A 72,089-nucleotide genomic window follows, 5' to 3' on the forward strand; every position below is an offset into this window, starting at 1 on the left:
AGTTGCAGGGGCCCTTGGTTAAGAAGGCTTTTAGTTAGAGTTTAACCGAACAAAATCAAGTGCAGGAAGGGCTTAACTGCATAAATTAGATATTGGAGATGCACCAATGAACAAAATCAGATTTGAAAAGGTCTGATTGACAAAATAAATAAACACTGAGGTCGCGTGTGAGCGTGTCCTCCACTGCTCCCTCCCTATGGCCGCCGCCGCTCGCCGCCTACTGCGTCCGGTCTCCTCCGCCTCCGTATCCAGCACCAGCCGGCTCCTCTCCTCCACCTCTTCCCCACCTCCCCACCGCAGCCCCAACACTAACTCACTCGTCGCCTTCAATTGGTCCGACGCCGACGACGCCGACAACTCCTCCGCACCTCCACCCCCGTCCACGGCAAAGAACCCCGAGCTGCCTCCCCCCTACGACCCCTTTAGCAAGAAGCCCGCCTTAGCCGAGCCATCCGACCCCACCAACCTACAGGAGATCTTCCACCGGATGCGCACCGAGGGCCTCACCGACTACGCCATCAAGATGTTCGACGGATTGTCCAAGGACGGGCTCACCCACGAGGCGCTCGCGCTCTTCGCCATCATCAAGGACAAGGGTGCCATGCCCGACATCGTCGCCCACACCGCCGTCCTCGAGGCCTACGTCAACGCCGGCCCGGCCCACTGGCGCGACGCCGTGCGCACCTACGACCGCATGCTCGCGTCCGGTGTCACCCCCAATGCTTACACGCTGGCTGTGCTGGTCAGGGGGCTCAGTGCCAGCGACCGGTGCGCGGAGGCTGGCAAGTACCTGGTGGAGATGCTCGATCGCAGGATGCGGCCGAATGTGGCGACATACCTGGCCGCGTTCGAGGCGTACGTGAGGGCGGAGAAGGTGGAGGAGGGGAAGGCGCTGCTGGAGACGATGAAGGGAAAGGGGTTCGCGCCGGACGAGGAGGCGGTGCGCGGCGGCACAGTGAAGCGCGGGCATGTGTTCAGGGGCGTCATGAACTTGCTCTTTGGCAAGTGATGGTGGTACGCGTAGCCTCTTGATGTAGCAGGAAATGGTGAGTCAACTCGAATTATTAGTTTTTGAGTCTTCAAGACTCGAAATGAAAGTATGTACTATATGATGAAAAAGGGTTGATGCTGTTTGATGTCACCTTGCAAGTTTTAGTTTTATTTATGTTTTAATTTTGGATAGCAAAGTATTGCAATTTAGTGAGTTCCGGAACTGATTTCAATGAATTTTCAGAATGTTTCAAAATGGGTATTAAGTTTTATAGAATGGAAGTTGTGCACTATTACTTCTTTTATGATGGACTAGCATTTGTTTGCTAGGGACTTCACAGAATTAGGCAATGGAGAGAGATGGAAATATTAATCCTGCTGCCTTATCCTCTGGATTTCTTTTCTAAATCAGTAGGCAATGGAATATAATGGGTGGATTAACGAAATGATAAAACAAATAAACATTTTACAGCAACAATATCTTGTGGAAGTTACATGGTTTTTTAATCAGTAATATCTGACGTAGGCATGTATCTATTGTGTTCTGATACCTTTCTTTTCTTCCTTATAGCTTATTGTTGTATGGAGACATGTTCTTAACAAATAAGTATTTGGTGTTTCCATTGTCTTACCACTCAATCAAATCTTTTCCAGATAAGCTGTCTGCGTTTTGGTGGCATATCTATCTTCTCCTTTCGCTCAGTCACTGGCTTTGTTCAGTACTGGAGGGTGAATGTGAACCTTGTCGTCTTAATAATATAGGCAACAAGATTTGAATTGCACAGTTGATCAAAACATATAATACTGTATCTTATTACGGTTGTACCATATGGTTCTCGTTGTTGAGATCAATGTATAGCAGCATTGCTAATAGTTTCAAAATCATCACTCAACAAAGATAATCATATAACCAAAACAAAACTTAGCCCACATTCGTCATCCAAGAAAAAAAAGCCCTTTTTGCAGTTTATGTGGTCATTTGTGTAAGTACTAATTGCAACTAATGTTTGATGCTTCACTATTTAAGATTAATATATAAAACTTCTTAAGTCATCCTCTCACTGAACACCGCATGTTCTTGTTTGGTAACAATGAAAATATTTATCTTTTCCTATGCTTTAAGACCCTAAAAATGCATGCCAGCAAGGCAATATTCAGAAATTGAAAATTTTGATGTAAGTGCAGACTTGAGTGCAAACCTTGAGAATGAAGCACTTCAGGACCGAGATTTGCGGGTGCAAATCTGTGGTTTTCAGAGGGTGGTAGGAGTTGCTGTTGCGTTGTTAAGCTCCTGCAGTCAACATTTTGTGGAGCCAGGAGGAACAAGGGTAGCATGAGAAACATCGGTCAGGATTGCATCTTATGGGCTACTTTTATTGGGTTCCTTGAGTTGGTCGACTGAAACAGATCGAATGCGGTCAACGCTTAAAGTGTTCACCACCTAGAAACCTGTTGCGGGTGTGTGTGGGTGGGAGGGGGGGGGGTATGACTATACTATTTTATACTTCATTGTTTTCCTATTATATTTACTGAAGAATTCTTGGAACCTGTGGGGTCAGGTCACTTGTTTGGTCACATCCCTATCTTTGTTCTTATTATGTTAAGGGAACTTTATGAGTTCCTTCGTATCTGTAGGCATTATTGCTGTTCTTGGAATCCTGAAAATAACAAATCAGATAAAATTGCCAAAATTAACATAATAAAAGAATATTTTGGCGTTTGTGGTTTAAAAAATTCAGTTGGTTAATTGTTTTGGTATGTTGGGAACAAGATTTTGGCCTGGTGAAAGGCTGTCTGACTTTGAAGTCCCCTCCCGACCCACCTGAGTTTGAGTCCGAGCACCCACCTTTAGAAAGGGAGAGCTCTTGGCCATTTTCGAAAAACAAAATTTCATGTTCTGTATATAATGCACTTTTTGATGAAAAGTGAAATAGCTGAAAACTAAATCAGATATACAAATATAAGTTTGTGACTCTCTGTAGCTGTGTTTAGCATATTGCTATAGCTAAAGACAAAGAAAAATAAAGACAATAGGACAGGTAGCTTCATTAGTTAGTTATCAGGTGCAGTTCAAATTGACAATGGCTCGGTTGAGTGAAAAACAGTCATTGCTTAGTGCATAATGTTTTTTGTAGGTCAAGGTCGATGGTAGCAGGGTGCCACGATGAATTACCTAATCAAGTATTTCAAATGAAAAATATTTGGTTTCGTATGATTTACTAACGGCACTTCATTGTAGTAATACCAGTTAAGCTTTTTTAAGGCATGAAACAAAACAAAACTTTTAGTCAAAATGAATTTAAGTTCAGTTAATACATTTACTTGCTGATAGTACATTAGTGTCGTTTCCATGTTCAACACCATCATCTTAGGTGAAAACCAAAAATACGGAACTAGAAAACTTAAATTATACTGAATGCATGCACTTCCACGACAGATCAACTCCCTATGAAAAGGCTTTTTGCTGTTACTATGTTAAAAAATATTTAGACGGTGCATGTCCTGGGCTGTCTTTACACAGTAAATCCATACATTTTAGCAAATGAAGGTGAAAAAGTTGAATTTGTTTTTTCATAGGCAACTCCAATACAATCTGTTTCACTTAATCAAGAAAGTTGAATGAAATGCATAAATACTGAAATATAGATTTCTTTTGTTATAAACATAAGGTGCATAATGGCGTAATTTCAATTTATTCAGTGCATTCATTTTGTATGACAACATTGCTCTGAGTTGTCCTTTCAGTAACAGGGTTTCTTCTTTTTCTTGATGAGAAATTTAGGATCCAACAACCAACATACTAGCTCACAAACTAAACCTTTTTTCTCTAGCCAGGTAACATGGACCCTACTGGACTTCAAAAACATCAGAGATTGTTTAATAGGTTTTAAGGCTTTTATAATTATACTTTCTTAGGTCCCATTTTTTTCCTCGTCAGTCGAGCATGCATGGATTACTATGATCTCTTTGGCCCATTTCTTTTTGAAATAAAGTCAGCATTTTCTGCATATGCATCTGAAACGCTTTGTGCTGAATTATTATTCAAGCACTTTGAGGACAATGTGTATAATGTTTGCGGATGGAAGGAAATATTCAAATATGGCAGTTGATAACAACAGGAGTGTCGTCTTAAGGTTGATTGCACCAAGCAATCTCTACTACGGACTGCGAACTCATTGGTCTATCCTCGAAATCCTGCAACAGTTCGTTACTGTCATGATATATGCTGATTGTATGTTCTTTTCGCTTGAAGACATGCTGAAAAGGTCAGAAAGACACATACACCAGGTGGTCCACATGACGATTTGCTAGCCGGGTTATGTGACTCGTATAGCATATAGGCTCAGGGTCAAGTGCTCATCAGACATAGGAATGCAAAGAGCCTGGATGAAACTTACGAACATAAAGGTTCTCATCCAAGGTGAGAACTTTGTGCCTTGCCATCTGCTTGAAACGCGTTATCTGTCATGGCATTACTGAAACATCAAAGAATTGCCAACGATAGCACGTGGATCTTGATCATGCGCTTTGTCAAATAATCAAATGCCAGTTATGACACTGTGCATGTACCTAATGATGGATACTTGTGTTCATAAACATCGGAAGCTTCATGGCAAAGGTTGCACTTTTCTATCTCCTGGATCTTGATTGCAATAAAGAGATGCTACTGATTCTTACGTCTGGAATCAACCCAATAATCTGAGTAAGATACGTTTGTGCCGGAAGCTGCAAATATTAGGGTCATTGAGAATTTAAAATAGCAAATCCCAAACTTGCCTAGAAGTTGTAACCAACAGTTTACCAAGAGGGGAAGAAAGCTCATTGTTGAGCTGCGGGTTGAGGGCGCAGATCGACTGTTACGAGTTTACGACTTGGGTGTTCCCCAGTTACCAATTCACCTGACTCTGTTAGTCTGTTTACGCTTCCCTACTCCCTTGTAGCACGAACCTTTTTCATTTTCCCACAAGTTCTCGGCAGTGCAAGGAGTACCGCATCCATGGACGACGCCACAAAGAGCCAACCGTTGTTTTTTTTTTCTTTTTCTTGTTGAGGAAGAAGGTAAGGACTCTAGTCTCCACCTTATCAAATCACATCGAAGAAAACAGATTTTAAACTAAAAGAATAAAGTACACCTTCAAAGGACCAGAAAGCAGAAATCACGACGCTGGCCCCACGTACTATTGTCTCTGTGACAGCCCACGAGCGGCCCACACGAACGCATGTGATGGTCCATGACAGCTCAAATCGTGTGTAATTTTTTCTCAAAAGTTTTGAGCTAAAACTTTTTTTCAAAAGTTTTGAGCTAAACTTTTGAAAAAAAAAGTTTTTTCCTCAAAAGTTTTGACAGAATTTTTTTTTACAAAAGTTTCTGAAAATGGAAAGTCATGGAGGAATTTTTCCAAAAAAGAGAAAGAAGAGGCCTGGTCAGAAAGGTGCACGAGCAGTCAACTCACGCGCACGCGAATTAGCCAAGCCCACTAGAAAGCAGAAAAGAAAGAGAACAAGAAACAGATAGAGGAAGAAGAAACTCCTAAATTAGAGTAGAGCACAACATGAGTTGCTTTAGGATCAGGAATAGACTCCTTGTCAGTGGCATCAGAAACTCTGAAGCCAACCCTCTATCTGTTCGGGTCGCTTCTGAGGGGCGGCTCAAGCGGCTCCCCAACCCTAGCGCCACCACCGCTCTCCCACCACTCCCCCTGCCTCGCCGTTGCCTGAGCATGCCGCCGGAAGCCAGCGCGGCTACAAGGACGACAACGATGGGCCTATCTCCCCTCCGTGGCGTCTCCCTCCCACCCGAGGGGCCCCTTGCCACTAGATCTGTGGGGCGGTGGCCAATGTTCTTGGTGGTGGCAACTGTCACATCTCAAATCCGTAATCACATAATTAAGTGTAACCATGTGTTATTAGTGTCATGATTAATTTCGGAGCAATTTATTTAGGCACACTAGATCATTTCGTTTTGAGTCAATCGGATGAGAGAAGGAAATTCAGGAGAGAAAGGAATAGAATTCGCAGCTAAAATGGATTGTTCTCTAATACGTGGGCCCCACCAGGTAGACCAATCACCCCATCTCTCAAGGGGCAGCAGCCCACCTGCTCTTTCTCTCTCCCTCAGCTCACTCTCTCCCTCACCCATCCTCCAACCAGCCAAGGAGCAAAAGCTCCCCCTCTCTCAAGTTCCCTCTCTTCTCCCTTGAATCCGCACTTTAGAAGTCGAATCGAGGTACGTATGTGGTACTCACACGATTACCCTGTTCATGAGCTCATAAGCTTCCCATCCATCCAATTCATTTTTGGTTTCCCAGAAGATTCGAACCGATTTTGACTCATTTTGGTGTTCTTGGTTGAAGAACAAGGAACACTAGTGTTCTTCCTCTTCCCGAGCATTTCCTCCATCTCCCGATAGTCACCTCCACAAGCACCGTTGGTAAGTCCCTTAGGCTTCCCCTAGCATGAATACATGATTTGGTTGGTCGATTTCGAGTTGGAGCGGAGTTCTTGAGTTCTTAAGCTTTAGAGCTAAAACGAGGATTTAGGTGAGATTTGAGTTAGGAACCGTGTTGTTAGGTTGGTGAGTGAGTTCTAGACTCTATGAACTATCTCAAACATGTTCCCTTTTTTGGTTTGGAGAGGCTCACAAATCTAATTGGCCGATATTTCCCCTTTGAAGCAGCCTCTCTGGACAACCCGGATATTCCGAATTGACCCGGATAATATGGGTAAACCTGGAGAAACCCCTTGAATTGTCTTTAGAAATTGTTAGGGTTTAGGGTACAATTTAAGTCTAGAACTGATGAGCCCATGGCTCTTTCAGATACGATTAATACTATTAGTATTTATCAAATTATACAAGATCTAATTACAAGAGCACGTGTGTGATAATTAAACCACCAGGTGAACTCGTTCCTTGCTGTTCATCCTTCCTTGGATGGATTACTACTAAATTCTTGTGAAGTTTTATTACTTAGGAATGTGGGAGAAGCACCACAACCTTACCTGAACGTCACCTTTCAAAGGCCAAGTCTACTCGAACTTGAGGCTAAGCTCTAGTCGTGGTCGAAGTCGTGGTCGTGGTCGTAGTCGAGTCTCAGAATAACACGTCAGTAAAACGAGTATAACTCTCTCATACGAAGTCTGTTTTAGGCGATGATGGACATTCTAGGAAGCTTATGACAATCCCTTTCCAATAGATCTATTCTCGACCAAATATCCCTTTCCAATAGATCTATTCTCGACCAAATATTCCTTATAGTTTTGCTAGAGTCAAAGAAATAAAGTGTTACGTCATCATTTTGGACCCTGTTGGGTCTTGCATTCGTGTCGTAGTCAGAGTCTAAATTGTGCACGCCTCTTTCCATGGCTGCACAACCCTAAGTCGACCTCCTCACATCCCCCTATATATACACAGTAGCCGTCATAGTTTAGGCTTGAGTTTTACTTAGATTATTCTATTTCATACAGTTTTGCCACTTGTTCGGTTTGTTGAACCACAACTCGAGCACTTCATTAGTAATCAGCAATATTCAGATTGTATTTACCTATTCTTGTCTGTGTTCTTGATTCGCTTATAGGAAAAACCTTCTTAGCAAGGTCAACCGTGTCTTGGCATGGTTGATAACCACAGAGTAGTGGTGTAGTGGTTGCGAGAGTTCTCAATCTGTCTTGATCAGAGCCTTTGGATCATCAATATCGAAACTCAACTAATCGACTTACATATTACCTTCAGAATATCGGGCATATGCACATTAAGTGGTATCAGAGCCTCGGTTGCCCGTTAGGTAATCTCAATTATCCCTTTTGTTTCATCGAGTTCTATTACCTAGAGTCTAGAAAATTGTCCCACAAAAAAAGAAGAGGATTCAGATCTTAGTTTTCCGTTGTCCAAACTACTTTGCACCCTTCTTAATTTTGTTTTTCGTTTTCACGTTGTTGAGTTTGAATCCATCGTCGGTGTCTTTATTGCTGGTCGAGTCATCGTGTTCTAGTTTCTAGCATCGAGTCTTTGCTAATTTAGTCGTCGAGTTACTCGGCTTGCCCTAGTCTGCTATAGCTGAGTTTGTGTCCCTGCTCGGGGTCCCGACCAGTTACTCCAACCACTCACTCGGGGTCCCGACCATTCACTCCAACCACCCACTCGGGGTCCTGATCAGTCACTTCGATCACCCACTTGGGGTCCCGACCAGTCACTCCGATCACCCACTAGGGGTCCCAACCAGTCACTCTAACCACCCACTTGGGGTCTCGACCAGTCACTCCGACCACCCACTTAGGGCCGACCAGGTACTTCGACCACTCACTCGGGTCCGACCACCTATTCGCCGCAATCACCTAGTCGGATTCGTCCACCTTCTCGGATCCGACCACCTAGTCGGAGTCACCCACCTTCTCGGATCCGACCACCATAGCCGAAACAGAGGTAGCCAAAGTTCAGAGATAGAGTATCTTTTTATTACCTTTATACCCCTGCTCTCTAAAAAAACGTTTCTGACCCACATACCTTACTGGTCTTAGAAAAGGCAGTAGAAGAGTTTTGAGTTTGTGTCACATTCGCAAAAAAAAAGTAATGAAAGCAAGAAGCAAAGAGTGCTAAAAAAGAAGAAGCAAAGAGTGCAAAAAAAAAAGAGCGAGAATTAAAAAGAAAAAAAATTAGGTTTGCATTGCGTATTTTGTTCCATTGTGCATGTTTCTGTTATAGTTTTTGGCTTGCTTGAGCTAAATCTAGGAACGTGTTCAGACCAGCAACTGTGATGAGTGCTATAGACTTTTATTCAGCTTTGCTAATCTGATTTCAATTATTGTTATTCCTTGCTACTAAATATTGCTTGTCCAAGCTACACCTTCTCTCGATCAGAACAGTTTCTCCCATTGCAACTACCTCACATGCACCTGATAAGGTATCACGAACTAGCCACCTTATCGCATGCAACTACCTCACTTTTCACCTGCCATGGTTAGTAGATGACGGTCGAACGGAAGTTTAATGCTCATTTGGTTCCTGAAGTGCATAGCGTTAGGCAAACCACTAGTGAATTTAAAGATTTTGTAATCATCTGGTGGAATAGAGTTTGCATCAATGGGTCAGTGCCTACTACATGGAATACTTCAAAGGTTGCTATGCGTAACAAATTTGTTCCACCCTCTTTTAAACGTGATTTGCGTAAGAAATTACAGCGCTTAAACTAAGATGATAGATCCATAGAAAAATATTATCAGGAGCTACAAATTAGTATGTTCCGTTGTGATATTATTGAGGATGAAGAGGCTGCAATGACATGCTTTTATGGAGGGCTAAGGCGTGAAATTCAGGACATAGTTGATTACAATATGATAGTGTTCCTAAATTATTCCAACTTGCGTGTTTGATAGAAAAAGAATTGCAAGGACAACAATAGAGGCCAAGGAGCAATTTTGGAAGGACGACTACTTCAAAATCAACACCAGGATAAGTCAAAATAGCCCCACATTCATCTACATGGTCTGCTACCCCCTTCTCGAGTAGGGCGCGTTTAGCAGTACCTTCAACACCGTCACACACTCCCGATGTAAGTAAATCCGTAATTGTGCAGGGTTCAGCCAAGAGCTCTTCTTCGGTTGCTTCTACAGGCTGATCGACCGGGATTGTATGCCACTGATGCAAGGAAATGGACCATGTCATGAAGGATTGTCCAAGTCAGCGAGCATACATTGTAACAAACGACGATGTATATGTAAGTGCTAGTGATGTTGACGATGTATATGTTCTTGCAGCTAACCATGCAAGTGACGAGGATGGATGTGAGACGGATATCGAACATGAGGAAGTGTTCGATGCCACTACCACGGAGGATTATCGGTCCCTCATTGTGTAGCGAGTGTTAAGCACTCAAATGGAGCAAGCGGAACAACTAAAATGCCATAATTTGTTTTAGATGTTCCTTATAGTCAAGAATTATCATGTTCGAGTAATTACTGATGGAGGAAGCTACAACAACTTGATAAGTTCATATATGATCAAGAAGCTTACCTTGCCGACAACAAACCATCCTCACCCTTATTATATTCAATGGTTCAATAACAATGGTAAGGTGAAGTTAATGGAAATAGCTAGGGTGTCTTTTTCTATTGGTTCATACCATGATTGTACTAATTTCGATGTAGTTCCCATGCAAACATGCTTTCTTTTGCTAGGATGACCATGAGAGTTCCATATTGATGCAACACATTATGGTAGAAGTAATAAGTACACTCTTATGCATAAAGGAAAGAAAATAGCTTATCTACCTTTAACCCATGTTGAAATAGTGAAATATGAACAATAGATAGCTGAAAATTAGAGATAAGAGTTTGAGAATAAATCTAAAAATCAGCAAGTAGCCGAAAATTTTTTTTCACCCAAGAAGGAGAAAGCAACAACAACTTCTAAGTCCGATAGAATTAAATTGAAAGAGTGTGTTATGCTTACCACTAAATCTGACTTTGCTGAAATTTGCGATAATGAGCTACCATACTATGCTTTGATATGCAAAGAGGCCTTAGTTTTAGTCAAGAATATATCTAGCTCTTTGCCTCCTACTGTTGTTAATCTTTTGCAGGAGTATGTGGATGTATTTCCAGCTGAGGTACCCCCATGATTACCACCTATTCGAGGGATTGAGCATCAAATTGATTTGATTCCGGGAGCAACTTTGCTAAACTGTGCTACATATAGGACCAACCTGGAAGAGACTAAGAAAATTTAATGACAAGTCCAAGATATATTGGATCGCGGGTATGTACGAGAAAGCCTTAGTCTTTGTGCTATTCCTATTCTTTTGGTTTCTAAGAAAGACGGTAGTTGGTGTATGTGTGTTGATTATAGAGCCATAAATAATATTACTATACGATATCGTCACCCTATCCCTAGGTTAGATGATATGCTTGATGAGTTGAGTGGTCCTATAATTTTCACTAAAATTGACTTACGAAGTGGATACCACCAAATTAGGATGAAACTTGGAGATGAATGGAAAACCGCTTTTAAAACTAAGTTTGGCTTTTATGAGTGGTTAGTAATGCCTTTTAGGTTAACTAATGCATATAGTACTTTTATGTGATTGATGAACGAAGTTTTACGTGTTTTTATTGAAAGATTTGTGGTGATATATTTTGATGATATTTTGATTTACAGCAAGACATAAGGACAATACTTTGATCATTTACGTGTTGTTTTTAATGTTTTGAGAGATGCATGTTTGTTCGGTAACCTCAAAAGGTGCACATTTTGCACGGATCAAGTCTCTTTTTTTGGCTATGTTGTTACTCCATAGGAAATAGAGGTGGATGAAGCAAAAATCGAAGCCATAAAGAGCTATCCAACTTTTGAGAGTATTACACAAGTGAGAAGTTTTTATTGTCTTGCGGGTTTCTATCGACGATTTGTGTGAGATTTTAGCACAATTGCTTCTCCATTGAATAAGTTGGCAAAGAAAGAAATAGTTTTCAAATGAGAACCTGCACAAGAACAAGCATTCAAGTTATTAAAAGAGAAGCTCATACACGTTCCATTACTCCAACTCCCTAATTTTGGTAAGACCTTTGAACTAGGATACGATGCTAGTGAAATTGAAATTGAAGGTGTGCAAATTCAAAAAAGTAAACATGCTGCTTATTTCAACAAAAAATTAAACGAACTAAATCTAAATTATTCTACCTATGATAAAATATTCTTTTTCCTATCATGTAAAACTTATCTGCTTTCCAAAGCTCAAAAGCCCACGGAAAGCCATATAATTTTTTTTAAGGAGGTCCTGGCCATACAAGTTGGCAGTTGTTTGACAAACTGGACTAATTAACTGGATTCAGTTGGCGGCTTCGAAACATTGCCGTCGGCACCAGAAATCATGCGTCAATTCACAGCGCATTGTAGCGCGGTCTTATGGTCGGTTTGTTTAGATTTTAGTTTTTGTTTTTTTAAAATCTGTTTTTCAATTTAGCTGTTAGATTTTATAATAATTTTATAATTTTTCAGCACATCAGTTACAAGAAAGATACTCTCAGCTAGTTTCTCAGTTTTTAATTTATTCTCTCAAAAATACACCACTTTTCAACCATTCTATTTATTTAGACTTGTAACTTTTAATATCAAAATAAATAAAAGCCACAATGTCAAACAAACAGACCCTCGATTCAACTGCTGACCATCCTCGCAACAACGTCCACTAGAAAACAGGTTCCAGTACGGAATCGATGTAATCCATGTAAAATGTATGGCCGTATCCATCCTTGGTGTAATACCCTAAGTTTTAGGGAAAAATAAAAAATTAGACAATATACACGATCGTATTAGTTAAAATAGATAATATATTATCGTATTTACAATTTTAGCATCCTTATTCGGTATCTTATTTATGGAGAACTGACTTTCGGTACACCGTACGTATAAAAAAATACGGGCCTGGCCATATTCGATACGCGAGGTGCCGAATATGGCACTGTAGCCCATATTCAGCACCTCATGTGCTATCAGTGTTTTCGGTGCGTTGCGTTGCCTGCAACCAACTACAAAATGAAGAGTGAGGAGGCAATGAGCAACAAAGGCGAGCAACGGAGCGTGAGGTGAGGAGCAGCAGCGCAGCGCGAGACGAGGAGGAGTAGTAGCGCAACGCAAGATGGGGAGTAGCATCGCAAGGAGATGAGGAGCAGCAACGCGAGGAGAGGAGGAGCAATGGCTCAAGGAGAGGAGGAGTAGCAGTGCAAGATCAATTATAGTAAGTACTTAGATTATGTAGGTAATTAGTATTTAGATTAGTAATAGTAATTAAAGTAAGTATATTATTTGATCCGTTCAATTACATTTGATAAATTATATCAAGTTAATAAATTAGAGTATATAGATTATGTATGTAATTAATACTTACATTAGTAATAATAATTAGAGTAAGTAGATTGTTTAATCCGTTCAGTTATATTAAGTTGATAAATTATAGTATTTAGATTATTTGAATGGTTTGATTATCTGAATTTTATTGACTTAGTTTAATGAGTGTAATTAGATTATTTTCTTATTATAATTGTATGCATGTCATTAACCATTATAATTAGAGTATTTACGTTATTTAATCAGAATTATTAGAGTTACATAATTAATAAGAGTAATTAGTTTAACAGAACTGATTTGATTAATTAGCTTAATCACTTATGTTAGTATATTTATTATTTATCGAGGGGTGTAATTAGTTGTGTATTGTACATACATCTAAGTAGTTATTTTTATTAAATGTATGTTTGTTTAGTAGATACACCATGACTATCCATATTTATTATGGAGAACATCCTGCTGTTTTGCATGGGAGGCTCATATCAATTCAGAACTGACAACACATAGAATATACGGTTGAGATACCTATTGACCTAGATGGCCTGAAATCATATGTTATGAGTCTTTTACGTATGAATCAAGAGTCCTATAATGTTGTTCTAGAGGGTGTGTGGCCATAGCTTGTTCCAAATAGCTTGGTCATTGTCCATATATTGTTCAAGATGAGAAAGAACAATGCATGGGCTTTGTACTCACACAAAGCACTAGAGGAGAACTTTGAAATGAGGGTGTACGTAAACATAGTGTCACGACTAGTGTAATGTGACGCAATGACTAGTGTGGAAGGTTCAGGCCAGCATGTGATGCATGAAGAGAAGGGGAGCATGTCAGGGAGGGCAGTTCCAGTACAGAGGGAGCTGGAGTGGACCCTTCTGAGGTAGATGTAGGATGCATGGATGATGAAGCCGGTGGTAGCGGGGATGAAGAAGCTGCTGACAACGATGACCCGATGCCATTGATCCTGTACTTTCGTGGTGCTAGGCTGCTGGATTGTGCCACCGTTGAGTATAACACCCTATCCAATTGGGGATACCAGAATAGCGACATCAATGTCGGACAACAGTTTTGTAACAGGTAGTAGGTCATCCACTTTCTTAGCAAGTATGCTGTAATCACAAGAAGGGACCATAAGTGTGACCGGTCTAACCCTACAAAGTATGAGATCAGGTGTATCAAGCACCTGAATTGTCCTTACTTCGTACGAGCTTATAAGCCAAAATATGAGAACTATTTTGTGCTTAGTAGGCACCCCACATACATGTAGCAAAGAGGCTATTAGGAATGTGAGCCACGCCGTTGATGCGAGGTTCATAGCCTAACTCCTCATCACCCTTGTTGGCACAAACATATGTTTGTCACCAAAATCTATTATGGAGGGGGTGCAGATTAAGATGGGTATATTGATCAATTACCACACCACGTGGTGAGCAAAGTAGAAGGCATTAAAGATGCTGTTTGGAAACTTCTAAGAGTCTTATAACTATGCTCTAAGGTTACTGTAGAAGATTGCAATGACAAATCTAGAGACTCAGTGGGCCATGGCAGATGAGCCAGTCAAGTTGGAGGATGGGTCATACAACACCACTGACCGATACCTCATTAGGTTTTTCTGGTCCTTTGGACAGTGCATCGAAGCTTTCAGACATTTCAAACCGGTTGTATGCGTGGATGCCATATTTTTTAGTGGCAAGTACTATGGTAACCTTATGACAGCGATGGCGGTGGATGCAAACAATCAGATCATTTCTCTCGCGTTTGCAATAGTTGAGAGTGAGAACAATGATAGCTGGTTGTGATTTGTCACCTTGGTGAGGACACGTGTCATGGCCAATAGAGAACGAGTTTGTATTATCTCAAACCGCAACAAGGGCCATCTGCATGCATTGGACGTGCTGCATGACAGCACAAACTACTCCATTGCATGGCCTGATGTGGAGAGAAGGTGGTGCATACGACACTTGGGCGTGAACTTATACACGAGGTACCACAACAAGGCTCTCTAATGCTCTCTTCAACGTCACTCCCGAGCCCCTTCTACCAGGATCTACGACCTGGCAACCAATGAATTCGAGGTCATGTGCCATCGCGGGTATGCTTCAGGGTATAGCATGGGGGACACCGTGCAATAATCTAAAATAATGTCAAATTAGGCCTCATGACGTGAAGTGCACATGCAATAAGTCAAAACTGCACCATATCCTATGCTCCCATGTCTTCACTACTTGCAGGACATGGGTGGTAAACGATAGTTTGGACCCCACGATTTGCGTCCCCGGATGGTCCTCCTGTGCTTCATGTTCTGCCATCATCTTATGAGTGGTCTCATTTAACTCTACAATCTAAAAACTTTTTATAATATAGCATACCATGGATGGAGCGAGGACCAACGCAAATATTGGTACCTCAGTACCTGTGTTGGAAAACAAGTCAGATACCATACTTTGCGATGCCATTGTAGAGGAGAGAGAGAAGATGACGACGATGATGAGAGAGAGAGGAGGAGGAGGATGGATTTTTTTGAGAGAGAAAATAAGAAAATGTGTTTTCCTGATCGAGATATTTAGTCTAGATTTGTCACTGACTATTTAGAACTATAGTATTTTGAATTTTGAGAGTCATACAACACATCATTGAATTTTAATAGTAATAGAACGTAGCTCGGCGGCAAACGTGGAGTAAGCAAGCATAAACTTCCATTAATTCGCTCCGAGTCGAGTACCAAAAGCGGCCTACTGGCCTAGCTCATGCGATGCGATGCTTCCCTTGTATTGTATTAGAGTTGTTGCAATTCAGTTTGTTTTATGAAGTTGCTCGTAGACATGGTTTGTATTCTAAATTGTTATTCACCTATTAGTTGTACTACCTATTTTGTAATATATCATAATGGTACTAGCATCACATGCATGTTCATATAATATACTGTATGGTATTGGTATCGTTGTTATTCATATAATAGCTGATGCGCGTTTGTCTGATCTTCCGAAGGTAATATGATAACTTGATTGGTGGAGTTTCAACGCTGATGATCCAAAGGCTCCGACCAGAATAGATCAAGAACCCTCGCAAGCACTACACCACTACTTCGTGGTTATCAACCATGCCAAGACGCGGTTGACCTTGCCAAGAAGGTTTTCTTGCAAGCGAATCGAGAACACAAGCAAGAACAGGTAGATGCAATCTGCTAATTACCAATAAAGTACTCGAGTTGGGGTTCAACAAACCGATAAACAACAAAACTGTCTAAAACAGAATAATCTAAGTTAAACCCAATCCTAAACTATGATGGCTACTAGGGCAAGGCCATTGAGCAGTCGAAGAAGAAAAGTCAAAGGAACAAAAAGAGTGGGATCGAGCGATAGCTGCTTTAGATGCACCTGTTTCTCAGCGAGATCTTTAGATCAGAGGCAACCCTTCTCCACCGCATTGGTCCACCTGCACCGCACATAGTCTGCTGCTGGGTTGGGCTCGATGCCTTCCAGGCAGCTAGGCAGCCGAAAGAGGGCTCATCAGAAGCCAGAGCCACAAGAGGAGGAGGAGCAGCAGTAGCAGCAGTCATAGTAGCCTCTAGCACAGGTAGAGATTCGCTTGCTCGACTTGACATCGTACAAGTCACCAAGGATTAAGAAACTGATGTTTGTGCCTATCGGAGAGTTGTTTACCCCGTAGAGAGATGAGGTGGTAATCCTAGGTTCTTGACTATACTGTAGGAGAGCTTCCTTGAGTCCTATCTGAGGAGGAAGGTCAGCTTGAGTGAGCACAAGACACTCAACTGGCATTACATGCAGTTAGCGTCAGGGGGAGTGGACATGAGGTAGCACTTTGATGCCTTCCCAAGTTTTTCAGCTCTGCTCATGGACGTGAATAGATATGTTGAGAAGTGAGCCAGAGTATTCTATGCTATATCTTGGATTGCACCAGAGAGGAACTTCATTCACATTATGTTCCAGGGCAAGCAGATTAGACTTTACAGGAACAACATGCTTGAGGCTTCAGGGGTTCAGGCGAGAGCTCGGTACTTGCATGAGATAGTTCATCTGAATGCCAACCCCATCACCGTCCTCTGGTTGGAGGTGTCTTCCCTACTGATTACGAGATCAGGCCGCTGTTCAGATAGCCCTTCGCTCCAGGTTCGTCGAGACTTCCTGATAAGCTTACACCTAAGACAAAGACCATTCATATGGCGATGAGATGTAGCCTGATGACGAGGATTGGATATACAAAGGCTATCACTAGTATAGAGAGGTGGCTGATTCTTTCTATCCTCACTCACCAACAGTTTGATATAGTGGACTTTATCTTGTGTGAGATAGAGGATGTCATAGCAGATGGGATGACCTTGGCCAGACAGTAGCCTTATGCGCACTTGATCTCATATATGCTAGCTCACTCGATCAGGTTTCCTAAGTTTCTTCAGACCTACAAGCAATCTTCGAGTTACTTCAAATAGTATTCACCTACTGCACCTTTTGGCAGATGCTGAGATCAGCATGCCATGTTTCATGCTTAGGAGTAGATTCCAATTTCTGAGGGAGAGAGAGAGAGAGAGAGAGAGAGAGAGAGAGAGAGAGAGAGAGAGAGCAATTGAGGATCAGGCCTTAGCAGAGGCTGAGGCTGAGCTCCCTCACACGATGTTTGATAGTGATAGCGATTTGAACTCGGATGATATTGAGTACTTCCCTCCGGTCGCTAGGTCACACGATGCCGAGGCAGGAAGGTCTTCTCAGGTAGTTCCTCAAACTTCAGCTCCACACTCTTCATCACCTAAGACGGCACCTCCTGTAGGTCCTGGTGCACCACCTTCAAAGTTTACTGTCATATTTTAGCAAATGCAGCAGGAGCAGCTAGTGCTTATGCAGTCACTCCAATAGCAGCAGTACTAGGCCATGTTCGTAGCACTTCAGTCTGACATAGAGAACAACGATAGGATGTTCACCTTTATCTTAGGTTGTTTGGGCTCTTTGTTTAGGCTTCAGGTCTTTAGCTTCCTGTTGCACCTCGAGCACTTGATCCAGTCCTGAGTCCTCTCTCATGCAGTGTCAGCGGTTTCTTGGGTACTCTAGTGTCAGGCTTCCCGCTTTCACCACTCTTCTCCACTGGAGTCTTCTCTTAGCCTGTCAGGACTTGTAAAAGGCTGATGTTTACTCTGTTGATGACACCTTTGACTACGGGACCTCTCAGCTTTAAGGACTCTCCACAGTCGACCGTTCCTATTCAGCAGCCTTCAGTCAAGCCTCCTCCAGTTGTGTAGTCAACATTTGATGATCTAGATGCCACACTTTAGGAGTTGGCTGCCCAGGATCATGGTTCTGCTAGTTCTGACCCCCGTCCAAACGCAGTTTCATCAGAGGTTCCTGCTCCATCCATTTCTGTCGAGCCTTCAACAGGATCTCTCTCACCTGTCATCGATGCCGCTGCCAGATCGCTTCTTCTGAATCTGACTTAGACTCCGATTCAGGGTCTCAGTTCATGGTGCATCCTTCTTTGGCAGCGTCAGCTCCCTCATCTCCTCCTACCCCGGATGTTTAGATGTGTTCTCTTTTTGGTGCTTATATGCCAAAAGGAGAGAGAGTCTAGTGTTAGGAGGAGTTAGGAGAGAGAGAGAGTTAGCTTGAGTGTTTAGAGAGTTTTTTTAGTTTCAGAGGGAGCTTAGGAGCTTGTGTAGTTAGGTTCAGCTTATTGGATCTTCATAGATTTTGATGTAATGACAGGTTATTTAGCTCCCTTTATTGATGTGTTTCACTTGTCATCACATTGTGTTTCCTTTTGTGCTCAGTTTAATTCTAATTCAAATAGCATGAAATGTTGTTCTAGTTCTAGGCTTTCTCTTGCTTAATTGTCATAATTGTCTAGTATGATAGGGTGTATTTCAATTCATATATTTTTCTTCTCAATTGTGTTGTCATCAATCTACGAAAATGGGGAGATAGTAGCATCTGAGACCCTAGGTAAATGGTAAGTGTTTCGGTTATTATTGACTACTGTATCATTGTGATTAACAAGTGTGTTTTGAAGGTATAAAACTTTTTGTTCACAATGAAGATTTGGTATTCTTTGTCCCTAAGTTGATTCTATGAACGATCAACGGATATGAGCATCAAGATTAAGGATCTTCTAGTTCTAAGTGTCACAAGGAGATGAAGGACACTTAGAGTAGTATAGGTCCCTTTTTAAAGAGATGAATGACACTTAGAGTAGCATAGGTTTCTTTTCTTAGTCTTTTGACCGTACTATAAAGATGAGCTAAGAGTAGTAGCTTGACCTCGTTGAGTCTAGATTTGGTCGGATGCACACTTATTGAATTCTAGCATTAGGTAGCTCACATAAGCCCATGGATGAGATGATGAGAATTTAGAACTTGAGAATGGTTGAATTGGACGAGTTCAGAAGAAAATGCATATACTGGATAGTTAGGTGATCAGGTGGTTATACACACCAGATAATTTTTGGTTATGTGTAGAGAGATGAAGACTTCACCCAGATGGTCCAGTGTTGAACCAATGTGCACACCGGAGTGTTTTACAGGAGAAGTGCAAATTCTTTAGGAGGATGTAAAGACGTCCAAATGGGCCGTGCCTACTGGGTCGGCCCGAGGCACGGCACTGTAGGCACGGCCCAGGCACGGCACGGCCTGATCACCGACGGGACGGGCCGGCACAGGCACGGCCCAGCCCAAGTCGGCACGGCCCGGCACGATCCGGCCCGGCACGCAAATGCCAGGTTATTTTCTATTTTTTATATATATTTTTAATTTTGTAGCTATTTTTATCTATTTTTATATTTTTATTTATATTTTTATCTATTTTCTATATATTTTTTATATATATTTTCATTTTCTATATATTTTTTTATCTATTTCGGCCCGTCGGGCCGATCGGGCCGTCGGGCCAAAATCGTGCCCGGGCCGGCCCGGCACGGCACGGTCACCGACGGGCCGTGCCGTGGGCCTAGGGGGAGGCACGCGAGCCGACACGGCACGGCCCGCTACAGTAGATGGGCCATTCGGGCCGGGTTTTTAGCCGGGCCGACCCGAATGGCCCATTTGGCCATGTTTAGGAGGATGGAATTGAATACACCGGATGGTCCGGTGTTCACTAGTATGAAGCACCGGAGTATTTTCCAGGATATTTGTTTTCAACTTAGTGAAGTTGTTACTCACCGGATGGTCGAATGTGTGTGGACAGAGAAGCGTCAGAGCATTTCTCAGTAGTAATGGCTAATGACAGTTGGCAGTGCACGGGCTTTGAAAAATGTACACACCGGATGGTCCAGTGTGTGTGTGTGTGAGAAGGTGTACACCGTATCATCTCGTGTTCACAAGAAACGTGGGTGGTTAGACAATGGCTAGATTTGGACATCTAGCCTATAAATACCCACTCACTTGGTGCCACTTCTAGCTTTTGCGAACCCAGAGGATCCTATACACTGTGTGTGTCATAAAGAAGCAAGAGTGTACTAGAGTAATTTGCAAAGTTCTTAATTGAAGATTAAGAACATCATTAGTGCATAGAGAGTAGCAAGTTTACATCTAGCCGTAGTCTAAGCTTAATCTTGGTCAAGTGAAGCTATTGGTTTGTTACTCTTGGTGGTTGGCAACACCTAGTCAGCCTTTAGTGATTAGAGGTGTCTTAGTGAGCTCTTGGAGTTTTTGTGGGAACCCCAAGAAGAGCGATGTACTTAGTTTAATGCCCACTAATCCGAAAATAGAGATTAGCAATCATGAGGGAGCACTTGAGTCGTGGTGGCTCAAGGGAGAGCAATATCCTTTGTGGATACTCCAATGAGGACTAGGGGGAGTGCCAACTCCTCGATACCTCGAAAAACAATCGGTGCCTTCTTGTCCATCTCTTTTCTTTCCCACATTTACTTTGAGTATTTACTTTCTTGCATGCTTTCAAATTCCGCATTTACTTTGTGTTTTAGCTTGCTTGATTACTTGCTTTATCATGTAGTTGTATTTCTTTCCATCTAGTCTAAGGTTGTTAATTGTTATAGAATTCGATAGAAGTAGTTTTTAATTAGAGTCCAATTCACCCTTCCTCTTGAGCTATTCGATCCTTTCATGCTCCTTTAATTCCTTATTCCTCTCAGTCCTGAGAAGGCAGCTATATTATGTTCATTGTGAGCACCAATCTCTCTCCCTCTCTAGCTCTGTTTTATGTGTCGAAATAGTAAACACCATATATATGTCAAAATGAACTCCGTCTGTATTGCCACATTTTCCCAATTCATAGGCAATTTTGCTTTATATTTTTTTAATTGAATAAATCGAGATTGAGTTGTTGCATATATTTGTTCTGTGCATATGATTTGTGTTTTTGATAATCAGATTTAGTCTGTGCATCTGATTTGTGTTTGTGATCATCGCCATAGTGAGGTCTCTCTTTTGCACCGGTGGCTGTGTATTCGTACTCTGTGAGATTATTGTAATATTCACTGTTGTGAGATGATGAGAATGAAGGTGGCTCCGGCTCAATGCATGGAGCCAGCTTGTTTTCAGTAGATTTTTCTTTTTTTTATTTTCTGAAAAGTGGCAACTCTATCGTCTCATGACAAAAAACCGGTACTGTGAGTATCAATGTCAGTTCTTTGTTATATCAGTGCCGGTTTATAACAAAGAAGTACTGATATTGATACTTAGACTATCAGTACCGGTTTATAAACTGGTACTAAAATTCACGGACTATCAGTATCGAGTAATTAATGCCGATTTTGAGCCGACATTGATGATTATGTGTATAGTAGGTGATCTTTGGAGCCCGGCGCTGGCGCTCCTGCAGACGTGTTCTCCGGATTTGTTGCTAGCTTTGAAAGTGAGCTACACAGATGCATGCACTGCCGTGCATGCCACTGTTCAGGTGTCGCACACATATAGTCTAACAGAAACGTCAAATAATTAAAAAGCTAACCGTGTGGGTTCATGAACTGAAGGGGAAAGGAAAGGAAGGAAGGCTCGCATTGTAATCACGCACCAGAGCTGGAGGAGGTTGGCTATTTGTACACGGGTTACCCAGATCATCGATACGGTGATGAGGCCAGTGCGACCGAGATTTATCACAGGAACCTCGGATCAACAGTGGTCGCGCACTGCAAAGCAGGAGGAGGCTGACTTGTGTGAAGGGTACGACGATGAGTACGTACTAGGCACGATCTCAAGCTCAGCAAGAAGGCTGACGAGGACTACTACATGGTCGGACGGTATGATGACGAGGCGGACACCTTCGTGCTAGTCTTTCATGAATTGGCACCGGATCAACCACGGGCACCTGTTCGGGTCTAGTCGTTCTTCGACGCGTGCAAAAATCGAAAGGTGGTGTTGGTATGGGTCGATAAGACAGACGACCAGTCCGACGACGTTGCCAAGGGTTACGTTGCTCCGGCATTCAGGTCATAACAGGCAACCAACGAGGTGATGATAGATAATATCCTCAATCACGCAACGCTGGTTTGGATCAAGATGTAAATTAATGGTGGCTCGACACATCGTTCAACAGCTGCCCCGGGGTAAGTATGTGCTCAAGCTCGCGAGAAGGCCAACTACATGATGGGCGGTACGATGATGAGGTGGGCACCTTCATGCTGGCAGAGGAATAGCGCGGAAATGACATTCAGAATTGGCGTGTCAGATCGACTACGGGCACCTGTTCGTGTCCAAGACGTTCTTCGACGCGTGCAAAATGTCAGCAGGTGTTGTGGGTGTGTGTGGACGCGAGACAGACAGCAAGTTCGACAATGTTGCCAAGGGCTAGTATGCAGTTCACAGCAAGCATGTCAGCGAACAATCTAATGTCCACGAGAACAAGCAGTATATGATTACAGCATAATTACACTGAGTTAATTATGATTCAATTTAAATTAGTAATAATCCCGCTCCAATTTAGCTCTTTTGAAGAAGTCTTGCGATTAGTTACCGTGATCCAAACAAGGGACAAATTGTATTTGTGCAAATAATACTTAAACAAATACAAATGTTATGAATTATGTAACTTAACAAATTTAGAATATCATCGCTAAAAAAATTAAGAATTAATATAATCTTTTACAAATTAACTAATATAGTTTTTGTCAACGATTAGTAAATCATCGATTTTACGAATACATGATTAGAGTAGGAATAATCCCTCTTGCCGAATCATGCACAAGAAGACATACTTATAAAGGTTCAAGTCTTCTAAAGGATAATAATCATATATTATGTGTTCTGATATTAATCTTCAAGATAATATTATAAGGGTGGGGTGGTCTTGGCTAGCCTAGATGTAATATAAAACCAGTCAAAGACTCCTCGTGTATAGTCTCAGCAAGATGTTGATGTATGTAGATTGTGATTGCAGAAAGCTTGAGACTCGTTGAGCGCTTGTTGTTTCTATTGGGCTTGTTGTGTCTTGTGACTTGTCCTCCGCGGTGTATTATGGTTTCGTATATATATAGCAGTTGTCGTGTAGCATATGGACTCTTTTCCGAGTAGCATTCCATCATTCTTAAACTTAGGGATAAACTTCTTCGTTTAAGAGACACCTTGGAACCCACAGACAGTTTCCATACATCTAGGGACTCCTTTCCCGAATGTACATATATACTTTGAGAATTTAGGAAATCCTAGGAGATTAGTACGCGTGTAAGATAATCATATACGGTAGTTTTATACTACTCATCGTCAAGCCCTCCATCATTATATGAAATGAGGATGCGATAGATAAAAAACTTTGCCCAGTCAAGGGGGAATCTTGACAAATTATTTTTTCGAGTGATAACTCGGGTCCCCGGATAGGATGTACATCTAGCCGGGTATCCGAAAGTCCCCATGTCATCTAATCAGGATTTTAAACACCTTCGGGTGGCTGCATAATCCTCCGAGTAGGTATTTCATCGGAGTAAAAATTCAAGGTCAACCTAGAAATATCATCCCAACCTTTCAGAAGGACGGGGAGAAGCGATTCCTTGCTTGATAGTTTTTAAAATTTAAACCATCACAGTAGAAATTTCATGTAGTAATGAAAAGAATCTTTTCTTGGCAAAAGATCATGATGACGTTTGACAACTGTGTGCACCCATCGAGTTAGCATGCCAGTTTCTCTGGGATTTAGTTCCAACTTCTTCTGCATGCATTGAAAGATATTTCAAGCATTAAATGTGATGAGATGCTAGCACAAAAAATTGTGACCCCAAGATGTAATCAGAAATTTTATCGAGCTAGTCAGAGAATCATCAAGCACCTCTTTGTCATGCATAGCCTCTGAGTAGAATTTGACTTGATTTGACCTCTAGTAGATTCTTTGGATACCGAGACTAATTAAGTAATCAGACCCACCATACGGTGCCTAGAAATGAAAGGTTGTGGCTGTCTCATGGCTTGGAAGTCTTTATAAGCCCAAGGTCGCAGGCGATGCCTTCCAAAGGCCTTTGCTTCCACCTTTGTTTTTGACCATGGCATCCTCATCCTCCTGTAGCTCTAGAGATGTGGGGATTAGGACTCTAGCACTAGGACAACCCCTGGCATCTCTATTGGGACCTTTGCCCCCGTCACCTCTGCCAACCTCACCTCCTTCACCAGAGCAGTCAGACTCTTGCATCAATCTTGTCGCCATCTCTTCTGACGAAGAGACGATGAAAGAGGAGGTAGTCGGTGGCCCCACTACCGCTGGGATCTAGCAACCAATTGGAGTTCCATCTGTCGATCCCTTGACCGCACACCAGGTGGACTAGGATCTTTTAGAGGAAGAGATGCGCTAGGAGGAGGCCTTAGAGGAGGAGGAGAATAAGAAGGAAGATGCCAAGGACTCCTCTTTGCCTTTCCCCTCTGGCGATGATGACAGTAATGGGAGAGTGGCCAACTACTTCATCAGCTACCCTTCGCTCGAAGAACCAGCAGCTAAGGACATAGCTGGTCGAGCATGAGTTTAGAAGGAGCGGCAGTTGGCCAAGCTGATCATTGGGAAGGACCGTCAACTGGCAAAGAAGGATCTCCAGCTTGCTAAGGAGGAAATGCGATCTGAGTTGGTCACCAAGTCTTCGGGTAAGCTTTGCATACATAGTAGAAGTCTTGTCATACTATATTATCTATTTTTGAGCTGAGTGTCATCACTTGTAGAGCTATCCGACACCCGGTACGCCTTGGCCCAAGAGGGGATCCAGATGAGCTCTATCTAGCAGCACCTTGCCTTGGCTTTGGACCTGTTATGCCCTCAATGGAGTCAGACTTCAGGTGAAGCCCTTAGAGGATGTAGCATCACCGGGTTGGCAAGCTAGGTGAGGTAACTTTACAAGGCCTTCAATGGTTTTCAGCCAGTGGTGGCAGGACACATTTTGAGCCAAGCCTAGAGAGGCGCGGAAGAAGCAGTTGCCCAGGTACTGGCGATCCTAAAGTCGCACTACCCAGAGATCGACACCAACATCCTCCAAGGAGACTTCCCTAAGGAAATTGACGATGAGGTGAACCAGCTGGAGGATATGATGTATGAGCCGATGAAGGAGTACGTAGATGGGATTACTTTTATGTTGTCCCCTGAGGATATATTATTTCCTGCATTATGTAATGAGAACTCATTTTTTTAATAACTAAGATATTTATTTGAAATGCCTATATATGAGATGGGAGCTTCATAGGTGTGAGATACCGAAGGCATCCGACAACTTACCATGTTTAGCATTTAATGTTTTCCCTCCGATTAGTTCAGGCGACATCCGCCACTACTCGGGTTGCATGTTATGGTTAGCCTTAGGTCTAACTTCAGTGGAAAGCACCATGGCCTTCAGGCCCTCATGGACACGATAAGGAAACTTTTCACAACCCCAAGGTCACGACTTAGAACACCATCACTTCTCAAATAAATCCTCTTTGGTGTATGCACAATATGCTATTTTTAGCTTTTAGTAACATGTGCCTGTTAAGCCCTTGACTAGTTGCATGCACAAAAGATGTAAAATAAACTACAAACTAGATGATATTGGATACCCGGCCAGGATAATCTAGGTAAAGAAGTAAAAATTCAGATTTCACCTTAGTCATAGATGACTTTTCGTAACTTGGGGTTACCCCTGTATTACCATTGTCTGGGCATGCCCAAGTGCGCTCGTGGGTAGAGATACCTAGTTAGCGGCTTACCCTGTTTTCCAAGGGCTAGACATTGAGGTGTAAGGGAAACAGATAAGGACAAAAAAAAATTCATGCAACTTCATGAGCAATATGATCTTTATTGATACAGATTTACTTTTAGTACTTACACATAGAACTTATGAAGCCGGCCATCTTTAATCGCTAACCTATACGACCCATGACGATTGGATTGAACCACCATGTAAGGACTCTACCCTCCCACTTCGGGGATAGCTTATTGCTATTATGTTGGTTTTGAGCAAGTTGTAGAACCAGATCCTTAGGTTGTAGGGTTCGCTTTCGAACATTCTGGTCGTAGTAGCGCCTGCGAGCTTATTGATATTGTGCCAATCGTATCAGCACTTGAGTGCTCTTTTCCTCGATGTTGTTAAAGTCATCCTTTCTTTTGAGGGTTTCATCCTTATCGACATATAACTCAAAAGGGGAGATTTAATCTTTAGTTCACAGGGAAACATGACTTCGACCCCATAGACTAGGAAGAAAGGTATTTCAACTATTGCCCTACTGGATGTTGTTCGGAGTGCCCAAAATACATTAGGCAACTCAGATGCCCATGCTTTAGAGTAGGAAAATAAGCGGTTGAAGACACGGGTCTTGATTCCTTGTAGCACGAAGCCGTTGGCCCACTCGACTTGTCCGCTGCTCTGTGGATGATCCACCGATGATCCTACTCGGGATGTTGAACCTTGTCATGATGCTCTTCATGATAAACTTCTTGGCTTCTTCCGAGGTGATTCTTCTGACTTGCTTAGCTTTAATCCACTTGGTGAAGGTATTTATTGTGGTGAAAGGAACTTGAAGCCCCTAGACGCTACCGGGAAGGGCTCTAAAATATTCAGGCCTCATGTCATGAATGGCTATGACAAGGGGATCGTCTGTAAGGCTTGGGAGGGTTGGTGCACGTGCCTGCTATGGAATTGGCACTTGACATCTTTTTTGACCATCATGATTCATTAAGGAGAGCCGTAGGCCAGTAAAAACTTTGTTTGAAGGCCTTTCCGGATAGGGTTCTGAACTAAGCTTGAGCTCTGCATACCCCTTTACGTATTTTTTCGAGCAGTTCTTTACCCTGTTTTCGAGAGATACCCCTTAGAGGACACCGTCTACTAGGGTATACATCCTGGCTCGATGGAAATTTGCTCAAATAATGACTCGTCCTTGGGTATAACTCAATCTTGAAGAAACTTATGGATTGGATCCATCCACATATCCTCATATATGACTGCAACCATGAGTTCCCCCATGACTTCTTTTGGAGCGTCGAATCTTGGGGAGCCTCCTAGTTGGTTATAGGTCTCGTGAACCACCACTCCTTTGGTCGTGTTATTTGTAGATTTTACGGACGGCTTCGAGAGTCTTTCTGTGAAGATTCTGAATTTATTTTCCAGCTTCCTCACATCCACAAGGTATGCTGCCATTGTTTTGTCTGAGATTTGATACTTCTTGCTAACTTGCTTCACCACCAACTATGAATCCCCTTTCATGAGAAAGCGCCAGATACCAAGCGCAAAAGCTACTCGAAGATCAGCGAACAGACCTTCATACTTGACCACATTGTTAGTGGCAAAGATTAGGATTATCCTAGCCCTCGAGCCCTGGAGCACTAGCAACCTGTCGAAGTAGAGAGTCCATATGTCGGGCATGTCACTGTGGTTGTCCTAGGATTGATCAAGTTTTGTCCATTTAGCAATGAAGTCAGCAAGTACATGCGACTTGATTGCGATGCGAGGGACAAAGCGAAGTTGAATTGCCCAAGCTCAACAACCGACTTAGCGATTCGTCCAATGGCATCTCTGTTGTGAAGGATCTCTCTGAGTTGGAAGATTGATGGTATGATGATCTTATGAGCCTGAAAATAGTGTCTTAGCTTGGGAGAGACCATCAATATCATATATAGCACCTTCTGTACTTGCGGGTAGCGCTCCTTAGGATCATGGAGTACTTTGCTGATGTAGTATATCGGTCTTTGGCTCTTCTCTTGCTTGTCAGGCACTTCCCTTTCCACCAACAATACTGCACTCACAGCCTATTGTTTAGCTGCTATGTAGAGCAAGAGTTCCTCTTATGCATTGAGAGCGACTAGCATAGGGGGGATAAAAGATACCTTTTGAGATTTTAGAATGCCTCTTTCAACCACTTAAACTTGTCGTGTTGGTATAGTAACATGAAAAAAGGAAGCCCCTGGTCTCCGAGTCAGGAGATAAAGTGGTTGAGAGCTGCCTTACACATGGTTAGTTTACAAACTTCTCGTATTGACCTAGGGGATGCATTTCTTCAATGGCCTTCATCTTTTTGGGATAGAACTTGATTCCCCAAAGTAATACCAGGTACCTGAGTAGCTTTCCCGTGTTGATTCCAAACACACACTTCTCTAGATTTAGCATAACTCGGTCCTTGCATAGATTGTTGAAAGTTTCTTGTACGTCGGAGATAAGATCTTCCTTCCTCTTGGATTTGAATACAAGGTCATTGACATAGGCTTCGATGTTTTGGCCAATTTGGCCATGAAGAGTTATTTGCATGCTGCATTGATACGTAACGCTAGCTCTCATTAATCCTAAAAGCACCTTTACATAACCAAATACCCCGAAAGGGGTTATGAAGTTGGTTTTCTCCTCAACCTCAAGACACATATTAAGCTGGTGATAACCAGAATAAGCATTGTGAAGGCTTAGATAATCACACCCAGAGGTAGAGTCAACTATCTAATCTATTCTAGGTAAACGAAAGGTGTCCTTCAGGTAGGCTTTGTTGAGGTCGGTGAAGTCCACGCACATGCACCACTTGCCATTTAACTTGTCAACCATGACAGGGTTAGTAATCTACTCGGGGTGCTCCACTTCTCTGATGAACCCTACCTTGAAGAGCCTCTTGATCTATATCTTGATTAGTTCTTTTCAGTCAGGTGTGAACCGCTGGAGCTTCTGCTTGATAGGCTTGGCAATAGGACAGATAGCTAGACTATGCTTAATCACCTCCCTAGAGATACCGGGTATGTAGGACGGTTGCCATGCGAACATGTCAGTGTTTGCCTAGAGGAAGGTGAAGAGCTCGAGTTCCTATTTCTAGTCTAGAGTGAAGCTGACCTAGGCAATCTTGGATGGCTCTACTAGTTCCGGAGGAACGATCTTGATGTCGTCGTGCGACTTCATTGTTACCTTGGGCCTCAAGTTGTTGTCTCCTTGTTGGGTTGGTACTATACTACCATGTTGAGGCTCCACATGTCGCAGTGAAGACCTGCTTTGGTGCAGCCCCGGTTGGTGATAACTCCCCTCAATCACACACTGGTAAGGGTAGTGCGTAGCAACCATGAATTTAGCTACAGTTGGTTGTCCTGAGATGGCATTGTACGTCGTCTTGAAATCAACCACGTTGAATAGAAGTTTTTTCTATTTACAAATTATCGGGCTTCCCGAATGTAATAGGAAGTGTTATCTGGTCGATAGACGTGGCCAAAGATCCAGGTACTATGCTATGGAATGCCTGAGTAACTGGTTTGATTGCAGATTGAGAGATCGATATTGCATCGAGTGAACATGTAAAGAGGATGTTTAGAGAACTCCCTCCATCCATGAGCACACAGGTGACCTTGCAGTTGTTGATGATGGGCTTGACCACTATTAGGAAGTGGTTAGGCCGTACAAAATTATCCATGCAGTCGTCTTGGTCAAAGGAGATCTCGATGTTTGACCACTTGACCACCTGACGACGCTTGGGGATTGCTGCCAACACTTCCCAAGCCACCGTCTTGTACTGCCTTTTAGATTTTTAGGATGTCGAGCTGCCAAACATGTGGTCGACAATCTTGTTCTCCTTCTGAAGAGACAGTTGGTCCAAGTTGTCGCTAGAGCTAACTCACAACCCTGGGTCATGACCTGAATGCCTGGATGACGTCAAAGTCGGTTATCTTTGGGACGGTGTTTTGGGTGTTCATGAAGTGTCGGATGAACTCGTGTAGGGTCTCTTTCTCAGTCTAGATGACATGGAAAGGGTTATTTTTCTTGCCGAGGTGAACATACATGCCTTGGAAGTTTGCCCGAAGTAAATTGCAGAGCTACTCTCATGGGTAGATCGACCCCGGCGGTAGGTTGGTTAGCCCAATCGTTGCTGACCCTTCAAGAGTTGTGGGGAAGTAATTAGCCATAATCTTATCGTCCCCCAACCACTTGGATAGTCGTAGTGTAGATTTGGAGGAACTCAACAGGATTGGTAGTCCCATTGTGCCTCTTGATTGACCCAGGTCAAAGCCGAGCTAGATAATTAACCCTCCAGAGATCTGCAAAGAAGGCCTGGTACCCATTGATGGCACCTTGAGAGACGTGGGTGGGCACAGGAGCTATGCCTACAGGAGTCGAAGATCGGTCGTGACCTCGACTCAAATGACTATGGCACTGGGGTGACCTCTGTTTAGGCCACCGAGGAGAGGTTGATGTTCCTCGGAGGTCCTTGAGCATCTTTTCTCATCGAGGACTTCGTGCAGGTTCGAGATAGGATGGTTTCGAATCTGTGAAGTCTTGCCATAGTGCTGACCTCAGTCGTCTTCCTAGCTAGTTTGGTTCTAGGGATTTCATTTTCTGGATCTGACTCCTCACGAGAAGGAGTGGTGCGGGACTTTCCTTGGATAGAGCTATTAGCGGTTGCTACTTGATGAGAGGACTTGGCCTATGCCTGAGCTTGCTTGAGAAGGTAGTCCATGAAGTTGAGCTAGTTCTAGCCCTCGGGAGCTAGATAGATCTGTAATGGGAGACTATTGAAGAACATATTGTAGACTTAGGGGTCTTTGAGCAGCCCTAGATCTAAAATGTTAGGCACTTTGCTAATGGTACAGAGTTATAGGATCTGCGTTCTCAGTAGGGTTTTGGTTCTGGTCACGAGACGTTGTCATTAGTAGGGGTTGATTATTGTTTCCCCCGATCGGATCAATGAGATCTCGTGGATTTGCTAGGTTATCGTCCATATTAGATGGAGTGTGCTTCCATCCCCGATGGTGAAAACTTCTCGGGCATATGTTCTCCCAGATGTGGAGTCTACATCCATCATGAACTTGGAGTCAGAGGATGCCTCTAGGTAGATTCTTTGACAATCCATGTCATCAAAAATCATGGGGGAAGATCTCAACTTGCGGTGAATGTTGCTTGCGTGATCGTCTTGGTCATCGAGCAGCTCAAGCTCAATGTCGTAATATCTGGTACATTGATCCATGAAACAACTCACCTCATCACTAGACTTGTCACCAGAGAAGTTGTCTCTTAGATCCATCCGATCGACCATAGGTTCCTTGTCGGGCAAGAGGGCAAAGTTGTCATAGAACCCCTTGTCTCAGTAGCCGGTTCTTGGTGTAAACTTGGGTCGAGTCAAAGACATGTTTCGTGGCAAAGATTCAACATCGTTAGTCATGATCCCTATGGATGGCGCCAACTGTCGATGATTAGTAAACAACCGATCTTACGAATACGTGATTAGAGTAGGGCATACTCCTTGTTGCCGAATCATGCATCGAAAGATAGAAATGTATACAGGTTTAGGCCTCCAGAAGGATAATAGCCCTGCATACTGTCTTATGGTATTGATTTTCGAGACATATTATAAGGGCGGTCTTGGCTAGCCTCGATGTGATTTAAACCTAGTCGAAGGCTCCTTGTGTGTAGTCTCAACAAGATGTTGATAATTATCGTGATTGCAGAAGGCTTGAGGTTCGTTAAGCGCTTGTTGCTTCTGTTGGGCTTGTTGTGTCTTGTCACTTGTCCTCTGTAGGGTCCTCTGGTTCCGTATATATATATATGAGAGTTGTTATGTAGTATCGAGACTCCTTTCCGAGTAGGATTCCGTCATTCTTAAACTTAGGGATAGACTTACTCATTTAAGGGACAGTTTGTAACCCGTAGCAGTTTCCATACGTCTAGGAACTTTTTTCCTGGATATACTCATATGCTTTGAGAATAAAAAAACCCTAGAAAATCTATACACATATAGAATAATCGTATATAAGAGTTTTATACTACTCATCGTGAGTTTCCATGTAAGAAAAATAAAGCATGGTTGTCCTGTAATAGTTCTACAACTACATATAAACTAAAAAGGAGAAGCATAAAAGAATAGTTAAGGCCAACGAACTTTTCTCAAATTTATTGCTCTTATACATACCTGTTCTAAGTGAATGTTACTACTGTCATTACAAAAACCAATATGTGCACGCTTGATCAAGTCCAAAGTTGCTCCGTAAAAATACTCAATCTTCTTGTTAGGCTAGCTCCAACAGGATTGGCATTCCTTCTCTATATCATTGTGCTCGATACTGTAATGTCCTTTTGCCGATCCTTGGCTCCCGTACCCGTCTCCAACAGGTGCCGTATCACCTACTACAGGGATATGGCTGGGAGGGAACGTGCTCTAAATTTGCGGATTACTATAGCAATTCTCAATACTGTTCATAGAGTATGACTGTGAGGTCGAAAAGAAGAGAAGAGTAATACAAGATAGGAAATAGGGTAGCTGTTGAAGATGAAAAAAAATATAAGATACTATAATAATATTAGAGGATGTTATAATAATATTATAAAGGATAAATTTTTAAATATCTGTTGAAGATGACCTCAACCCTATCATTCTATAAGTCCGTGAACGTAATTATAGCCATGCAACGGGCCACCTTGGTAGTTATAAAATACGTATTAATATAGCAGTAATGACCACAAAAGTTGAACTTTTTAGTACTGTAAATTTACAGAATATATACTAGCTTGTGAAAGTTAACACAGTTACTGTCCAACTCGGAGTTTGAAGCACCAGTTGATCCAAAATGGGTGGGGGGGGGGGGGACTGGTGGGGGAGTGTTCCTAGTAAAGCTAGACAAATGGAACCAAAAGTCGAGGCTGGTTACCTTACAATATACTTGCACAGTTTATACCAGACAAGCATACAAAACTAGCACAACATCTACCACGCGCAACCAAAGTACGCACCCCTTGTTTTTGGTCAGTTCAAGGTTGGTTCTTTGGCAGGTACGGTGTTTTAATTTCTTTCACCGTAAAATTTTGTGGGAATTCCCCACGTTACGAGCCATTTTAAGACAGTAAACTCTTGTTTTGTTTTTTGGCTATTTTTGGCTGCCTAGCTTGTAGCCTCACAGGGCTACTAGCTGTAAACAAACTCTGTTCTATTCAATCAAATTGGTATTTTCTCGTGCTGGTTTGTTCAATACACCCCAAAAAAAAACCCTCATGCTTCAGTATTAGCGCTTATATAAACATCTATATATCGGCACCTAAAGACATCTTTTGACACAATATTGAGAATGTCTCAACATGACACAGTATTAGACATGATTCAATCATCATTAGCCACCTTAAAATGTTTCTTCATATGATATTGAGAACACCTCACAGTGACAAGATATTAGACACGCTTGGACCCTCAGTAGTCACATAAAGATGCTTCTTGACATGATATTAAGAATGCCTCAAAGTGACACTGTATTAGAAACATTTTCATCGTCACTAGCATCTATAGACATCTTAAAATGTATCAAACAAACCGTTACTAGCATCTAGAGATGTTATAAAATATAATATAGATACTTCTTGATGTTAGTATTGTACATCTCCGGAATTCATAATGTATACATATGAAGTCAAATAAAAATAATTTATATAAAAATTATAGCCCTTGACGAGATTTACAAATTTGTAGTTTACAAATTTTTTATTTAAAGTCATTTAGATATCCAAATAGTTATCAAAAAGTTCGAAGAACAAAGGTCAAAAGTAATACATATCTAACTCTAGTCAACATTTTGTGAGCTGAGTTGATTAGCTAAGTTGATGAGAAGTTACTAGGAACCACATAGGCACGTGCCTCACACAGAAGATGGTATAGGGGTGGTCCAGATGCAAAAGAAACTTGGCAAATATCATTGTTTTTGTGGTAATATATACAGCGTGTTTATATTAGTAGACGTGTAATATAAACTATCTACGAAAGTGTCTTAATATTTCTCAACATGCAACAAAGTGCCACTATACAATGTATCTAAACTAATAGACACCTAATATGAATGTATCTATAAAAACATATCTATATGCTTAGTCATGTATTTAACGTCTCTATGAAATGTCATATATCTATTAGACACGTTTAAAATGCATCTCTACACACTCTGACAGGGTCCATGCAGTGACCCTCCTAACACTTTTTATAAAAACGCCTCTACATTTCCTTACAGATGAAATAAAGTGTATCTAAGGGGGTTTTCGAGTAGTGATAAAAAACAATGTATGTGGAAAAACATCCACCATGTGATTTGCCGCCCTTCTTTGTAGCTAGCGAAACATGGAACATATGGTGGTTGCATCACAAGAGAACAGCATTCCTGAATTAGCACCTACTGTACCCTCCTAAAAATAACACATCCATGCACACTACTCATGGCCTTTGAGAGATCCCAGCTTAACTCCAAATGGTTCTCTTTCTCTCTCTAACCCTCTGCCATCCACAGTGATGTCGAAATGCACTCCCATCTTCCTTGTGAGTGCCGTCTCTCCAAAATATATATATATATATATATACAGATCCAGTAGTGCGGTAGGAGGAGAACATTTGCAGCATCATCTAAATAGCTGTCACCTGTTCCAAACATAGATCTCAAAACGGTAGATCTTATTTAAATAGAAAATTATTCTGCATATTAATTAGTTGATACTTATGATAAATAATGAGTTGATCTCGTCCACTACTTTGAAATCTATATTAGGGACAGATGATGATCATTCAGATAGTGCTTCAGAGGTGTATGTAGTAGCACTGCTGTATAGAATTTTTTTTTTCTCTCCCTGTGCCTAAAAATACTAGCATGCAATAAATAGATACGTGCATACGGTATACCACTCTCCTTCCTATGTGCCCTCCTCTCCATCGCTCCTTCCCCTGTGGTGATAGGCTAGACGACCGGCGGGGTGGGAAGGAGGGAGCAACGGATTGGGGGGACACACACGTAGGTCGATGGAGGACGCAGGTGCGGCTGCGGCCGTGAAGCCGATGAAGGCGACGTCGGACGGAGTGTTCCAGGGGGAGAACCCGCTGCACTCGGCGCTGCCGCTGGCCATCCTGCAGATATGCGTCGTCGTCGTGCTCACCAGGGTGCTCGCCTTCCTCCTCCGTCCGCTGCGGCAGCCGCGCGTCATCGCCGAGATCATCGTGCGTTGTTGTTGCCACGGTTCGTTTGACACGTCAATTTGTTGATGGCACCGGTTCATTGATTTCGTTCTGGTTATTTTTTGCGTTGTTTCAGGGTGGCATCCTGCTCGGCCCGTCGGCGCTGGGCCGCAGCAGCGCGTTCCTGAACACGGTGTTCCCGAAGCAGAGCCTGACAGTGCTGGACACCCTCGCCAACATCGGCCTCCTCTACTTCCTCTTCCTCGTCGGCCTCGAGCTCGACCTCCGTGCCATCCGCCGAACTGGCGGCACCGCCCTCGTCATTGCCGTCGCTGGAATCTCCCTCCCCTTCATACTAGGCATCGGCACCTCCGTCGTCCTCCAGCACACCATCGCCCGCGGTGTCCCCACGGGGCCGTTCCTCGTCTTCATGGGCGTCGCGCTGTCCATCACCGCGTTCCCCGTCCTGGCGCGCATTCTGGCCGAGCTCAAGATGCTCACCACCGACCTCGGGCGCATGGCCATGTCTGCCGCCGCAGTCAATGACGTCGTCGCGTGGATACTTCTGGCCCTCGCCATCGCGCTATCCGGCACTGGCTCGCCTCTTGTATCGTTATGGGTGCTTCTGACGGGAGCCGGCTTCGTCCTCGCCGCATTCTTCTTGCTCCGGCCCGTGCTCGCGTGGATGGCTCGGCGATCCCCCGAAGGTGAGCCCGTGAAGGAGCTGTACATATGCGCGACGCTGGCCATTGTGCTCGCCGCCGGGTTCGCCACGGATACCATTGGAATCCACGCGCTCTTCGGCGCGTTCATTGTCGGCATCATCGTGCCCAAGGACGGACCCTTCGCCGGGGTCCTCCTGGAGAAGGTGGAGGATCTCATCTCTGGCCTGTTCCTGCCTCTCTACTTCGTGTCCAGCGGCCTCAAGACGAACGTAATGACCATCAAGGGCGGCGAGTCGTGGGCGCTCCTGGCGCTCGTCGTTGGGACGGCCTGCATCGGTAAGATCGGCGGCACGGTGATCGCATCCCTTATCGTGCGCGTGCCGTTGCGTGAGGCGCTCACGCTCGGGTTCCTGATGAACACCAAGGGGCTCGTGGAGCTCATTGTTCTCAACATCGGCAAGGACCGGCATGTCCTCAACGACGAGACTTTCGCCATCCTCGTGCTCATGGCGCTCATCACCACTTTCATCACGACGCCGGTCGTCATGGCCATTTACAAGCCAGCGCGGCGGGGAGCGCCGTACAAGAACCGCGCCGTCCAGCGCGCAAACCCCGACGACGAGCTCCGCATGCTGGCGTGCTTCCACAGCACGCGCAACATCCCCACCATGATCAACCTGATGGAGTCGTCACGTGGCACACGTAAGCGCGGTATCACCGTCTACGCCATGCACCTCGTAGAGCTCTCCGAGCGGTCGTCCGCCATCTCCATGGTCCACAAGGCGCGGCGCAACGGCATGCCGTTCTGGAACAAGCGGCGCAACGGGGACGGCGATGGCGACCAGCTCGTCGTCGCCTTCGAGACGTACCAGCAGCTGAGTCACGTGTCCATCCGCGCCATGACGGCCATCTCCGACATGCACACGATCCACGAGGACGTCGTCACCAGCGCGCACCAGAAGCGCGCGGCGCTCATCGTGCTCCCCTTCCACAAGCTCCACCAGATGGACGGCCATATGGAGTCACTCGGCGACCAGTACCAGCACATCAACCAGCGGGTGCTCCACCACGCGCCGTGCTCCGTCGCAATCCTCGTTGACCGCGGCCTGGGCGGCGCCTCGCAGGTTGCTGCCAGCGACGTGTCCTACAATATCGCCGTCATATTCTTCGGTGGCCGTGACGACCGCGAGGCCCTGGCCTATGGCATGCGCATGGTCGAGCACCCAGGCATTGCGCTCCGCGTGCTACGCTTCTTGACGCAGTCCGGCGCCAGCGACCGCGCCACTGACGACGCGTTCCTCGAAGACTTCCGCGCTAAGGTGGCCGACGGGAACGAGTCCGTCCAGTACGAGGAGAAGGCGGTGGGAGGGAAAGCGGACGTCGTCGAGGCAATCAAGGCGGCAGGGCGGTGTAACCTGTTCCTGGTGGGGCAGGGAACGCCGTGTGTGCCGCTGGTTGACCGGAGCACGGACTGCCCGGAGCTCGGTCCGGTGGGGACCTACCTGGCGCTGCCGGAGTTCTCGACGGTGGCATCTGTGCTGGTGATGAAACAGTACGACCCGACGGCGAAGCACTACGACCTCGTCGAGGAGGTGGCCGAAATCGCGGTGGACGTCGACACGCCGGGCCCCAGCTCCAGGGGTACGAAATTCCGTGACGGGTGATGCGTACGTGCTCAGTATTAACGACGAATTGAACAAATAGCGTGACTAATTCATCGTTTTACGTAATCTGTTAATGGTGTAACTCGATGGAGATATAGGGTGAGCATTCCATTTTTTTGGAGTGTCAGCTCAACCAACCAAACCAGTACCTTTTCTAAGGCATTTGATTCGGAATACAAATGCAAGTCAAATATAAAAGCGTGGTGTTCCCAAAATATGAATTCTCGTAAAACTTATGAATCCTCTGAAATATTTTTCCTATCTGTTTGGGCAACATCTAATCAAGTAATTTATTTTTAGCCTTCATTTAATTTATAGTAAAAAATAAATATGGCATCAGTCCATTTTATCGATAAACACTACTATAGAAAACCCCTTCACTGCCACCTCTAAAACCTCCAAAACCGGCAGTAGGTAACGGGTACTATCACTACCGGCTCGGTGGACCGGCTACCGGCTCGGTGGACCGGCATTGAAGGGGGTTATCACTGCCGGCTGAATCCTTCGGCTGGCAGTGATTAGTTGGCATCACTGCTGGTTGTATCCTTCGGTTGGGAGTGATTTTCTAGAACCACTGCCGGCCGAAGGTTTGAGCCCGTAATGTTTTCCCTCTCCCCCCTCTGCGGTCCTCCTCTCTGTCCTCTCTGTAGTCTCTCTCTCAACTCAATCAATACATGCATACAATGATACATATATTTACTGTAAATTAATAATAAAAATACCTTCATTAATACATAGTAATGAACACATACTACATGTCAGGCATCAACAATAACACAAATATTACAAGTCACCCCCTGAAAAGTCGGTTGAGTTGAGCCAGTCCAGTATCCCTCTACCTCTCCCGCGATGAGGATCGCATCCCCGCACTGACGATTGATGGCGTGAGTATGTCCAGGGACCCTGGGAGGCTGATAGTGGTGGAACGGAGGACCCGGCAACGCTTGGTCGACCGCAGAGTCACCTATGCTCTAGGCTTGCCGGCGTATCAAAGATATCGAAGTCTAATGCCTGAACGCCTCTAGGTTTTGTGCCTTCGACCTCCTCCACAGCACACTAACGGGCCACTCTCTCGTCCTCCTCCTCCTGAGCATGTTTATGGGATACTACTTCTTGCTCCTCCGTAGTGCACAACTCACAAGCTAGCCTCTTGGGCACATTTACGAGACGATGCTTCATGCTCCTCCTTCACATCATCGTTGGAAGGCTATTGTGTCCAAGAGTCATCCGATGATACAAAATTCGCATCATACATAGTAATTCATATCATTCGTTGATAAATGGAAAAATCTACAATTTACAACTGAGTAAGTGATGGTTCTACGATATGACATTTATTGTGAGGAAGACAAGTGGAACCTAATCCCACATGTCATTGATACACCGATAGCAAATCGTGGAATAGGTAATGTCATTTATTAATATTGTGTCAATTGTCAAAATAGAATATGTTGTCAAGCCCCTTGGTAGCCTTCCTCCTTGTCGTATGCTCTCTGCTAGAAGGTAAGGTGTCATTTGAAGTTCTCTCACGCATGGACTGCACGATCGGTTCATGAAACTCGCCGTTTGAGTTGATAACATATTCCAATAAGAACCCGGCCATCTGTTTTTGATGGGCATATATTTCAACAGGTTGTAACACGCCTGTGCATAGTTTGGAGCGCTGCGTTTGAAGAATTGAAAGAATTAGTCCTTGAACACGTGTAGAAACTAAAAAGAAGGCATCGATATGTTATTTCATACCTCAAGGTCATTGAACCTAACAGCATCTCCGTCCAAGCTAAATGCGAGCATAAAAGTAAGAACATAAAACGTGTAGAGATTGTTGCCGGGTGGCTGCCTCATACACTTCAAGAGGAAATAATTCGTCAGTGGAATGAATTGACCCTTTTTATTCAGTAGGAAATGCAAAACATGAATATGTATTGTGTACTGGAAAGTTGGTTTTTACAGCGTACTCTTTCCTGAATAGAAAGTGGATAACAGTCTTCTTGCGGTATCTTATGTACGCCCTATACCTGAATATGAATACCAATTAAACTTAGATGCAATCATCGAGAAGATTAAATGATTGAGTTAACCTATTTAGCATGTCAATGAGGTGGTGGCAAGTCATCTGATCTCTCTTTTGTGAGTCCAACACAATGATCTTACTCAAGTCTAAGTGTATGACTAAGAGGATCCAATGAAAACTGCAGAATATGTCACCATAGCAAATTAGTACTAGAACCGAGTTGCCCACAAGATGAGGACGCCCTTGCGCACAAAAATGTACTCATATCTGTAGGGTAAGAGTATGAATTTCTAGTATTGGTGGTGAAGCAGACACATCAATAAGTAGGCATCGGTGAAGTTTGGATTTTTCGTTACATGTTTCTGGTTCACAAGGCCTGGATCGATGAATCCTACTTTCTTATCTAAGTCTTATTCGTATGCTTGGATCTCCATTCTACAAAATAGAGAAGTTAGCTATGCAATTTCAAGGTGCAAGATCATGTAACATGAATTATATGCATAAGTCACTACAGAGTCCATGCTCTAACTATAGCCACATCAAAGGTATCTTCCTTGTATAGTTCATACAAGTGCAAGAATCCCAACCACAAGAAGATGTCCCCGTTGAGAAAATATTCATCTTTGTATCTCACGGAGAACGCCTGGAAACATTGCCTGGACTGCTCCAAGTACTATTGATGTAATCGACGCATTTGAGTTGTAAGGTTTCTTTCTATATCTGGTTTGACCAAAGGTTTACCCAACTCAAACGGCCATATAACATCCGACTTTGATATATCGGCTCCCACGGTAAGTCATGCTAGTTCTTCTACTGTTAATCTAGAAGAAGCTAGGAAGTTTGCAGTGCTTGGAGCATCCTTAATGATTGGGCCTGGTTTGCTCTTAGCCTGCATCTTGCTGATGCGTTCATAGTCAGTCGGCGGCTTACTTGAAGCCGACCCTATCTGCTTAGCTTTAGCCATTTTCATGAAAAAATTCAAGGCATCTTCAGGCACAATAGGCTTGGGTGGAGGTGGTGGGGGATGGAAATGAGACGTGACACTGGCGTCCACAATCTTTTTGTTTCCTCAGTAGTGAGTGAATAGACATATTTGGGTTCCGCCAACTTCTTAGATGCCACCGACTTCTTAGATGATGTCGTTTGCTTAGATGTTGCAGAACCTGATCTTTTTTCCAAGCTGATGGCTAGCTTCTTGATGGTGCTGGCTTCTTGAGCGATGGACTTCTTTGAGGCAATGGCTGAGGACGTGGGCTTCTTTTGGGAGATGGCTGAGGAGAGGGAGATCTACGAGGCGACGGTGGCCCGGGATGTAGTGGAGAGTAGAGAGTCTCAGGAGCTGTCCGTGGTAGAAACACTATATAGACCTTCTTCCAGGCGATGAATGTGTGCTCGTTCTCTACTATAGTGTTCGCCTCCTCCTCTGTGGGGTAGTCCACTTCAACATGGTGGTACCAGTCAACTGCCTCATCTACTTCGACCGCGTCGTAGCCCTCCAGTACCGGACGTCCGTGCAAATGTTCATGGGAGCCACGAGGATATGCCACGCCGGAAGCCACCTTGATGGTAAGGTTCCTAGCACTAATGTGTAGTTCACACGGTATTCATGCTGTGATAAGATCCACGGGATAAGTGATGGGGTCAACTCCCAGAACTCCCGTGGACGCATAGCTACTCCGATGATGACCGGGGTTGGAGCGCGCAAACTTAGGAGACGTTGCCGGTCGTTCCTGTTCGCTCACAATGGTGCCACATTCACACATGATGACTTGTGCTACTGCTTGTGCTATTTTTTCATCTATAAGTCCCCTCTCCTTTTTTAGCGCTTGTTTAAGCATTTCCATCATCCTAGCTTGTTCTGCCTCTTTTTCTGCCTCTCGTTCTGCATCTCGCTCTACTTGGGATCTCTTTTGGCTCTTGTAACTGTCGACTTCGCCTGGGGATCCATATTTCCAACCCATCACCCCAACGCCTCGTGTGCAACCATCGTGCTCCTTGTTTCCCAAGGCCAAAGTGAGCTCGTCCCTATCCCTGTCTAGCTTGAAAGAGCCTTGTACAGACTTCTCGTGGGCTTCCGCAAGCTTTTTTGCAAGCGTTTGCATCACTTTTCTGGTCTTTGGAGGTCATAAAGCATAAGCTTTCATCAGACAAGTAAGAAGCACCCCTTCCAAGAAGGTAGCGCATCGATCGATCGCTCCAGCCCTCCGTCTCAGGAGTGACACATCTCTCTCGCAGTTCATCTAGCTGTTGTTGCCATTGCCGTTCTTTCCTCACGTACCCACGGCTGCCGATTTTGTGGGGGTAGAGGTTCTTCTTTGAGTTCTTTTTGTTCACCGCACTCAACCTCTGTGCTTCTTCGGAGGATTTGTACTCCGCAAAGACTTGCCAATGATCTTCCAGTTGCAGCCACTTGCAAAAAATTTGTGTTGTACCTTTCTGAACATATGTTCTGTTCAGTGTGCCATTCCACTTCTTAAATGAAAGGCCCATGATCATTACCATCTTACGCTTAACTACTTCCATATCTGTCTCTTCAGGGAAGTCGAACTCCTCTAATATCTTAGGCCACAAGATATCATTCTTGATTGAATCAGGAACCACATGCGAATCACCTCGTTCGCCAGTCTACAATCTCTAGCTGATGGGCACGTGGTCCTTAACAGCGATCCAACAGACTGACTTGTATAGCCCTAGAACTCTCTCAGGTGCAGTTGGCTCCCCTACTGGAGAGACCTCCATGATCACAAGTCGCCCGGTAGACATCTTCAAGGGACCTCAGACACGATACCGTGCCTAGGATTGCTCATTGTCGTGACCCTCCGGAGCATCAAGCATCAAGCATATGCGAAAAAACTATCGGGAACATATACGATAATATGTTGAAGAGATGCATTCATCTACTTATGAATTACCTCATCGATTGCACAGGCGTTTATTTGTTCCAGGTTGAGGTAGTGGCTCAGGCTACATTTTTCAATGTTTGACGGTGGCACTACATCTCCTTCTGGCACCTAGGCCGGATCGGTGGTTGGTGCTGCCATTCCTTCCTAGAATTTCTGCATACGATGATGGCGAGTGGTTGAGTACTATACATATAGAGAGCTGAGAAAGGAGGGAGGTATAGATAAAGCCAACGAGGGAGGGAGAGAGGCTATCGAAAGTGTGAGATAACCATGAAGGAGTCGATAGATAGAATACATACACATACAATATTGTAATTGAGTATGTTAGAACCACATTTAACAAAAAAAGTCACATCTAACGTAGCAAAATATGCATAAGGGTACTGACAATTGACACATTGATCTTACAAGGCACATCATCTTATATAGTAAAATAATGATGATTACAACTAGAACTAGAATTATGAATCCATTAACTTGTGCATGGCATTCCTCCCAACTGGAGAACACTCCACTTTGCCGACCACGATGAACAACATACCATGTCATTGCAGTCCAAAATTTCAGAGAATATTCAAAAATGATATCCTACAAACTATCCTAACACCAAAGAATGTTCTTGCAAAAAAACTATTAGGCTCATTGGCACTAGCAAATGGCCTTATTAGCCTTATTAGGCTAAAAGAAAACTGTTTGGGCCAACCTCAGATAGGGCGCCCAGCTCGTCTTGAGAGAAGCTGCTCTTTGAACTAGTAGGACTGGCATATAAATGCTGACTTGCGAAGAATACTTTCTCTCCGAATATGTAAAAGAAAACTGTTTAGGTAAACCTTAGATACCTAGCAGCAATTGCATCAGATTATGGAGATAATTATCTCCTTTCATCATTTACTCATCTAACAATATCGATTGACATTGCCATCTAACAGTAGGATCATAATCGCCTTTATACTTGGAACAATGTTCTCAGTTAACAATATCGATTTACATTGCCATATGATTGATTCTATTAGACACATTAATTCTCTTTAGAACTAAATAAACCAATCTCTCTATCCACCTGGCAATATCACAACATCAACAACATACCATTTCATAGCACATCAATAAACTAGAAAATAAGAAAGATAATTCAGTTACCCCAATAATCACCACTGGAACCCCCTCTTCTCTCCTCCTCTAATCCAACATTCCAAGCTAATTTGATCCTCATGATCGACCCGTTACCGTAACAATCCTCTAATCCAACACGCCTCTAATCCAACATGCAATCCAACATTCCTCTAATCGTTACCTGCAAGACGACAAGGTCTGAGCGGTGGGGTGTGCGAGCTGGGCGTCGAGAAGGACGGGAATGGTGTCGGGCAAAAGGATGGCGATGGCGCCGGGGAGGAGGATGACAGCGTCAAGGAGGACACAACACCAGGCACGGGCTCCTGAACCTTCAGCGGCGTGGGCTCCTCGGTGTCGGGAGGCATTTTGGCAGACGGCATAGGGAAGGGGAAAATTTTTCTAAGTGTCAAAGAGCGCAGCGCGTCAAGCTATTTTATAGGAGAGGACTTTCACTGTCGGCTCAATATGACCATCGGTAGTGAAATGGTACCTTCACTGTCGGCTCACTAGGACAACAGGCAATGAAACTACTTTCACTGCCGGCTCAATAAGTGCACTAGCCATGAAAGTAATTTCACTATCGGCCCAATATATCCACCAGCACTGGAACCCCTTTCACTGGTGGTACCACGGGGTGCAAAAAAATTGTTTTAGCTTCGCGCACGCGTGTAGAGACTTGAACCCAAGTCCTACACCAAGTAAAACTGAACAAACCGCTGCGCTACTCAAGTGATTTCGATAGAGTTTGTACTATCTATAGATATTAATATTATGTTGACATAAAATTGTAATACATATTTATTTAAATTTGAACTTGCTATATAGCAAAATTACATTTTGTATATACCTAAATTTTCTGGTTAAATTTTCTAAGTCAATTAAAAATCAAAATAAATATGTTCATACCTAAGTTTCTATATTGGAGCTTGCTAATTAATTAAAATATATACTTGGAGCTTCACTGCCGGCTCAATAGGACTACTGGCAGTGAAACTAGTTTCACTGCCAGCCTAATAAGTCTACTGGCAGTGAAAGTAGTTTCACTGTCAGCCTAATATGTCCACCAGTAGTGAAACCCCTTTCACTGTTGGTGCCACAGGGTGAAAAAAAATTGTTTTAACTTCGCGCGGGCTATTAGAGACTCGAACCAATGTCCTACACCAAGTAGACCGAATAAAATGCTACGCTACTCAAGTGATTTTAATTGAGTTTATACTATCTATATTTATTAACATTAAGTTGATCTAGCATATCTAATACATATTTATTTAAATTTGAACTTGCTATATACAAAAATTAATTTTTGTATATACCTAAAATCAAAAATCAATATGGTCAATAATAAAAATATTTTCCACCATACACTACAAATTGAAGCTTCCATAAGAAAAGTGAGTTATAATTGCATCTAAAACAAATTCATACGTAGTCATTAATACAATTTAGCTACTTTATCTTAACGATTCGCCCTTCATTATGATCATGATATATATAGGGAGGTTTGTCGGTGTCTTCTATGGGACCTAGGTCAATATCCTCACTGAAAGGATGTAGCGTGTAGAATTGATTGTAGTCTTCATCATCAACAACATTCTTCACTTCGACAATCCTTCTTTTTCCTTGAAGAACAACGTGGCGCTCCTCCTTGTTAGCTGAGTATGGGTCCTTAATATAGAAGATCCGCATAACATCAACCACAAGTACAAATAGTTCTTCTTTGTATCCAACGAGTTTTTGGTCCACTATAGTCATACCGTACTTGTCGATCTTCACACCCCCACGGAGTCTGACCCATTGGCACCGGAAAAGAGGAACCTTTAACACTCCATAGTCGAGCTTCCAGATCTCCTCTATGAATTCGTAATAGGTATCCCTATTTCCATTGTAATCGTAGGCATCTATACAGATACCACTATTTTGGTTGGAGCTCTTATTATCTTGAGCTCTCGTATAACCAAGCGCCAAAATGATATATGTGTTCTTGCGCGATCCAAACATCAGACTTCCCTAGGTTTCTGGTGTGTAGCATCTTCTGGTGTTCTTCGAGATACGGGTCCACTACAACTGATTGTTGCAGAACTACAAAATGTGCTTGCATGAATGAAATAGGGTCGTTAGTGCGGAACCTATTGTCCATTTCCCCTGTAGCATCCCCTCATGGCGAGATACAGGCACACCGATCGATTTGAGATTTATGTAGTCGACGCAGAAATCAATGACCTCCTCGGTTCCCCAGCCCTCAGCCATGCAGCGTTTCGACCGATTTTGGTTACGAACATATTTCTTAAGAACTCCCATGAACCTCACGAAAGGGTACATCTGATGCAGAAACATGATGTCAAGAATCCGTATCTCTTTCATAATGTGAATAATGAGATGCACCATGATATCAAAAAATGATTGAGGGAATAACGCCTCAAGCTGGCATAGGGTCTCGACCACGCCTTCCTACAACTTATCTAGCTTGGTCGAATTGATGGCCTTCTTTGATATCGCGTTGAAGAATGAACATAGCTTTATGATTGGGTTTTGGACCTTCGGTGGTATAATACCTATAATTACAATTCAAAGCATCTGTGTCATCATAACATGACAATCATGAGACTTCATACCAGTTAATTTCAAGTCTTTCATGTTTACTAGTCTCTTTATGTTGGCAGAGTAACTGAATAGAACTTCGATTCCATGCAAGCTCTTGCACATTGCAATTTTCTCCACCTTGCTCAAATTGTAGCTCGTGGGGCCAAGATATTTGTTATCTTCTTCCATCTCTTTGGGTTATAGATCATGTCTGAGTTTTAAACATTTTAGGTACTTTCGTGCTTGGAGTATATCCTTTATTTTGCCAGGTATGTCTAGTAACGTATCAATCAAGCTATCACACACGTTCTCCTCGATGTGCATGACATCGATTGCATGTCGAACCATCGAATCTGGCCAATATGCTAAGTCATAAAAGACAAATTTCTTTTTGCACATAGAAGCTCTAAGATTAGATTTCGGAACCGATGTACTCCCACGTCCCTTTCTAAGGATAACCCTAAGTCTCTTTACCATCTCATATACCTATCTCCCAGTGCGATGCTTAGGAGGCGATCGAGTCTCAACTTTCCAATCAAAAGCTTTTCTGTTGTTGCGGTACAGGTGATCCTTTCAAAGAAATTTACGATGACCCAGGAACACCATTTTTCGGCTGTTCTTCAGCCACAAGCTCTCTGTTTCATCCAAGCAATGCACGCATGCACATTAGCCTTTGATAGTCTAGCCCAATAGGTTGCCAAGGGCTGGCCAATCTTGGATTGTTACGAACAGCATTGTGCAATGGTTGAAGTTATCTCGTTTGTATGCATCCCACACCTGCATGCCATCGTTTGACAGTATTACTAGATCTTCCATTAATAGTTTTAGGTAGACATCGATATCGTTGCCAGGTTGCCTCGGCCCTAGTATCAGCACCAGCATCATAATGTACTTCCGCTTCATACACAACCCAGGAATAAGATTGTAGATACATAGTCACAGGCCAAGTGCTATGACTACTACTCATGTTGCCGAATGGATTCATCCCATCCGTACTCAACCCAAATTTTATATTCCTCACATCTTCTGCAAAGAGCTTCTTGTATTTCCTATCGATGTTTCTCCACTGCGTAGAATTAGCGGGGTGTCTCAGCATTCCATCATCCTTGCGCTCATCGGTCTGCCATCGCATTAGTTCGGCATGTGCTCTCCGCAATACACCATGCAATCGTTTGGACATGCATGTATTTTATGTACTTCCAACCTCAATAGTCACACAACCTGCTTGGCCTGGTACGTGTTTTCTAGCAGCATATTTTTCTTTGGAAGCAATTTCTTCAAGTACAGTAACAACTCTGAAGCTTCTATCAAACCACCCGTTGATTGCCTTCAATTGCAGCAGTGAAAGCACGGTACGCAACTTTGTGTGCTCCTTCTTGTAGCCCAAGAACAACAGTGTTTTAAAGTCCTATAACATATATTGGAACTTTTGAAACTCTCTTTCATTGGTGAATTTCTGCTCCCTATCGCGCAACATCTGCTCCAGATCATCGACGTCGGTGTCGGCCAACATCTCCTCTAGATCATCATCGGCCAATGTATTTTCGGTAGGTGGCATATCGATATATTCGTCGACTGGCATATCAGTGCACATGTCTTTGTCTTCTCTTTCATTGTATTTCCCTTCCTGTACGATCTCAGCTTCACCGTGCACAGTCCAATGGGTATAGTTAGGCATAAAGTCCCTTGGTATCAACTGGGAATGTATATACTGGGTGGTGGAGAACTGCTTCTTGTTCTCACAATCAACGCATGGATAGCATATGTATTGAGACTGTGTATTTGATTTGTGTGTCGCAGCTTGTACCAGGAAACAATCTATGCCGTTCTTGTACTCTACGCTCACACGACTCACATCATACATCCATCTTTTGTCCATCTACAATTATATCATTATTGTTCTAGAACATTTTGCGATCATCAATAAATAAATTACCTCATCATCTCCTACTGGCAATTGGCCCGGGTTGGAGGAGCCGCTTTTTGCATGCTTTCGCGTCCGCTTCCGATGAGTATTTTATTGGTGCCATCCCTAGAAATTTTCTTTATTATTCAACACCTTATCTATGAATCATTAAGGAAACATGAAAAATAAATACACTCCTACATAAATATAATTGTTTCTTGCTACATACCTAAATATCATGGTGAAATTTTCTAATTCATTAAAAATCAAAATAAATACGCTTATACCTAAAGTTTCCATCTTGGGAACATGCTAATTAATTAAAATAGAAAAAATATAATTGGAGCTTTCTACATACCGAAATATTATGGCTAATTTTTCTAATTTACTAAAAATCAACCATAAATATGCTCATACCTAAAGTTTCTATATTGGAGCTTGCTAATAATTAAAATATAAAAAAATATAATTGAAGTTTGCTATATACCTTAATATCATGGCTAAATTTTCTAATTCATTAAAACCTAATAATAAATATGCTCATACATATAGCTAATGTAAATCAATAATAAAGACATTTTTCACCATAATTGAAGCTTTCATATCATAAATGAGGTATAATTGCATCTACATTGTCTCAAAACATTATGGCCATAGGTTCATCTCCATCATTTCAAAATCTAGAGTGATTTACCAAATAAAATTCAAATAGAAATGGATTGGAGAGGAAGTTACACACCTTGGAACACCTAGGGTATGAGGATTCCTACAAATTTTGAAGCCACCAAGATCCTGGTGAGCAAACATGGTCGCCACAGAGCAAGAACCGAGGTCCTCTCTGTTGTGCTCGAGCTTGCGGAATGACATGGTGACTTTTATATAGTCGGGACATCACTGCTGGTTTATTTAACCAGTCGGTGGTGATGTTATGCTATCACTGCCGGTTGGTGGATTAAGCCGGCTGTGATGACAGAGCAGGGCATCACTGCCAGCTCAATCCATCGACCGGCAGTGATGACCCTTATCACTACTGGTTCATAATCCATGATGACTGATTTTTTCCTCGCGGCTTATGAACTGGCAGTGATACCCTATCACTGCTAGTTCATTAGGAACCGATAGTGATGAGTCGGCATATAAGACCAGTTCTGTAGTAGTGAAACTAATTTCTAATAAGAACCATGAGAGTATGAGACCATCCACTTAAACCAGTTTTATGCCATTATTTATCAAATAGTTTTAAACTTTTATTGATGTGATCTTTCAGACTCGATCGACATGATTTGTAACATCCAAAAGTTTGCTCGAAGACTAGCCTCAATGTGGATATGCATAGCACCTTTCCCACGTTTCCTTGCTTGCCCTGCTAGTTAACCCAGGAGTATGTATTACTCTCACCGATTCTAAATATAAGTCCATTTAGTTTTATCATAAATCAAACTTTTTTATTTTTAATTATCAATAGCTCAAAAATCACATAGATTGACAATATAAGACTAGAAAGATGGCGTGGTCTTACACACCTGTTGACCCTACCCCGGTAAATTGCATATTTTTGGATTTACATCAAATGGTCGATGTGATGATCGTCAACATGTAACATGACAAATAGACAGACATTTGATTGGCTTAGTATTTCTATTATTTTACATGTAATTTCATTTTCTGATTTATTTATCCATATTAACTAAACAAAGAGAACCTCGATTATCATGTTGCAATTAGTTGAGAACATGTTGCTCGAGGTCTGGGATATTACGTATTTGTATCATCTACTATTCACAACCGAGTTCTGAGAGAACATATCGTAGTCAAGACGTTGTCGGCAAACTGGAATTGCTATGACATCGGTCGTCCGGTTGATGATTCTTAAATGCAGACTGTGTTAGCAACATTTTCGAGCTCTGACCTTGTAGAACAACTTCATTACTGAAATCTTCCCCAAGTGTAACAGTTTTTCTGGATGAGCTTTCAAGGCCACTCCTTTGAGCCTTTTCAGTCCCCAGGCCATCTTCCATTGTTGGTATCTTATAACACTAATGTAGATATTAAATTTGGGTACAGCAGATATGCACAAAATGTTATAATTGGTTCTCATATTCATATCCTTAATAACACGAAAAAGAATATGTGCATCATGAGTACATTCGTCTTAATAGTTGCGATGAGAGTGTACAGCTTAATCACTAATCTGAAATGGTAGCTAAAAAGCATACAGCTATGTGTTTTTTTGTATTATAGTTTATAGACATCACGAAGATAACAAATTTGGTCAATAGATTAGGTAAAAAAATAAAAAGAAGATGAAGTAATTCAACTGGATCCTTTTCTGATGACTTGAGGACAAAAATGTTGCCACATGTAACAGCTATAAGAAACATCTGCAGCCATTACACAGAAGAAACCTATGAAATGGCCAAATCTATTGAGTCGAACCTTTCGAGAGCAACATCTGACATAAATGACAATTAACTTAAAAGTATATGGTCATGAAAATAGTACAGGCAATTTTCTGTAGACTAAAGTAAGAACATATCGCATATCAGTATCGCGCAGGGTAATCGATCATTCAGCTTGGTGTTTGAATAAGAACAAAATTAAATGTCGAGGAAAAGGTGAAGTTATACATACCCATATGGGAATTATAGCAGGAAAATTCAATGGGCATATCCCAGCACAAACACCAAGTGGCTCTCTAATGCTAAAGGTGTCAATCCAATGAGAAACATTAGATACATATTTACTCACATGCAAAGTCCCCATTCCACAAGCATGTTCCACCACCTCTACAAGATTAGGAGATCAAACAATATCTTATGACCAGTATGTAAATTGGTAAACATAAAAAATGCTCTCACTAAAACAGTCACTAATTCAAGCATACGAGAAAAGTATTTTGGACTACAATAAATAAATCAGTGGGAACATTGACTTGTCATGCAATCTGAATGATATGGGAAATACGAGACCACGTTTGATACTGTACAAATAGTGACTGACAACCATCTATAAGAAAGATTTTCAGGAGTAATGACGAATTTTGTACCTATAACATGTGTTATGTACCTATAACATTTATAAACTAAGGTCGTGGATTCAGGGGACATTTAGACTTTTTTTTGTTTCATTTTTTTTGGGGAAGAAAACAGTTGTGGATGAGCTCCTGGAACTTGAACATGATGTGCTGTCGCATCGTGACGGGCGTGCTCCGCCACCCGGGGAAGGCTGTCTTGGCGGTGTCCACGGCGGCCCTGAACTCATCCGCGGTGGTGAGCCATATCCATGACACCACCTCCTGCGTTGCCTGCGACACGGCGTGCTTTCTCAAAACTCAAAAGAACGATACTTCAATAGTGACTGGGCAAGTTCTATGTTGACAAATATAGGCTCGACAGAATCTTATCATATCAATGTAGTGAAATCATTAATAAAGTGATTCTTGTCTTTTATTGGTATGCAAATCCAGATTAAAAATATATTCACTGAAAATTTTCTTCGATGAATACTCTCAGATAATTATGATGGTACACCCATGCACTTAAAGTTGAGCCTGCTGTAAATTGCACCATTGTAGTGCATAAGGTTAATACATCTTAAGGATGTGACAAAGAAAGTAAAATTATTCCTCGATTACATGGCAATTCAATACATTTCTATATCCCAAATTAAAATCAGGTTACAAAATGGGCTTTGAAATGAGATCTAAATGACAGTATAATAGTAAACAAACTTACTCAAATATGTATCATCCCAAACTTGGAACTTCATAAAACTTTTATGGTTCGTGTTTGGAACCAAGTGATAATTGTAAACAAATTTACTCTTATCATCCCAAACTTAGAACATCAGAAAACATTTTTGGTTCATGCAAGGATATAACTTATAGGATCCTTTAGAAAGAAAAAAAATTGTGAACACAGAAGTTGTAATCTTTTATTTCCCTTGCAACTGTCGTAGCTTGTAGCTAGTCTGTAAGTCTATATATTTCAGTGTAGCTCACAACTTACATTCTTAGTGAATTCATGAGAGCTTCACACATGTGTTTCATATGAGCTAAAGTACCTAACTTAATCTGACTACGAAATCCCATCAGAGTTAACTTGCATATGGTTCATGTTTGGAACCAAGTGATCATTGTAAACAAATTTACTCTTATCATTCCAAACTTAGAACATTAGAAAACATTTTTGGTTCATGCAAGGATATAACTTCCAAGATCCCTTAGAAAAAATCGTGAACACATAAAGTTGCAATATTTTATTCCCCTTGAAACTGTAGCTTGTAGCTAGCATGTAAGTTGAGTATTTCAGTGTAGCTCACAACTTACATTCTTAGTGAATTCATGAGAGCTTTAGACATGTGTTTCATATGAGCTAAAGTACCTAACCTAATCTGACTACGAAATCCCATCAGAGTTAACAACTTGCCCTGGTCATTTTTTTTTAAAAAAATAAACATGTTCAAACTTGGTATTCTCAAGGCTACTTAAAAGTAAGGTATGCTAATTTTTGTACAATCTCAGTTCATTGATACCAAACAATGATCAACCTGACATCAAAATACAGATCCCTCCCCAAATTGCCTTCCCACCTATAAGCAATATGAAGCTCACTAGCTCATTCCTTACATAAATTTGTTTATGGTATTCTGTTCTGTTGTGTTGGCTAGGCATTAATTGATTTGCATTTTTATTTTCCAGATATTTTTCACAAGCTGCCCGATGTCGGCGCTGAAGTATCCGTTGGCCAGCGGCAGTGCAGCTCCGGCTCCGGCACATTCTGAAGAAAGATAGCCATGCTTGACCAGATTGTGAAGAAAGGCTATTACCTCCTGAAATTTCAAAAAAATTGATGCCCCACTTGAAGCATTAGATTCCCCTTTGCTTAGTTCAGCCTGCATCATTGTGATGGGCATTCAAAGAGATGCATAAAGAATCTAGCAGTCACTTCCTGTTGAATTCAAAACAATAGTTTTTTTAACATTCATTCTAAATAGAACTTTAGGATGGACATAGTGCTGGGTCCGCAGCTCAGCATAGATAGTAGTTCATTCTACAATGTTCAAGGCAAAAAAATACACTCAAGAATATCCTACAGTACTCTAAGATGATTTATTATAGAAGGTCAACACATCATGACAAATTATCAAAAAGAAAACCTGAAAAGAGATCAAATACCTGGTATATCTCAAAACCACATTCTTCACATATATAAACAGCAACCTGCATCAAGGACTTCACACCCGAACATCAAGTCACAATTCCAGATATTTTTCACAAGCTTCCCAATGTTGGATGCCTTGATGACTGGAGTCATCTTTGAGAATGCCTTGATGTAAACCTCACTACAATGCCGAATCAAAATCATGTTAGATAAAGATCAACAAAGTCTGATAATTGTATAGAAAGGAAAATAGTTTTTTTATGATTATAGCAGATTTTAGCACAATCCATGTATATCCTTTGAGATTCATTAGTCGATCTACCTTGGATAACTTAAATTTATGGAGTAGAAAGTGTATTTAGAATGAATTTTTTGATATGGAAACGAGATTGAAACCTGAATTTTTTCACTATATCGAACGTGATGAATACTTATGCTAATTTGGCTATTGCAAGGACTGCTGAGCAGATCCAGTGCTTCACCACAAAATCTGGTTTGGATCGGTTCACTGTCACGAGGAATTTTTTATACACATATGTATGCTACATCAGGGTTAATATATGCTTACTGTTAGTAGATCTCGGCGACGTCCCAGGTCCAGCTCATGCCCTTGGGGAGGACAACCAGGTCCCCCGCCGCGATCTCCACGAACTCCTCCCCGTGGCCCTCCGGGTACATCTTCACCTTCCCCTGCAGCAGGGTAGCATATCTCCTTGGCCGAGTACGTCCACGGGAACTTGCTCTGCTCTCGCATCCCCACCTGATGATCCAATTCATTCACCAGATCCCCGCCACCAAGACGCATACAGTGAAGCGGAGTATGGCGAGGAAATTAGAGATTGAGATGCCCAGGAGAGGGGCAGCTAGCTTACTTGGGTCACTGGCGGACGCCGACCTCGGAGAGGCGGGGCCGGGGGGGAGGAGGGTTGCGCTTCACCCTGATGCCCAGCATCAATTAAAAAGATCAAAGAAAGAAAAAATTCTAAGAAGAGGAGCACGATTTGATCAAAAGCGCATGTGTGTTCTTTATGTACACAAAAGATACAAACCTTTCGTCTCCTCCTCTCTTGGCTTGGATCCAGCCTGTTCTGACATTTCGATGGTCCAAAATGAGATTAAAAATAAAACTCTATTATTAAATATAAATCGTTCAGATCTAATTTTTTCAGTTTACTTTTAGACCTATATACACAATATACATATACATATAGGGCTTTTGGATTTTGAGGATCCGGAGTGGTCGCACCGCTCAACCCCCTCCGGACCGGCCCTGCTTGAATCTGAAATGGGCTACGACAACCAGCGATGACAACCAACAAGTCTTGACTTGATCATCCCGGCTGATTATATATTAATAATTATAAAAAGGATAACACAATAACAAACTACACAACAAAATAAAAAGAACAAGGAACCATAAACAAGTTGATCTAAAGAAGCAAGTCATTATTCAATTAAATTTACATCTCTTTTCTTCGCACGATGGATAACCAGGGCAAACGATGGATGCTATAATTTTGCTATTACTTGAATGCTAAAATTTAGGCTAAGTCTGGTTTTTTGCAATGGCTTCATTGCTGAAAAACATAACACTTCTCAGCTACGAAAAATTATATGTGATGTGTACATATCGACATTACCATGCTAGCATAGAACCATGAGACCACATAGAAGAGTTGTAATCTATATGGGTTTTGAATCTCCGTCTATAACCAAGATTGGAGCAGTGTCTTAATGATAACATTTGTCTACATTAGGGGAGGACAGTAGCTCACAAGAGACAAGTGCTGAAATTTTTTGTGGAATTACTAGGGTATCAAGGATTATATCTACACTTAAAGATGCAAAACAAATAACTTCAAGGATTTGCAGAAAATAACGAATGACCCGTCTTCACTTCCCAAAAGGTGACAATAAAATTTGGGAAAAATGCACAAACCCCCCCATAAGTCACTCCATTTTTGAGATTCACCCCCATAAGCCATTTTGTTGCAAAAACCCCCCCAACAGTAATTTAGATTTGCAAAAACCCCCCAGCAATTGTTTAATGCAGAAAATAGGTTTTCTTTAATATAAAAAATATGTAAATTCTTTAATAATTTAGATAAAGGTTTTAAAAATGATTCCTTTGGTGAAATAAATAAAATAAAATATTTTTAATTCTATTAATCTTATATATATGTTTTTTAATGATAAAATAAATATTTTAATTATGTCCCTTAGAGGAATAAGGATATAATTTTATTTATTATTTGTGTTCACAAATAACGATAAATCAATGGAGATTGATGCTAAATCTTGCCGAACTCTCTGCATCTACGGAAGAGAGGCCGAGCGCTGGAATGCGGTCAAGTGCCATACCAATGGGTAGGCCGGCCGGACAAATTAGAGAAAATTCCCTTTATACCATTGCAACTTATACATTTGCCTTATGTGTTATCTAAAATTAAAAACATAGAAAACCTAGAAAAATTAAAAATTCCCTTTATTTTCTAATTATTTACCATTTTTCCATAATTAAAAATATAGAAAACCTATTAAAACATTATTCTAGATTTTCTAAATTTTTCTCATAATTAAAATATTTATTTTATCATTGAAAAACATATATATATATATATAAGATTAATAGAATTAAAAACATTTCATTTTATTTATTTCACCAAAGGAATCATTTTTAAAACCTTTATCTAAATTATTAAAGAATTTACATATTTTTTATATTAAAGAAAACCTATTTTCTGGATTAAACAATTGCTGGGGGGGTTTTTGCAAATCTAAATTACTGTTGGGGGGGTTTTTGCAACAAAATGACTTATGGGGGTGAATCTAAAAAATGGAGTGACTTATGGGGGGGTTTGTCCATTTTTCCCATAAAATTTACATGCAGCAAATTCCTAAGTGAAGTACCTCATGCAGAGGAACCAAAATTTAAACTGAAGTGGAAGGGGACAAATCCACATGCTAGTGCTCAAGTTGTAGTTTCTATGACACATTCTAATGAAACATAAGCTTGGGACAATAACAAAACCCCGTAGTGGAGCTTCTATGCACAACATAGATAGATGTTTTCCACTAACAACCTGTCAGAAGGATAGTTAATGAACCCACCTTATTCACGTGCACTATAATAATGTTTTCGGCAAGAAGAGACCCAAACATCATATTTACATCTATCTGCTGTAATGTAAGGTTTTAAGGAACGATCGACTTATGACAACGAACATACATCGCATAGACAGAGATAATTATATAGATTAAGATAATATAAGCATTACAGAGTTTACACGGCAAGATTCTAGACAACCTAGGGTATACGTCATGGAAAATAGGTCAGGAGTACCGCTGCAAGATATTGGCAGAAAACGGCACGCTACTAACGAAAACGGCGTGGTGCCGATCAGCGCCAAAGGTGGTGTTGATTGGTGCTTTGGCCAAACCTGTTGGATTGCCTTAGTTTTTACGCATGGTGATGACATCTGTTGTCTAACCCTAATCTCATTGCGATTTTAGACAAAAGCTGAACCGCATACACGGAGGAATACATTTTACATGTATATGAGTCCAGGCAGATTTCTTGTCTTGACGGTAAAGAAATAAATCCCCTCAAAAACTTGACTCGCACGGCGAGGAAAACTTCTAATTTGATACGTTAGTCGAAAACTTCCTTTTCGTAAAATGGCTAGCTGAATTGGGCTTCTTAGGCCTCGGTGCCGATTGGCACCACCCTTTGGGCCAATCAACGCTGATGGGTTCTCGGCCCAAATAGCAGTAGTTTTGCTGGACCTTCTCCTAGTCGTATTTTTCCATCCACCTTTTTATACTTGATTCCTCTCGTTCTTTCAGATTTTTATGCTACTTTTATCCAATGATCTGAAAGTGTGTCATTTGCATGTATTTCCTAATGTAAACATGCAAAACACACAACACGCATGCAATCTAGGTTAATGTTAGGCACCTATAAAACCATACCAAAGAGATGAAAATTGCCACATCAACAATGGTTGACAGCCTGCTATATTTATAGTGTCGAATATTGCTATGGCGATAGTATCTGATCAGGCTTCTAAAGATAAACAACAGAGTCCAAGACAGCTTCGATTACAATCAGTTAACAACCTGAATCTATCTCTAAACAACAAATCAATTGTATCAAACTCTATCTCTTAACATGCCCCCTCAATCACAACCTATGAGGTTGAGACTGTGCCGCAACCACATCAGTTGTTGATATCCAATTGGTTTTGTAAAACCGTCAGCAACTTGATCTTGTGATGATATAAGTCTGATCTCCAACTCTTTCTCACACAATGGAAATTAACTTCGATATGCTTTGTTCTTGCATGAAAGATAGGATTAGAGGATAAATACGTAGCACCAAGATTATCGCACCATAGACAAGGCACTCTTTCCTAATAGACTCCATGCTCTTTCAATAAAGACTGAAGCCATCTAATCTTAGCAGTAGCATTTGCAAGGCCTTTGTACTTCGACTCAATACTTGATCTAGAAACTGTAGTTTGCTTCCGTGAGCTCCATGAGATCAGATTTGAATCGAAGAACACAACAAACCACTTGTCATCTCCTATCATCTGCTGGCCCTACCCAGTCTGTGTCAGAGAAAGAACTAACCAAAGTAGAAGATGACTTGCGTATTTTCAGCCCACACTTTGACGTATGCTTGAGATAATGCAAGATTCTCTTCACTACTATTACATGCTATTCTAAAGGTGTTTGCATGAATTGACACACTTTATTGACTACAAACGAGATATCGGGGCGAGTCAATGTTAGATATTGCAAAGTTCCAATTAGGCTTTAGTATCTAGTTGCCTTAGCTGTCATGAGCTCCTTACCATTGGTCTTAGTCAGTTCTTCAGACACTGCCATTAGAGTATTGACAGGCTTGCACTGTTGCATATCGGCACGCTTCAATTTTTTTATCAAATACCTTTGCTGTGACAGTATAAGCCCATCTTCATCTCTTTTTACTTCAATGCCAAGGAAATAGTTGAGATTGCCAAGATCCTTTAAAGCAAATTCTAGTTGCAAGTCTTGAACCAACTTATCAACTATTGACCCTGAGGAGCTAGTAACAATAATGTCATCGACATAGATAGGCATGTAAATGATTGTTCCATCAAGATTATATACGAACAAGGAAGCATCAGCTCGTGAAGGAACAAACCCCAACTCCTGCAATTTGGCACTCAACAGAGCAAACCATGCTCTGGGTGACTCCTTCAGACCATACAAGGCTTTGTCTAGTTTACACAAGTAACTGGGAAAGCGTGTATCTTCATACCCAGGGGGTTGCTTCATGTAAACATCCGCTTCCAGAATACCATGAAGAAATGCATTCTGCACAACAGATTGCTTCAATTTCCATCCTCGTGAAACCACCAAGGACAAAATTACGGCCGAATGGTGGAGGCTTTCACCACAGGACTAAAGGTGTCCTCGTAATCGATTCCATAACGCTATTTGAACCATTTTGCAACAAGTCGAGCTTTATATCTGTCTATCATCCCATCTAACTTTCTCTTCAATTTATATACCCACTTATAGTCTATAACATTGACACCGTATCGTGGAGGCACAAAGTGCCCAGTCTTGTTCCTCATTAATGCCATATACTCTTGATTCATGGCCTCCTTCCAATTCAGATTATTCATAACCTCAAGATAATTGTTAGGTTCTTATCACACCTGACAGTATTGTCACTGTATACCTTCGGTTAAACTATGTTATCAAGTAACCTTGTTTGCATGTGATGCCACTAAGTAGGTTCTGATGGCATAGTACCAATTGGAGCAGTCAAAACCTGATCAGTTGCAGGTAGTTCTGGTGGTGAAGGAAGCTGAAGACAGCCGTCCGACAATAATTCATTCTGATGGCCATTGTCAGGCAACTCTTGAACCTGTAAAGAATGTGCCGGCGTGGACATATTAGCACATTAATCGGGAAAATCAAGCTACCCAGAACCCATATGATCTCCATGAGGATACAGTTAGAGGTGGAAGCATGATCTGTTCAAGGAGGGTTTGATCAGACTTATGTGTGTGTGTTTCAGCAAAGGGAAAAAGGTGTTCGTCAAAGACGACATCTCAAAATATGTATATTCGGCCAGTGGATGGATGGAGGCATTTGTAGCTTTTATGCAGACTAATGTATCCAAGAAATACACACTGTTTAGAATGAAATTGGAGCTTGCGATCATTGTAAGACTGGAGATTGGGCCAACAATCACAACCAAAGGTTTTTAGAAAAGTATAATCTAGTTTGGTCTGAAAGTGACACTCTATATGAGTAGATGAATTAATAACTCAGCTAGGAAGACGATTTATCCAGAAACATGCTATTTGGAAGGAATCATCCCAAAAGGACAGCGGCATCGAGGATTGGGCAAGCAAGGAAAGACCTTTGTCAACAATGTGTTGATGTTTACATTCAGTTGCACCATTTATTGGTGAGTATGAGGATAGAAAACTCGATGAGATATCCCTAATTTTTCAAAGAAGGAATTTAGCTTTTGGTATTCTCCACCTCAGTCAGACTAGAAGTGAAGAATCCTTTTGTTCAACAAGCGCTCAACATGGGTTTAAAATTGAACAAAGACTTTGGGAACATCAGCTTTACTCGTAATGAAATAGATCCAAGTGAACTCTCTGAAGTAATCTATAGACTAACATAATATTTATTCCCATTGACTGAGGTACGCATGTCCTCATACATCGGAGAATAAGAGTTCTATAGGAGATCTAGACACTTAAGAATAGGGCAATTGGTGACTTTTGGCCTTGTAACATGCATCACAGATGACACTTTTGTTTGACTCACTATTGTAGGGAAGCTTATTACTACTTAGGGCTACATCTACTACTAAAAAATAAGGGTGTCCGAGCTGATGATGCAAAAATTCTTTGCTTGGTTTGACTACTAACAATGTAGTCCTTAACTGAGCCGATGTCCCAGCAGGTAGAGGATAGAGACCGCCCATGCTAGGTGCCTTGAGAAGGGCCTTCTTCATGATGAGATCCTTGATAAGAAAATAATCACGATGAAATTCAAGAAAAATGCTACTGTTGGAAGTTAAACGATTTAGATAAGAGGCTTTTATATGTTGCCAGGACATGGAGAATATTATTTAGGGATAATATTTTGCACGGAGTATGAAACTTGGACTAGCCAACATGGATAATAGGCATACCTGATTCATTTGCTATGTGCGCTTTTTCCTTGCCGGTGCACTTTTTCCCTAACCGAAAGCTTGTCAAGTTCTCCTGTTATATGGTCAGTAGCTCTTGTGTCTGTGTACCACGATGGATCTATAGAGTAATTGGATGATGCAGCCAGTGCACGGCTCTTCTCACTTTGATACATGTAATCAAACCGATGGTAGCAATCTAGTGTTGTGTGGTTGAATCTCCCACACACCTGACAAGAATCCTTGTTCTTTATGTTATTGCACTGATATGGTTGCTGCTGTCTATCGCCGTGACCACGGTCGTGTCCTCCGTGACCACCACGAGATCCATGATTTCCTCAACCGCCTCATGAAGCCACGTTTGCAGATGAGCCAATAACTTGATACGCTGAGTTGTTCTGCTCTTGCCTTAGTTCAAAGCTCAACATATGCGCATACAGGTTAGTGAGCCCAATTGACTCGGTTCTCATTGTGAGTGAGGTCACCAAGGGGTCATAATCTGATTCTAGACCTGTAAGCATCTAGATGATAATTTCTTCTTCCCTCAATGAGTGAACAGTAGCTGCCAATGTATCTGCTAGTGATTTCACCTTGTGAAAATAATTTGTCATGGAGAGATCCTTTTTCTAGATTGTAGCTAGTTGCTTCCAAAGTTCCATAACCCTTGCAGGGGACTGGGATGCATTACATATCTTCATGTGCCGACCAAACTTGTGCCAACAAACTCATGAAGTATTGAGGACCAGCTGGTTTTTCTGAAGCCAGACGTTGTACTCTGGATTTGGGGATTGGGTGGCGCCTTCTTCAGTGGTCATGATAATCGTTTTGTTGGTGCAACATCAGTGCCTTCCACAAGACCGAGGAGTTGCTAGCCTTGGAGGATCAAGAGAATTTGTGCCTTCCATAGTAGATGATTATCACATGTCAACTTTATGTAGACCAGATGGCCATATGAGGGGGTTGGCAGGAGCCTTCCAGCTGAAATCATCAATCCTATTGTTGTCGACATGCTAACTGAAGCTGTGTTTGTTGTCGACATGTTAATGATGATGAACTAGAGAGACAATTGTATGTAGATGGAGAGGAGGCTATGGTACCATGTAAAACGATACCAAAGAGATGAAAATTGCCGCGCCAACAATGATTACCAGTTTTCTATATTTATACTGCTGGATATTACCGGATGACAATAATATCTGATTCAGCTTCTGAAGATAAACAACAGAGTCGAAGATAGCTCCGATTACAATCCATTAACAACCTGACTCTATCTCTAAGCAACCAACCAAATTTATTAAAATTCTATCTCTTAACAGACAAGTGGCATAAATGATTAAACATTATTAATATATACACTGAATTGATAACAAATAATGCTGCATAACTAGCGCCAACATGGAGACATATGTAGTGCACCATCATGCGGATGTAAGTGCGCATTCGTAAGGATGGAAAACCCAGTGAGAATGCACATGGACAACACCTCACATTCGGTGACCATAAGCTCCTCATCTAAACGTACCAAGAAACGATGCACATCAAGTGAATTTAGAGAAAAAATATATAGATATGTGGACACATGAGAAATTTATGATAGAAAGACTATTCATATAGACATAAAATCAACTGATATAATTACAAAATCATTGATTTAGATCGAGAATTGAAGTCTTTGTCAGCATGCAAGAAGCATTCATATTGTGTGAAACTAATAAAAGCGATTAAGGCAGAGTGGCCTCACTTGGCCACAATAAGTGTGTCTGTTCTTGTTGGCCTTACTTCGTAGGTATTTCCAATAGAATATAAATGTGTACTCATTTGAAAGATAGACGAGAACAACCAAGTGTCCTGGTACAAGGTGATGCATGTACATAATAGTTTACTACAAAACAATGCATCACTACCGGCTCTAAAACCCCCTTCACTGCCAGTTTTGGAGCCGATAGTGGGTAACGAGCAGTGATAGTCGGGGACTATCACTGCTGGCTCCGTGGACCGGTAGTGAAAGGGGTTATCACTGCCAGTTGAAATGATTGAGCTTGTGGACACCATGTACGTGAATATGAATACAAATTAAACTTAGATGAAATCATCGAGACGATGAAATGATTGAGTTTACCTATTTAGCATGTCGATGAGGTTTCGGTAAGTCATCTGAGCTCTCTTTTGTGAGTCCAAGACAATGATCTTGCTCAAGTCTGGGTGGATGACAAGGATGATTCAATGAAAGCTGGAGTAATATTATGTCACCATAGAAAATTAGTACTAAAATCGAGTTGCCCGTTACTCATAGCTGTAGGGTAAGAGTATGAATTTCTTGGTGAAGTCTGGACTCCCTTACAAGCATCCGGTTCACAAGGCCAGGATCGATGAATCCTACTTTACGATCATTGTTGTCTACATGCGTGGTTCTCCATTCTATGAAATAGAGAAATTAGCTATGTAATTTCAAGGTACAAGATCATATAATATGATTTATATGCATAAGTCACTTACAGAGTTCACGCTCTGACTATAGCCACGTCGAGGGCATCTTCCTTGTACAATTCATACAAGTCCTTGAAATACACCCAGAAAGAGCCATCCCCGTTGAGAAAATATTCATATGTATTTGTACTATATATATTAATTAACAAATTATGTTGACCTAACATCCTAATACATATTTATTTAAATTTGAACTTGCTATATACCAAAATTAAGTTTTATATATACCTAAATTTCCTGGTTCAATTTTCTAATTCAATAAAAAAAATTAAAATAAATATGTTCATACCTAAGTTTCTATATTGGGGTTGCAGAGGACGACCGACAGTGAAACTACTTTCACTGCTGGCTTAATAATGTAGTTTCACTGCTGCCCCAATATGTCCACCTGTAGTGATACCTCTTTCATTGTTAGTACCGCGGGGTGCAAAAAATTTGTTTTAGTTTTGCGTGCGTGCGCAGAGAAATTGAAGCTTCCATAACAAAAGTGAGGTATAATTAAAAAAATATAATAAGAGCTTCCTATATATATTAATTTCATTGATAAATATATTAAATCATTAAAAATTGCTAATTCATTATTAAAAAATTAAAAATCAATATGCTCATAATAAAGATATCTTCCACCATCATCACTACAAATTGAAGATTCCATAACAAAAGTGAGATATAATTTAGCTACTTTGTCTTAACGATTCACCTTTTATTACAATCACAGTGTGCATAGGGAGGTTCGTTGGTTGCTTCCATGAGACCTAGGTTGACGTCCTCTTCGAAAGGAGGTAGCGCGTACCTAGGTCCGGGTCCTTTACATAGAAGACTTGCAAACATTATTCGCAAGTACGAATGGTTCTTCCCTGTATCCAACGAGTTTTTGATCCACTGTAGTCATACCATACTTATTGATCTTCACACCCCTTGGGAGTTTGACCCATTGGCACCAAAAAAGAGGAACCTTTAACACTCCATAGTCGAGTTCTCATATCTCCTCTATGAATTTGTAGTAGGTCTTCCTATTTCTATTGCAGTCGTAGGCATCTATACGGATACCGCTATTTTGGTTGGAGCTCTTATTATCCTGAGCTCTCGTATAAAATGTTTAGCCAGTAATGTCATATCCTTGGAATATGAAGATTATAGTTGACGGTCCGTGAGCCAACACATTCAACTGAGAACACTCTATCTGCTTATCCATCACTTGTCTACATAACCAAGCGCCAAAATGATCTCGGTGCTCTTGCGCGATCCAAACATCGGACTTCCCTGGGTTGCTAGTGCGTAGCATCTTCTGGTGTTCTTTGACATACGGATCCACTAGAACTGATTGTTGCAGAACTGCAAAATGTACTTGTGTGAATGAAACGGGGTCATTAGTACGAAATGAGTTTGCACCTTTCGTCCCTTTCCCCTGTAGCCTTCCCTCATGGCGATATATAGGCACACCAATCGATTTAAGATTCATGTAGTCGATGCAGAAATCAATGACCTCTTCAGTTCCCCAGCCCTTGGCCATGCAGCCTTCTAGCCGATTTCGGTTATGAACATATTTCTTAAGAACTCCCATGAACCTCTCGAAAGGGTACATCTGATGCAGAAACATGGGCCCAAGAATCCGTTTCTTTTTCACAATGTGAATAATGAGATGCATTATGATATCAAAAAAGGATGGAGGGAACAACGCCTCAAGCTAGGATAGAGTCTCGACCACGTCTTCCTGCAGCTTATCTAGCTTGGTCGGATCGATGGCCTTCTATGATATGGTGTTGAAGAATAAACACAACTTTATGATTGGGTTTCTGACATTCGGCGTCAGAATACCTCTAATTGTAATTGGAAGCATATGTGTCATCATCGCATGACAATCTTGAGTCTTTATGCTAATTAATTTCAAGTCTTTCATGTTTACTAGTCTCTTTATGTTGGCGAAGTAACTGGATGGAACTTTGATTCCATGTAAGCACTTGCACATTGCAATTTTCTTTGCGTTGCTTAGATTGTAGCTAGCAGGGCCAAGATATTTGTCTCCTTCTTCCATCTCTTCGGGATGTAGATCATGTCTGAGTTTCAAACATTCCAGGTCATTCTGTGCTTGGAGTGTATCCTTTGTTTTGCCAGGTATGTTTAGTAACGTACCAATCAAGTATCACACACATTCTTCTCAATGTGCATGACATCGACTACGTGCCAAACCACCAAATCCAGCCAATATGCTAAGTCATAAAAAACCAATTTCTTTTTAAACATAGGAGCTCTAAGATTAGATTTCGGAATCGGTGTACTCCCGCATTCCTTTCCAAGGATAACCCTAAGTCCCTTTATCCTCTCCCAATGCGATTCTTAGGAGGTGATCGAGTCTCAACTTTCCCATCAAAAGCTCTCATGTTGCTACGGTACGGGTGATCCTTTTAAAGAAATTTACGATGGCCTAAGTACACCATTTTTTGGCTGTTCTTTAGCCACAAGCTCTCCGTTTCATCCAAATAATTTACGCATGCACAGTAGCCTTTTACAGTCTGGCCTGATAGGTTTCCAAGGGCTAGCCAATCTTGGATTGTTACGAACAACATTGTGTGTAGGGTGAATTTGTCTCGTTTGTATGCATCCCATACCTGCACACCATCATTCCACAATATTACAAGATCTTCCATTAATGGTTTCAGTTAGACACCGATATCGCTACCAGGTTGCCTCGACCCTGATATCAGCATCGGCATCATAATGTACTTCCGCTTCATACACAACCAAGGAGAAAGGTTGTAGATACATAGAGTCACAAGCCAAGTGCTATGACTACTGCTCATATTGTCGAATGAATTCATCCCATCTATACTCAACCTAAATCTTATATTCCTCACATCTTCTGCAAAGAGCTTCTTATATTTCCTATCGTGTTTCTCCACTGCATAGAATCAGCGGGGTATCTCAGCATTCCAGCATCCTTGAGCTCATCGATGTGTCATCGCATTAGTTCGGCATACCTTTTGTTCGCGAATAAACGCTCCAAATAGGGGAATATGAGAAAATACCACATCACCTTCACGGGACGCCTTTTCTTCTTTCCTTCACCATCGATATCATCACCGTCAACATGCAATCGTTTGGACATGCATGTATTTTCTGTATTTTCAACCCCAATGGGCACACAACCTGCTTGGCCTGGTACGTGTTTTCTGGCAGCATATTTTGCTTTGGAAGCAATTTTTCAAGAACAGTAATAACTTTGTGAAGCTTGTATCAGGCCACTAGTTGCTTACCTTCAATTGCAACAGTGAAAGCACAGTACGCAACTTTATGTGCTCCTTCTCGCAGCCCAAGAATAATGGTGTTTTAAAGTACTCTACCATACGCTGGAACTTTTGAAACTCTCTTTCATTGGTGAAGTTCCCCTCCCCATCATGCAACATCTGCTCCAAATCATCAACGTCGGCGTCGACCAACATCTCCTCTAGATCATCATCAGCCAACGTATCTCCGACAGGTGGCATATCGATGTATTCGTCGACCGGTATATCGGTGCACATATCTTCATCTTCTCTTCCAATGTATTGCCCTTCCTATATGATCACAGCTTCACCGTGCTCAGTCCAACAGGTATGTCCAGGCATAAAGCCCCTTGGCATCAAGTGAGAATGTATCTGTTGGGTCATAGAGAACTGCTTCTTATTCTCTCAATCGACACATGGACAAACATTTATTGAGACTATGTATTTGACTTGTGCGCCACGGCTGCTACAAGGAAACCCTTCATGCCGTTCTTGTACTCTACACTCACACAGCTCGCATCGTACATCCATCTTCTGTCCATTTACAATTATATCATTATTGTAAATACAAATTCAAAATACCTAGAAGATTTGGCGATCACCAACAAATAAATTACCTTGCCATCTCCTACCTGTGATTGGCTCAGGTTGGAGGAGCCGCCTTTTATATGCTTTCGCATTCACTTTTGATGAGTATTTGTTGGTGCCAAACCTACAAAATTTCTTTATTATTCAACCCTTATCTAGGACTTATTAAGGAAAAATGTAAAATAAATACGCTCATACCTAAAGTTTCTATATTGGAGGTTGCTAATTAAATAAAATATAAAAATACAATTGGATCTTGCTACATACCTAAATATCATGGTTAATTTTTCTAATTCATTAAAAATCAAAAATAAATATGCTCATACCTAAAGTTTCTATATTGTAGACTTCTAAATTTATTCCTATAGTTCATTAGGATCAGCTTTGAAGATTTGCCTAGGTCTCTATAAGGATAAGGTCAACTTTGGTTTTTTAGGGTAAATTTTTGCTAAATATAGGATTAACCTTGGGGATTTCAGCTTACTTGACCTCGAGAGGCTCATGCTAGAAGCTTGCTTGCTGTTGGTGAAAAATCCATGATTCACTTGCTCTAAAAAATGAAGAAAAGGCAAAAGAGCAAATAGAGAGGAAAGAAGGGGTTTTGTTTGGATAGCTAGAGAGAGGTCATCTAGACCTCCTTCTTGACCAAAATTGAGCTTGAGTGGTGGGGGAATTAATGCGGGAGAAGGGATGGAGTGGTTATTGCCATAGGATATTTTGTGAGGGAGAGGGTTCTCAAATCACTCTGTTAACTCGAGGTAGAAGAAGGTGGGGAAGAGGAGGATATCACTACCGGCTCATATATTCCATCGGCAGTGATGTAGAGATATCACTATCGATCAGTAGATTAAGCCAGCAGAGATGAGGGTGGGTGCATCATTGCCGGCTCAATCCATCAGCTGGCAGTGATGACCCTTATCACTGTCGGCTCATAAGCCACGATAGCTGATTCTTTCCGCGTGGCTAATGAACCGGCAGGGATGCCCCATCATTACTGGCCCATGAGAAACTGGCAATGATGGGCTGACATATAAGTCTAGTTCTGTAGTAGTGATTAGTGTCTCAATATTGATTTTGATGAGACCTACTCTCTTGTAATTGATAGAATCACATTCTAGTTCTTAATATATATACTCCCTCCACTTTAAAATAAATATCATTTAAGCTGTATCAAGTTAACTATATCAAGCTTTGGCTCTAAATTTCTCCATCCATCTCAAAATAGATGACGTTTTAGGCTCTTCTACAATGTTCAAAATACACGATGTTCTATTATTTCGAGATAACTTTAACACAAGTTTTCCAATCTTATCCTCTCCAATAAAATAACTTATTTCCCAATGTAAGTCTCATTTCCCACGCAATAAATGGTATTAAAAGAAGGTAAGATAGTCATTTTATCTTTCACTTTAATACTTGTGCTCAACTCTAAACATCATCTATTTTGAGACAAAGAGAGTACATTTTATGTATTAAGTTTGGATACTTAAGAATGACATGAATAGATTTGTCTCGAAAAGTATTTTCATAATAGTATATTTTTGCTATGTTTTATCAATATATTACAATAAAAAGTATTAGTCAAAGTTGTATTTTGGGAACAGTGTCGATGTACAAAACGAGACTTATTTTGGACTAGAGGGAGTATATGGCAGTAAATATGAATTACGGATAAATTTTTGTATATCTACATCTATGTCTTGTGTGCTCATGTGTATAATCTACAATTTCCTATTCTTGGTATTGCCAACTACTAGTTTCTAACATGGAGTATTTTCAGACCCGAACAAATTACAACCGGCTTAATCGACAATTAAGTCGATTAGATTGTAATCGGGCAACCGTATTGAATGACAATTGTATCCGATTCATCTTATGAAGATAAACAATGGAGTTCAAGATAGCTCCGATTACAATCCGTTAACAACATGATCTATCTCTAAACAACCAACCAATTGTATCAAATTCTATCTCTAAACTCTATCTCCTAACAAATAAATGGCATAAATGATTAGACATTATTAATATATACACTGAACTGATAGCAAATAATGCTGCATAACTAGCACCAACATGGAGACATTTGTAGTGCACCATCATGGGGATGTAATTGCACATTCTTAAGGATGGAAAACCCAGTGAGAATGCACATGGACAACACCTCACATTCGGCGACCATAAGCTCCTCATCTAAACATACCAAGAAATGATGCACGTCAAGTGAATTTAGAAAAAAACTATAGATATGTCGATACATAAGAAATTTATGATAGAAAGACTATTCATGTAGACATATACTCTACCAATATAATTCTAAAATCATTGATTTAGGATCGAGAATTGAAGTCTTTGTCAGAATACAAGAAGCATTCATATTGTGTCAAACTAATAAAAGCGATTAAGGCAGAGTGTCCTCGCTTGGCCACAATAAATGTGTTTGTTCTTGTTGGCCTTACTTTGTAGGTATTTCCAATAGGATAGAAATGTGTACTCATTTGACAGAAAGACGAGACCAACCAAGTGGCATGGTACAAGGTGATGCGTGTACACAATGGTTTAATTAGTGTCTCAACGTTGATTTTAACGAGAATTACTCTCTTGTAATTGATAGAATCACATTCTAGTTCTTAATATATACTCCCTCACTTTAAAATAAGTGTCATTTTAGGCTGTATGTAGTTAACTATTTCAAGCTTTGGCTCTAAATTACTCCATCCATCTCAAAATAGATGACGTTTTAGGTTCTTTCTACAATGTTCAAAATACACGATGTTCTACGATTTTGAGATAACTTTAACACAAGTTTTCCAATCTTAGCCTCTCCATTAAAATAACTTCTTTCCCAATGCAAGTTTCATTTCTCATGCAATAAATGGTACTAAAAGAGTAAGATGGTCATTTTATCTTTTACCTTAATACTTATGCTCAACTCTAAATGCCATCTATTTTGAGATAGAGAGAGTACTTTTTATATATTAAGTTTGGATACTTAAAAATGACATGAGTAGATTAGTCTAAAAAAGTATTATCATAATAGTATATTTTGCTATGTTTTATCAATATAGTCCATAAAAAAGTAGCAGTCAAAGTTGTATTTTGGGAACCGTTTCGATATCCAAAACGACACTTATTTTGGACCGGAGGGAGTATATGGCAGTAAATATGAATTACGGATAATGTTTTGTATACCTACATCTATGTCTTGTGTTCTCTTGTGTATAATCAACAATTTCCTATTCTTGGTATTGCCAGCTACTAGTTTCTAACATGGAGTTTTGTCAAACCCAACCAAATTACACCCGGTTTAATCAACAATTAAGTCAATTAAAACGAAAGTAATTCCGGCAGTTCCGATATATGCCCAACAAGCCTAAGATCACGACATATACCGTTTACAATATAGTTTCATCATAAGATATGAACAGAGTACAAAAGTTTTAAATTTTATTAAAGATATTGTTTCAAGTTCCAGTTTATACTTAGATCAGAGTTTTCAAACGCATAAGAAAGATATTGATAAAACAAAAGATCAGTGGCACTATTGCTCATAAGGCACCACTAGGACTAGCTCAGACATTCAATCTCTATATCTGGCCATCTTTAGCATCAGCGGGATAAAAGTACTCGTATACGAGTTCCTCGTTACTTGCATCAACATAAGGGCAACACCTGAGTACGAAGGTACTCGTAAGACTTACACAATATGGGTATATACTATCCCGACTCCAAGGATACTGCATTTGGTTGAATAGCAAAGAATAGCCACAACGTTAATTTGGTTCATCGAAAAAGCACATTTAACCAATATAATGACATGAACAACAAGCATTAACCCACAATAATCATAAACTTTAATAAAGTAAACTTTTCTCAACTTGTCGATGGTACCAGCACATGCTTCTCCCAGAAGCCAACATACTTTCCATTCCTTTTCTCAAATTGATTGAAACTCTACGATATTGCCCAATGGACATAGGCATGTTCATAACCGAGAGCGCAAAAATTCGAATTGTTTTTATACGCTGCAGGGGTATATCTTTACCCACACGACTCGAGTCCATTCTCTTGGCTCCCGAGATAACCTTTCTTATACCCAAAACTACCCACTTGCAACTCATCACACTTTTTCTACGCGTCATAGGGACGCAACATAAGCGTTAGCATGGCATACAATAATCAGCTTATCTTACCATTAGATCGATATGTGGAAGTACAGAAATGCTTAAGCTAAATGACATCACAGACAACGCTTAAATGATGCAATCAGTCTATGACACTTGGATCTCCTCTCCCGAACTGCCCCTAGCACCCGCTCACATCTCGCCTCAATTTTTCAACTCATCATCCCAACTTATCATTCATTTATAATAGTTGTTGAAAGTCGTGTAGCTCGCGAACGACGGTAACATCCATCACTGGACTTCTATTGATGACCTATGCAAGGCTAGGCAATTCTCGTATCATTTTTAAGTTAGACCATGATATGTTATACTCAGGCTATAAGGATCAGGATTAACAACTTGGTAAAGGTAGGTACTATGCAACGAATAGGATCTACCGGATTCCCGATATTGACTCGCTAAAACATGCATATATGGCATATATAAAGACCTAATAAATTGACCAATAATTCACAAAAATATGAGAGAGATATGGTAGATGCTTGCTTGGTGCTTCCCGTTCTTCACTAACAAAATCCTTTGGTTTGCCTTTGGGTTCAAACTCGTGACTCTCCGAAACGTCGTTTGCTAAATAAAATTAATGATGCATCGCAATGAGTATGGATGAGAAATTCTCCACAATGTATGATCAAAGTGGAGATGCAATGCATCATGGTATGAGTTTTAAAGCATTAAGGATTTCCTTAATTTAAATTATCATTAAACATTTAATAATTTATGAATTTAATTAAGCTTAAACCAAGCTTAATTCAAATTATAAAGTTAACTCTGTTTAACATGAGTGTGAGTATTTTTAGTGAGTAGACAATAAGTTAACAAGATTAAGAAAATTGGATTTACCAATTTTGGAGTTACCATTAATTAATTATGAATTAATGAAGCTTTAACACATTTCATTAATTAAATAAATCTCAGTACAAATTTCATGGCTCCTAGTATTTTTAATATGTGTAGCATGATAAAAAAAGCTAGAAAAAATTGGTCTCACTATTTTTCGAGCTATAATTATTTTTTCTATGTTTTTTACAATATTCAGTCGATTTAATAATACAAAAATAATCCTATTTTGCATTTTCCCAAGTTCACCGAATAGAAGAAGGGCCCTAATCCTTTTTGCACACCTGGCTGGCTAGCCAGTGAGATGAAACGTGGGCCTGGCCTGTTGACTCGGTCAAAATGGACCTTGAGCCGTTGAGGCACCACGCTGCCACGGCCGGCTGGCTCGGTCGGCACTCACAAACGGTGAGCGGCAACGTCATCGAG

At 41.5% G+C, this 72,089-nt stretch overlaps 3 protein-coding genes and 1 non-coding gene across 10 annotated transcripts; 2 read left to right on the plus strand and 2 right to left on the minus strand.

The window, feature by feature from the left end:
- Positions 1-116: 116 nt before the first annotated feature.
- LOC133885781 (pentatricopeptide repeat-containing protein At4g38150-like) lies at positions 117-4,109 on the plus strand. Of its 3 annotated transcripts, none has more exons than XM_062325528.1 (2): positions 117-1,046; positions 3,822-4,109. In XM_062325528.1, the coding sequence occupies exon 1, from the start codon at positions 197-199 to the stop codon at positions 1,007-1,009; it is 813 nt and encodes a 270-aa protein (XP_062181512.1). In that variant the 5' UTR covers positions 117-196; the 3' UTR covers positions 1,010-1,046; positions 3,822-4,109. The 3 variants fall into 3 exon arrangements, with proteins under 3 accessions (XP_062181512.1, XP_062181511.1, XP_062181513.1); XM_062325527.1 differs by lacking the exon at positions 3,822-4,109 and adding an exon at positions 1,645-1,999; XM_062325529.1 differs by lacking the exon at positions 3,822-4,109 and adding an exon at positions 1,562-1,580.
- A 30,852-nt stretch (positions 4,110-34,961) lies between these two features.
- On the plus strand, positions 34,962-37,466 carry LOC133885787 (cation/H(+) antiporter 19-like). The gene is made up of 2 exons (XM_062325534.1): positions 34,962-35,135; positions 35,230-37,466. The coding sequence occupies exons 1-2, from the start codon at positions 34,977-34,979 to the stop codon at positions 37,420-37,422; spliced, it is 2,352 nt and encodes a 783-aa protein (XP_062181518.1). The 5' UTR covers positions 34,962-34,976; the 3' UTR covers positions 37,423-37,466.
- Positions 37,467-50,819: 13,353 nt separating this feature from the next.
- On the minus strand, positions 50,820-54,124 carry LOC133885853 (methylmalonate-semialdehyde dehydrogenase [acylating], mitochondrial-like). Of its 5 annotated transcripts, XR_009903268.1 has the most exons (5): positions 53,973-54,124; positions 53,669-53,860; positions 53,115-53,281; positions 52,766-52,887; positions 50,820-51,242 (listed from the first exon to the last, which is right to left on the minus strand). XR_009903268.1 is itself a non-coding variant. In XM_062325616.1 (4 exons), exons 2-4 carry the CDS (start codon positions 53,163-53,165, stop codon positions 51,063-51,065), a joined length of 297 nt encoding a protein of 98 aa, XP_062181600.1. In that variant the 5' UTR covers positions 53,166-53,281; positions 53,669-54,115; the 3' UTR covers positions 50,820-51,062. The 5 variants fall into 5 exon arrangements, 1 of the variants encoding a protein (XP_062181600.1); XR_009903267.1 differs by having other exon boundaries at positions 50,820-52,768; XR_009903269.1 differs by having other exon boundaries at positions 50,820-52,831.
- Positions 54,125-60,719: 6,595 nt separating this feature from the next.
- On the minus strand, positions 60,720-60,858 carry LOC133885956 (small nucleolar RNA Z247). The gene has a single exon (XR_009903288.1). It is a non-coding gene; the product is annotated as a small nucleolar RNA Z247 (small nucleolar RNA).
- Positions 60,859-72,089: the final 11,231 nt, after the last annotated feature.

The sequence above is a fragment of the Phragmites australis genome, chromosome 11, assembly GCF_958298935.1.
Source record: "Phragmites australis chromosome 11, lpPhrAust1.1, whole genome shotgun sequence".
In the NCBI taxonomy this organism is placed as follows: domain Eukaryota; kingdom Viridiplantae; phylum Streptophyta; class Magnoliopsida; order Poales; family Poaceae; genus Phragmites; species Phragmites australis.

Bases quoted from the DNA above. Each gene is read 5' to 3' on its own strand.
- LOC133885781 (XM_062325528.1), top strand. From the start codon at position 197: ATGGCCGCCGCCGCTCGCCGCCTACTGCGTCCGGTCTCCTCCGCCTCC.
- LOC133885787 (XM_062325534.1), top strand. From the start codon at position 34,977: ATGAAGGCGACGTCGGACGGAGTGTTCCAGGGGGAGAACCCGCTGCAC. The intron at 35,136-35,229 runs GTGCGTTGTTGT...GCGTTGTTTCAG, and splicing joins GCGTCATCGCCGAGATCATC to GGTGGCATCCTGCTCGGCCC.
- LOC133885853 (XM_062325616.1), bottom strand. From the start codon at position 53,165: ATGCAGGTTGCTGTTTATATATGTGAAGAATGTGGTTTTGAGATATAC. The intron at 52,832-53,114 runs GTATTTGATCTC...ACAATGATGCAG, and splicing joins GTGGTTTTGAGATATACCAG to GCTGAACTAAGCAAAGGGGA. The intron at 51,243-52,765 runs GTAATAGCCTTT...GCCGTGTCGCAG, and splicing joins TTTTTTTGAAATTTCAGGAG to GCAACGCAGGAGGTGGTGTC.